Source organism: Camarhynchus parvulus, chromosome 8 (assembly GCF_901933205.1).
Source record: "Camarhynchus parvulus chromosome 8, STF_HiC, whole genome shotgun sequence".
NCBI classification, from domain to species: domain Eukaryota; kingdom Metazoa; phylum Chordata; class Aves; order Passeriformes; family Thraupidae; genus Camarhynchus; species Camarhynchus parvulus.
Window position 1 is genome coordinate 18,330,834 of NC_044578.1, and position 72,089 is coordinate 18,402,922.

Sequence of the window (72,089 nt, forward strand, 5' to 3'; positions counted from 1 at the left end):
GCAGCCACATGCCTTGCAACCCATAACTTGCCTAGGGCCAGAAAGCACAAGCATGTAAGTCTGCAAAATACTATGTAGATGTGTTCATAAATAGTATTTAAAGCCACAGATTCAGAAAAATGATCCTAGCTTGACTCATACAAAGTATGGAAAATTCATTTTTCAAAGCAAACACTACAGTGTAAAAGGCAGCAGGAAAGCCAGGAATCATTCAGAGTCATCTGCTACTTTAAAGCTGTGACCTATATCTAGCAGCCAAGGAAAAGACATTAGAAGACAGAGCTTTACAACAACAGGAGATTATTAGGCATAGCAGAGAAACAATTGCTTGCTGCAATTACAACTTCAAAGCAGAATTTAACTCTCCCATCTGCACTGTGCATCTCTTTTGTATGTTTTGAACTTGTTCCACTGTGAATCTCCCAGTGCTGTCACATGCCATCTATCCAAGAGTGCTATGTGCTGCCAACATGGGGTCTGCAGATGGGTCAAAGAGGAAAGTTTTGCCCTAACATGAAAAAGCAAAGAAAAAAAAATCCTGCACTTGAAGAAAGCTAATGCAAATGTCGATAATTAAGGGCATGCCCTTGATACCATTCAGCTATTAAATTTTGCTATATACTGTAATTTTTCCCTTTCATAGCATTTATCAGATTCATACGAAAGGTACCTTGTTTAGATGCTGGAAAAGATGCTGCCATGTTGTCTGGGAGCCAGCAGTATTTTTCCTCCAAATAACAGACTATATTGAGGTAGTTGCACCAAAGATTAGAATGCCTGTTCATCAAATATTCATAAAAATTTATCTGTTTTATGACCAGCACAATCTTTTAAATGAATGACTAAAACAAGCAACATCCCCTCACTCGCTAAAGGCAGATTTACCTATGGAATATCATGTGAATTCAACACACATAAGAATTCCCCCAAACAGATTTTCCTGAGGGACTAGAAGTGTGGGGAGGGAAAGAAGAATGTATGTACAAACACACACTGCTGCATTTTTGAATTCTGATATGTCAAGCAAAGCAGAACAAAAAACATCTGTCAGTTCCACACAGCAAAGCCCAGCTCCCATATGCCACCCTTTCTCAAGAGAGGATTACTCTTTTAATATGCTGAGTTCACATCATCTATTCTGCATTTAGTGGGCCAAAGGAAAAAAAATCTATCTATATAATATGATTTAACCCTGATCCATGCACACAGCCTCAGAAGTGGCCTTTCTGTGGGGAAATTGTGTGGTGATCAGAAGACAGCAGGTTTCCTTAGGCTACTAAGCAATGGTAACTGCAACTGCAGCTGCTGCTGCAGCCTCTGGCCAAACTTCTGCTTGCTACAAACCCCCAGAGCTCCTCTCTGACCAGGTAATCTGCATGGCCATAGACTCACCAGCTCCTCCATATCTTTTTCTTATTATTTCATAGTGCTTTTGCAAGTGGGTTTATTCGGTGATGTAACAGTGGTCCCTGCTTCTGCAGTATGCTTTCTGTTGCCATGGAAGCAGTGAAACCACAGCCATTGCCTGTGTCCAGCACGTACCAAAGCCTGGGAGCAAAGGCAGACTTTGCTGCAGAGGGAAGAGAGGACCTGGACAAAGAGACAATGACCTGCAGTTATATTTAATGCAGTGCAACTTTGCCAACACACTAGATTGTACTGGAAAAGAATTTCAAGTCAGGTTTGATAACTGTGGCAACTACTGCCTGCCTGAGAAGCACAAAGAAATGAGCTTTTTTCACTTAAAGAAGTTTCACCAACAATGCTTCTTTAGGGGGCCAAGGTCTTGGGTCAAACTGAGCTCTAAAAATCAGCTTGCAGTCACCAGGGGCACCTACTGATTGCCAAGTTTTCTTTTTGTTGATGGAAAAATAAATCACTCCTAAAAACTCGTTCTAGATGAATCAGAAGAGGCCTATAGCCCACATCTATGAGTTTCATCTTTTAGTTCCCCAACTCCTTTAAATGTTTTTATGAACCTGATTGGTTTTGCTGGAGCAAAGCATAAACAAACAATTTTATGCTTTATGCTAAATGTTCTATGACACTTCTCTGAGTTTGCTTGAAGGTGGGTAGAAAAGCTGTCAGGAATAGTGCAGACTCTGTAAATATGACTATCCAGCACATAGATGCATTCATAAGTCACACATCACCACACTTTCTTGTAAGACTATCATGACTGAAATGGACAGGAGGTGTCTCTGAATTAGTTACCACCAACACATTTCCTTTGGGAGATCATATGGATGAGACACTCATTGTGTTGGACTGCCCTTCAACACACACCAGGCATCTACCAAAGCCTCTCTATCACTCCCTTTCTCAGCCTGAGAGGGGACAGAAAATATGAGAAAAGGCTTATGGGTCAAGACAAGAACAGAGAGAGATCACTCACTAGTTACTGTCTTGGACAGAACAGACTAGACTTGGAGAAATGAGTTTAATTCAGTATCAATTTATTAGTAAATTTATTGCCAACCCTATTGGCATCTAGGAATCCACTGCTGGCAGCACACCAAGGCTGAAATAGTAAAGTGGCACTTTAGCTGTACCTTGGTTACTTATTCCTGAGAAAGTGATTGTTCTAGCTGAGTCTCAAGTGAGGACCTAAGTGAGAGCCCAGAGAGAAGGGTGGGAAATGCACCCTAGACATGTCCATGCTTGCCTATCAATGTCACCTTTAGATGAGTGCAAGACAGACCTGTCCCATGCTGGGATGCAGGCACTGCTGACCCTTCTCCTCCTCTGTTTGACTAGAATCCCACGTAGCTGCAAGAGTCACTGAGCCAGCTGTGCCAGAGCACGCTGACAGTAGATATACCTGTCCAGGTCACAGGTTTCCAGGAGTGCCTGATGCCTCTTTGTGAGGCTGGGGATGACAAACAGCTCTTTTGCAGAAGGTGTGCTGTGGGTAAGGAGCTGTGTCACTAGGTGAAGGAGCAACAGGAAGAACTGGACAGGCTACTCACTATTCAAGTGAATGAGCAAGAGATAGACGGATTATTTTCAGAGACACTACAGTCTCAAGACTTTTGGGAGTCTTGAACCTCCAGTGTAGTGGAGAAGCAGGTGGACTCAGAACCCTACAGGGTAATTAGTCAAAGGACTGTTAGTCAAGGGCCTGTTAAAGATGAAGGCTGGAACTGGGTCACTGCGCATATCAGGAGGGAGGCTCATCCTTCTCAGTGTTTGACTGACCAAGAGAAGCGCTCACAGCACCTGACACAGTTCAAGAAGCATTTGGACAATGCTCTTGGGCGAATGGTGTGACTCTGGGAGATGGTCCTTTGCAGGGCCAGGAGCTGGTCTTGATGATCCTTGTGTGTCCCTTCCAACTCACATGTTCTGTGATTCTGTGGCAAGCTATGTCACTAACAAAAAGCAACCACTTCAGCTTTCTCATATATAACCCCACTCCTAGCTCTATTAGAATCAAACACAGAGGATTAGCACAACTCTTCCTGCCCTTACAGCAGTCACACAGCTTGCATGGTATCCTTCCCATCAGACACATTTATAGTGAGTTTGTAGAATAGAGGCTGGCTACTACCTTTTGTTTCACTGTACCTATCATAAATGCACTCTTAACAGGCCTTTAGGCAGTCCAATGATAAAATATAACTTATAGGAGGAATTTTTCCAGTTTCTAAAGTTACATTGTAATGTGAGCTTGTTCGTTCATTTTACCAGAGAAGCACCTGATCCTCCTAATTCTCCCAGAATAAAGCAATTTTGTGTGAAACAGGCAGAAAAGTACTCTTGAATAATTTTTATTAGAGTATGCTGACTATTTTCAAACCAGATTAATGATTTCACAACAATCAAGGCGATACAGTAAATGCTATTAAGTGGTATCACTCATTACCCACTCTCCTCAATAATAACATATTTGGCAAGAACAAAATCTTACAACAGCTCCTCAACTCTTGCTGTTTTACTTGGGATAAACCACCAGGAAAGTTGTACTGATGGGTATGAACCACTACTGGACATGCCCACAGCACTCTTAGTAATTTCCTGGAATTTAGTGCTGATAGACAGGAACAAATCTCCTCTGCTCACAGATCATCTGTTCCCAGTAACCCCCCTGGCTACCTCCACTACCTGGAGACCACTGACCTGCCTTTTACAATTGCCCTGACTCCTGAGCCAGCAGAAACCCTGTAAATCTTTCCTAACAGGGTTAAGACAAGAATATGTGTTGATATGGCAACGTGTGCTGCAGCTCTGAAAAGTCTTTTTCAATGATTTGGAGTCAGACTACAGATTTGCCTTCCACACCTGCCTGAAGGCATGAAGTACATTTTTGATTTTACCCTCTCATGAAGCTTGTCTATGCAGTGCAGAGCATGGACTGGCATATCCGCCCTGGATAAATGGAAAGAGAACAGCTAGAAAAGAAAAGGGGCTGATGAGACTCTTCACCTCCATTGCCATAGCAGCCAAAATACTAGCAACCATCTGAACAAAAACGGCAGGTAATTTCCCATTTTCCCTCAAAAGGAGAAAGACAGGAAATAAACAATTGGTGGAGTCACACTTCTCTCCTTGTACATTAAAGCTGAACATCACAATGCAGGAATGAGCTTATAGGCACAAGACAACTTTTGCAGACCTTATTAATGTGCTACAAAGAATGTAAATGCTATCTTTCACAGATAATTCCTGCAGGCCTTATCAGGGTACCTCTCACTGACATCAACAGGAGCTTGCCTGAGAAAACGCTGCAAACTTTGATCCATAAATAGGATCTTAGCACATTTCACCATGGAAACAATTGCTCGGGTTAATTCTGTTCTCTTCAAGACTGTAGCAGGAACTGCACCAGATACTCGACAGATCAGAGAAATCACATGCCTCAGTATTGCACATGGGGTTGAAGAGCTCAGTTTGGCTCAGTCCCAGTCACACTACTCCCCCTGACTGGCACTAAGACTGAGGTGAGCTGTCATTAACGTCTTGATTTCAAAAAGAGTACACCTGCAAGAAAAGAACATTGGTTGTATAGGAATGCTATTCGCTGGAACGTTCTACTGCTCTGTTTCAGAAAAAATATTTCCCAGAAACAAGATAAACGCCGCAGACTCCTCAAGGAGCATCCCGAACACCCTGATGCCCTCAGGGATCCCGTTCAGGTCTCTCGAACCCGTACGTGCGCGCACAAATCTCCCGCCGCAGCCAGAGCATCCCCGTGGTGCGGGCGCACCGCCCGGGGCTCCCCAGCCCCCGGTCCCCGCCCGGCCGGCGCGAAGGAGTTAAGCCGGCCGGGACCCCCGCCCGCCGAGCCGGCTCCTGACGTCAGCCCGCGCACGGCGCAGCGCTCGGCACGGCGGCGGCGGCGGGGAGAGCCGCGGCGGCCGGGCGGCTGCGAGCGGCCGGGGCAGCGCTTGGCCGCGGGGCCGCCGCCCGCAGCCCCGCCAGCATGTCCGCGAAGGAGCGGCAGAAGGGCAAAGTGACCAAGGACAGCGTCACCCTCCTGCCCTGCTTCTACTTCGTGGAGGTGAGTGGCCGCTACGCCGAGCGGGCTGGCCGGCGGCTGGCGGCGGGCGCGGGGAGCGGCGCGGAGCCGATCCGTGGGGAACGCGGTGCGCCCACGGGGAGCGGGCTCGCCTCGGTGCTCTCTCCGCACCGTCTGATGCAAAACCCTTACGTGATGCTTTGTCTCGCCGGAATCAGCATCGAAGCTCCCCATAAGGAGCAGGCATAAATTAATCTCATCTTTCGAGCCTTTTGGAGCAGGAATTATTTCTAAGAATTACTCCGAACATGAAAGGGTTCCTCAAATAAATCAGACTGTGTGCACAGGAACCTCTCGGGAGGAAGACATATTTCAAGAAGGGCTGGCTTCCAGGCAAACGCCTCTCGCATTGCTTTGATAGAATAAAAATCACGTTCATAACGGAATGTTAGAGAAATAGAAATGTTCTCAAATAGATAATCACTGATATATTTTTGCTGACTCCTGAAGTATGTGTTTCCTCTATCAGAGCTAAAAATGTCTGCTTGGAAAACAGAACAAGGTTCTTGGCACATCTTCTAGGGCAAAACCTGCTATGGCTGCTCAGCTGGTAGCAGGTGGAGTTGCAGAGACACTGGCTGCTTGGTGTGTCACTTGGAGGCACTTAGCCTCCCTGGAAACTACAGTCACTTAGGTACTTTGGAAGATCATGAGTAGACACAGCTTAAGCTTAAAGAAACATCTGTGATGTGGATTTGTTTAACTGCACAGCAGAAAGAGGAAGGTACAAATGTTTTATGGGTTGAGTGAAGTGTTTCATGTGACCCTACTCACAGGGAAGAGAGCCTGAGGCACTTTGAGGTATCTAAGGTAGGAAACAGATTGTGAAAATAATGTGAAGAACTTAATGGTAAAATGCAGTGTAAGTTAACTATACCTGGCATACTTAATATATAAAAAGATGAAAATATAAACATAGGGTGAAATATAAAACAAAATATGTTTTCTCTCAAATGCACTTGAAGATCTTTGGAGGTTCTCTAGAAGGTAGAAGGGGGTTGGGTTCAGAAGGAATTTTAGGTAATTTCTGTTCTGTAAGCACCTGGATGTGGTCAGCAGCTAACACTAAGCTGCACCAACTGGAAAGCTTAACAGAGTCTGGTTATATGGACACATCAAGTTCATCATATCCATGTGATTAGGCCTGCTCGAGAGAAGCCCTTTGATGGAAGGCACTTGCTGTGCCATATATCTTATATTGGCTTTGCACAGGAGGCAGAGGTCAAGCTTGGAGAAGCCCCTAAGAAAAGGTAAAGGGTTCTTCACTCTGTGCTTTCTTTGCTGCTTTGGGAATCCAGACAGGAAGGGAGATTGCTGTACCTCAGCCTGAGCAGGACTCTAATGCTGGAAATGATGTAGAGGTCCTGCAAGACACAACAGAACTTGTGCTGTCCTTTGGCCTGCAGCAAGATGGGATGAAATGCAGAGCAACGGCACAAAGTGTGTGCTTGCTGCTCTTAAGAGTTGCCTTATGTAATACTGATTGCATACATATACTTTCTCTAGAAGCTCCCTGCAGCTGTTACAAGGAGTAAGGTAAAGGATTCTGCGAGCAGCGAAGAACCTACACTGAGCTCTGCTTACAGCTCCCACATGAGGCAGGCAAGTTCTCCACTCAGGTCTAGACTGTCAGGTCCCTCAGCAAGTCATTCCAAGCTTCATTTAAAAACAGGTAGAGATCTTTTCAACACCCAGTTGCTCTGAGGGAGTCAAAGCCGTCAATTAACAGAAAGGTCTCCTAATGAACCTTTAAGACTTCTCTGTTATTCAGTCACAGGAGCAGTCAAGAGCCTGTGTGAGCCCTTCCCCACCAGGAGTAATTTCTAATTACTGAACTGCAGACTTACAGCCCTTCTTGAACTGAAAAGTAAAAGCAACATCAAGAGAAAAAACCAACTGCAAAACATCCGAACCTAAACGTTAATTAGGAACCTTTTTGGTGAGTTATCAGCCCTGTCCCATTACATAGCATGAGGATTTGAAACCACTTCCCCCTTTTCAGTTGAGGACTCAAATCACTTGGGTGAAAGGGTAACAACAATTCATGTGATTCTTGAAAGGAGCATGTAGCCTGTGCTCCCTGTGAACGCCCACTCGGCGTTTGACGCATGCGCACCAATTCTAATCAGACTAACGAGAATGCCTTTCTGAAGCTTTGGAGCACAGCAAATTGCCAGCACTTCAGCAGCATCAGGGAAAGGACATCAGTTAAAATCTCCTGTTGTGATTGGCTCAAACAGAACCAGATTAAGTTGTACTCCATAAAGAGGGATTTATTCAGAGATCATTTAATTGCAATGAGAAGTTTGCAAGTGTAAGGGATAGAGGAGTCACCCAGTGTGGTTGACAGGCATTACCATGTAATAAGGATTTTCTTTGTAAGCAGGAGGTAAGGTCCTAATGCAATCCAACAACAGCCAACTACTCAGACCCAAAACTTACCTACTTTAAATAAGGCTTTCTGAATTTTAAAGCTTTTACCTTAATAAATGGATGGTAGGAAACAGGCTTTCAACCTCTTGCCTTTGAACGCTGTCAATTCTTTTATGTTTTTTTTTTTTCTTTTGGCACTCATCCACTTCTATCTTCCCTTTCCTGTTCATAGAAGATGGTGCCTTCCCACTCTGAATTGCAACCAAAAAAACCCCATAGCCCATTAAGTTTCCATCTTCAAACAAGAAAAGTAGGGCGTGCTGACATCCCCTTTCCTGCAAGACCTATTCAGGAGGTCTAGGCCCAGGGAAAACCACATTTTTAATAAAATACATTTCTAAAAATGCGCTTGTTTTTTTCCTCTTGAATGCTAGACAAAAACATAGACTTGGAAAAAAAAGTTGAGTTGAAAGTTAAATTTTTTTCAACATGGTAGGAAAGGGATGTATTCATGTTATACAAATGAAACATATTTTAAAGAGTGAAATGAGTGAAATAATACTTGTAACAACCAATATAATGCAGGCATGCTGAACTTAAAAACAGGAACACACAAACACAGTTCTGACACAAAGGGGTTTCAACTGTTAAGATCCTTAAGAATATGTTATGAATCAGATTAACTCCAGTTAACAAATGTGTTTAGTGGGAGTGACTATCAGGCTTAGATAAAAATGATTACACAGAATATAGGCAGGCCAGCTGACCTGGAGAAAAGGAGACTGAGATGAGACTTCACAGCTGTCTATAGCTTCCTCACAAGGGAAAAGATGAGGGGCAGGTACCAATCTCTCCCCTCTTGTGACAAGCAACAGGACCCAAGAGAATGACAGGAAATTGTGTTGAGGGGTTTAGGTTGAATATTACACAGAGATTCTTCACCCAGAGAATGGTTGAGCACTGGAACAGGCTCCCCCGGGCAGTGGTCGCAGCACCAGCCTGACAGAGTTCAAGAAGTCTTTGGACAACAGCATCAAGCACATGGTATGACTCTAGGGGATGGTCCTGTGCAGGGCCAGGAGTTGGACTTCAGTGGTCCTTGTGTGTCCCTTCCAACTCATATTCTATGAACTGATGGACAATTCAAACCAGCAGGTGTTTCCAACAAAAGAGTTAAAACATAAAACTAACATGCTCCTCTTAAGATCATTAGAGCTATCCTTCATTTACACAGGAAAACCAAAAGGAGAATCAGGGTAGAGCTTTGAAAGACAGGGAAATGGAAAGAAAATTAAGAGACAGCTTCTGAAAAATGCAGATGGGTTATTCTCTAAAAGCATTAGAGGCAAATAAACGTTATGAAGTAAATCTCAACACATATTCAATTACATGTTTTCAAATTTCATGATTCATAAAATAAAGTAACTTGATGCCGTATGCTATGTCTCGTAGGAATGTTTTAGAGGTTATTTTAAAGGACTGGTAATAGTTCTGCTTAGGAGAACCTCTGATTAGCACACACTCCTGAGAGCTGAATAATTTTAGATTGCCTTATGCACACTTACCTGAAGGGCATGGTAATCATCACCGTCAGGCAGTAAGGCCTCTTTTATTCCTAATTGTGCTTAAGGCATTTTAGGGTTCTGTAGACTGACTCTATGGGTTATCTGAATTTCATTTGCATAGCTGAGAAAGACAAAGCTTTCCATGAAAATTCATAGTCCCTCTGGCCTAGTGGGAATTACTTTTCATGGTAAAAAGTCTATATACCTCCGGGAGATCTTGAAAATGAGTATTCCTGGAATAAGGTTTGGGTTTTGTTAACTGACTTTGTTTTCAGCATATTCAGAGAGTATCATTATTGTATTAACTTAGAGAAAAAATATTGATGTCTTGAATTTTAATATCAATCTGAAAAACTTCCAGAGTTATGTAGTTTCCATTCCTGACAGAATGGTCACACTTTGGAGTCAGGACAGATAGATTTCTCTCAGTGAAGGAAATAGACTGTCTTTACTCATACTCTCCCATTTCAAAAACTCCTGGTTTAAATCCTACTCTCATGGAAGTTGCATAAATTTTGCCTTTGACTTCAGTGGCATTACTGCTTCATCCAGTGCCTAATATGTGGAAATGCAAAAGGTCAAGGTGTTGTCAATCTGCATAACTTGATGCATTTATTCTCCAGCTAAATTGTGTTGCTGTAGCACAGCCTTCATCTGCTGGTTGTGTAACTTCCAGGGACTAAAATTAGAGATATTTTAGACACTGTCCCTTGTGCAGTTGAATTTTCTTCCTTATGTTGTCTTCTAGACTTTGTATTATGAATGCATATGGATACAGCTTCTTTTTCTACATTTTCCAGAGCTCAGCCAGGCCTTAGTCAGTTTGGAAACACTTCTTCCAGTGGTAGAAGACCATTTATTTTCCTTGTTCCCGAAAGGAATTGGAATTCTCACCAGCAGAAAGCACAAAGATCTGTTATCATTGTAGGACTCCAGGCTGCAGAACTCAGGAGGTCATGAGACCCCACTGAAATAAGTGCATGTAGAGAATGGCTGCCGTGTCTCAGTAACAGATGCTTTACTTCCTTTTTTTTCTAACATACACTGAGAGAGCTGGACTTGAAACATCATTTGAAACTCAGCAGCAGTTCTTAGTCACATCTGGAATGCTTTTCAGCTGTTCAGCCATGCACAACCCACAATATTTAAATTACAATGACCCACAAGTCATGTATAGGTGTGACTGCAAAAGAAAAAAAAAAACCAAACAGTGGAGAGCAGTGATTAGAATAAGAGAGAGAATAGGCTGTAGGAATAAATCTTTCTTCCTAAGAATAGGCTATTTGGATGTAATGTAAAAACTAAACTGTAATGCTGTGCCTTGGAGCCCAGCGTAGTCCTCTCTAGATTGGTTCCTCTAGATTGGTTTTCCATTAGACTTAAATTAACTGGGGGCTGCACCCAAGAAAGATCCCCAATGGCAGAAGATGAAATTATCCCTTTGCTGCTGTCAAAGAAGCATAGTATTTTCCAAACATGTCTTTTTCTTTCAAAAGAGTCAACCACATGTAAGAGGAGGAGAAGGAGAAATACACTTGGTTCTCTGCTCATTGAGTTGACCTAGTCATGTGGCTGACTCTTGGAAGATAGATGTCACATGTGTTTATAAAGCGGCATTACAGACCAATATCCCCAAAATATTGGGGAAGCAAATGCGAACGCCACAAGCTAGATGTCCCTTCAGGTTTTGGCCATGGGCTTGGCTGTTGTCATCTTATTGCAGGGGTTCCATACTGTTGTTTCCTTATCACAAAAGTTTCATACCTTCTTGGTGTTTCTCGTGGGCAGTTCCTCACAGCACTGACACTTTCTTTTTCACAAAGCAGCCACTGACTCCAGTTCCCTTCTCACCCAGCCACCCCACTCTTTTATAGCACTCTTCTTCTCATTGGTTACAGCTGTGGCCTGTTAAAGTCAGGCCTGTTCCTAATCTTTGATAATTGGCCCAGCTGCAACTCCTTAGGGGTAAGATTACTTTCTACGCTATCTTTATTTTCTTATATTATATCCTCCTATACTTGGCAAGTGTAGAGTTTGAGTAGATCTCAGTGAAAGAAGGCCCTGCTTCCTTTTCAGTCCAGCAACATCCTCTTGACCTAATAATTCCAGTAGTAAAAAAAGGCCTGAATATGTTAGAAATTAATGGAGATACATTTTTCCAAATTACTACCTCTTCCAAAAATGTATAATTCTACCATCTGTGATCTTCTTTTATAGTTGTTAAAAATCTATGACTCTGAAGCCAAAGTTAATAAAAACCAGCATATTGTGGAACCTTAACATGCCCAGAAGCTGAGCTATTACAAACATGGTATCTTGTCTGATGGTCCTGTCACTTAAAAGTTCAGTTTCTAGGGAGTTCAGAAGTGGCTAAACAGCACGGGACAAAGCCACTTGAGAAAGGCTGGCACCTACAGGATTCTTTTTTTTTTGTATGTATGTATGTATGGGAATCAGCATGCTTTAGAGAGTACAATAAATTGCAGCATTTTTTAGGGACTGGCAGCTTTGTCCCTTAGACATGGGGTTTTTTTAAGAAAAACCAAATTTCTAGCTGAAATTTGGTGACACAGACCTGAAAATAACTGCCTTTTGTTGAAGTATTGCTGTTCTTGATTTACCATAACGTTGCAGCAGAAGCATAAATTTTGTAATCAACAGTATATGTAATATCCTAAATCTCATTGTATATAGTTCTTAATTGATTATAACAATTATTCATTTATTGTAATTATAAGTGATGTAATCAAACAATAGTAATTAAGATAAGGAGTCATCAATTATGTTTGAAGTCACACTGAAAATAAATGCATTATTGGTGGCTTTGTGTTTTAAATTTCTGCCTGAAAATTTACTTTAAACACATATATTTAATAGAATATATATAAATATATAATGTAGAAAATTTGTAAAATATTTATAGATTACTCCTCCCCAAAAAATATTTTTGTTAAACAATTTTTATTTTGTTGGTTTCTCTCTCTATAATTGCTGCTTCATGTATATTTAGAAAAAAAAAAGAAAAAGAAAAAAGCACTTTTAGGGTTACTGTGCATTCAGCATGACTGAGATTTCTGAAATAAATAGAAATTGTATCACTGATATATCAGCTCTGCTTTAGGTTTACACATACTGAGACCTTTCTTTCAAGATCTGGTAAAAGATAAGGATAATTTGAAATTACATGAAGATAGCTGTTGTATTTCCAAAGCTAGACTGTAATTGGCAGTCACAAAACAATTAAGTTAAATTCTAAAACCAATGCTGGAAATATATATAACTTAATTTTCCAAAATGGTAATTATAATAGATTTCAAAGACATCTGGGATTTGAAATTCAACTTTAAGTTGAAATTAAATCAAATAGCATTAAGTCTAGGAGAAGAAAGACCATGATATCATGTATCTCTACACAGTTTCCACAAAAGTTAGACAGTGGTGAAGCACAAATAGTTTAGAGAAAAGACTAATTCCTTCTAGCTTTGGGCCAGATGAAACTTGCATCCAGAAAAGGGACAAGGAGCAGAAGAAACTCAAGTTCAGGCAGAAAAGAAAAAAAGCCTTTGTACAGATGGAAGCCTTAAATTTCTGAAAAGACAGAGTGCCTTCTTTTATAAGCCTGCAACATTTAAGAATTAAGTTTAGAGCATAAAAATAAATAGAAAAATCTCACTTTTCTGTCAAGCCACTCCCCTGCTCTATGGGCATCCCATGCTTAGTGCTCTCTCTTCAGAGAGTCATAGGTTCTCAAAAATGAGAAAATGGCAGAATTTGGCTGATGCCATTTCTTAATAGTGACCTATTCTGGAAGGTGTTCAATCACAGTAATGAGCTCAGTATTCACCCCTGTCAGGATAAGAGAAACCTCTATCCTCTTTCCATTCTCTGCTCCTGTCCATTGTGAATCTCCAAGGTACCACAGGACAGCAGCCAGGGTGGCTGAAAGCTGCAGTTGCTGTTAGTAGTTGGCTGAGGAACACCTTGTCTCCTACAACCCACCACAGCCCTCTTTCTTGTCTCATCCATCTGTTGTGCCTTGTCATTTAGACCATGAATTCTTTGGCACAAGGATCGACATTTATGATAAATTTAATAGAATCTTCCACAATGCACAGCCTTGTCATGGGAACTAAACATAGTTATTAATTAGCCCATCCTTCTCTGAAAGACTTGGCTGATATTTTTTCATGCTGGGAAACCAGTGGCATTCATTTATTATCTCTTTGAGGCAATCCTGTTTATTTACTTGATTGCTTACTAAGATTCCCAATTCCCAGAAAACAAGAGAAACATCAGGAGGCAGTTCCCATGCTCAGGAGCCTGTTGCTTGCTGTGGAAGGGTTGCAGAACAACCTAAGAATCTGAGAAGTTCCTGGCCATCCAAGTCTAAAAATTACTTACAAAATACAAAATATCAGACAGTGTATCAGGCATTCCATAATCCTTTCTTTCAATAGCTGGTCTAGTCATGCCATCTTTAGTCTGCATCTGGCCGATCATGTCTTGACTCTCTGAAAGCTACATCCATGCTGCTTCTCTCTTTTCTGCCTACCTTTATACAGGCAACATCACCATGGGATCTGGGTATGAGTTCATGGTAAGACAGAACACCCAGACAGTCCAATTTAGCAAAGCAGAAGTCACATAACTGCAACCTACAAAACAGGTTCAGACATCTGAGTACGTGACATTCCATAGCTTAATTCTCACGAAGCCATGCATTTTAAGATGTTATTTTCCTGAAGATGAATAGGGACTTTTTGCTTTGTTAAGTGCTGATGAATATGAGAGTAAAATATAAAACTAGCAGCATACAATTTTAGAGAATTTACAGAAGCCAGCGATTGCCAGGTTCTATCCACTCCAGTAGGACTTCCCTACTAAGCCTGGACCTTCCACTCTTCATTCAGACTTCTGTGATCTATCATTGTGATAGCTGTCCTGTGGCTCTTGGCCAGAAGGAAGATTTGTTACATGCTCCATCAGTTCAGAGAAGTTGTTGTGCTGCTGAATGCTGCTTTGGTTTGTGCTGCGCTATGTAACACAGGAAGTTTTCTCCTTACAACATCTCTGGGTATTTGCATCCTTGTTGAACTCTTGGGAACAGAGAACATCTCTTCTGATGCTTGGACTATTCCTCACTCAATACAGTAAAAGCTTTTAAAATATTAATAACGTTAATTATTATTAATAGCAAAGTTCTGTGGTTTAATGGAGGCTTTTAACTTACAGTTTAAGAAAATAGCAAGGAGGGAAAAGACAGAAAACTTCTTTTTAAAAAATAAATAGACGACAAATCAAATTTTTCAGTAGCTATGCTGATTATCCTTATGACTTTAAGGCTCTAAGCTGAACAGTGTTTGACCATTTGGGTTGAATTTTAAATTTACAGGCCTAAATTAAAAGCTAAACAGGGATCTTTCTCCATTATCCATCCAAGGAAGTAAGAGTATAAAGACTTATTAGTCAGGATTAGTCAAGAATTGACGTTGGGGGTTTTATTATTCTAATTAGGCACAGGAAAGTTCCTACTCCATTTTGTAATTAAAACAATACACATTCTACCAACTAATTATATTTGACATTTTCAAGGTGTTGGGCGCCAAAGTCTATAATTACAGAAATGCTGCTGCCTTAAGCAGAACACTCCATAAATATTCATATATTAAATAGTCAGTTATACTGTCTAGAATACTTTAGAAACATTTGCCTTTTCCTTTTTATAAATGTAAGACTTGTAGAAGACATATTTTATATTTTTATTTTTAAAAAGATGGGAAGAAAAATGTTCTTTGGGATATGACATATTGTATATAGCAAATTGACTACAGACTTAATCATTAGGATTGTAAGCAGTTATGTCAGAGGCTCATAATCCTTTAGAATTATATATTTTCTTTAGCAGAACAGATAATTATAGTCAAATAATATGGGAGTCCAGTACTGAAGTCATAAGACAGTAAAATGCAATTCCTTAAATTCCTTAATTTTTAAAATTAATAATAGAGTACATACAGTAGTTTAAAGAAAAAATAATTTACTACCTTTTATTTTAGTGTTCCACAATAAGATACCACTTCAAATATTGTCTATTTTTGATAGTTGAATATTGCCATTTAAAAGAGTTGCCTGCCTAAAAATACTGTGATCCAAGTAGAGTTTGCCTTGTGGCTAATGCATAAACTATTGTTCAAGGAGAGACTTTCCATTCCTGATATTGGAGAAATGGAAAAATGCTGAAGATGAAACTCTGAATGCAAGGTGTTCCATGAGTTGGCCTGCTCTGTGTTTCTGTTCTGGGAAATTAACCTTTGGGGATATCTTGATAAAAGGGCATAATTTCTCAAAAGAAGGGACAATAGGCATCTGCTTGTTTTGTCCATTTAGCCCACTGGAATAAGTTTGTGTCCTGTAGCAAGGTGCTTTGCTCAATGGGACCTAGACCCTGACTAAGTCATTAAGTACGACTTCCAAATAGTTATTAATAAAGGACGTTACAAATGTTTCAAGAGTTAAAAGTAGTGCAGAAGGGAAGTTGAGAGCTCAAATGCTGTGCAGAATTTCAATATCCTAGCAAGAGCAGCACAGAGTTAGTGCAAGCTCCCTGCACACCAGGGCAGGGTACACTGTGGCAACCTTTGGGTCCAGAGGCCCCTTATCGCAATCAAGAGGGTCTCTGTGCAGGCAGGTGTTGAGAGAAGGGCACCCAGTTCCACAACAATCTAAATTATTCCCAGAGTATGCAGAGACCAGGGAAGGCCTATTTCATCCTGCACATCTGTGTAATGACTGGAAGCAGTCTAGCCCATGTTGACAAGTCACGATTGACCATAATGTTTGCATTATGGTCAATCAGGTTACATTCAGCACAAAGTGAGATTGTATGTATTTTATATATATATATATATATATATATATGTATATAAATAATATGTATTATATAATACATCCTGCTAAAGAACTGGACTTCCTCCTGTGATGGGCAAGAAGCAGAACTTAATTTAGTGACATTGTATGTAATTATTCCATACATATATACATATTTCTGTCAGATTATATAATAGTTATGTATTCACATAATATGTATTACATATTGCATATGTTATATGCTGTTCATAATATGTATATATGGTATAGTGTGTGAGTGCAAATATGAAAGTCGTTGGGTTACACATATATATACACATATACATGTGCACACTATTTACTGAAGCAACCTTCCTAGATGCCTGGTCTTATTTCTGTAATGCTCACAGCACTTAAGAGTGCCAATCCATATTTCTTCCCTTTGTACACAATCACAGCCTCCATACTATGTGACATCACAACGCAATCAAGGTGAGCACAGATATAACCAGACAAGCAACATTCTTCCATTCACCACCCTCTTCAGATTTTACTTGGAAACTTTGAAGACAAAACTCACCCTTTTAAAATCAGCAAATCAAAGATAAGCTGTTCTTTTTTTAAAAAAATCATATTAAAAGAAGTTTCAATTAAATTTAGCTGGAGCCCTTCTTCTTTAATCACCCTTCTTCTTTAATTGCATTTTATGCACAAAGAGTCTGAATTTTATAAGCTGAAATACTTAAAAAACTGAAAATTGCATGTTAATGCAAGAAACCATTGTTCCTCTGCCCTGTAGAGCAGATTTTATTCATAATTTTCCCCAAATGCATATGGATCCCATTTTACCTCTGCTTTTATATTGCACTGTAGAATGGGATGAATGACAATGATTTTAAACAATCAGTTGTATTTGTAAATTTGAACTGGGCATTGCAAAAATAATATAATTTAAGTATGCTCAAAACTCTTTTAAGATAATTGCTGTTTCTCCTAATCTCAGGTGCTGTTAACCATAGGTACCTTCATTGCAGTGCAGACACCAGAAGGACTCCTTGCATCTCAGTGGCAGAGCAGGAAGTTGTCCTAATATTGCCTTGTTCGTGAAGGACTCTGGAAAACAATAAACAAAAAGTGTTTCTAAGTGTTTACTAAGGAGGATGCAGAGAATAATCACATCCTGCTGGTCACCTCTGAATGCCAGGGCAGCAAGGCTGTTCTCTTTGTTCACTTATAAACCAACAGCTTTAAAATTCCTTTTTGCTATATCTTCTGTTAAATTACTTCCTTCCACAGAGATTTAGTGGTTGATCCTGTGCTTTAAGGAGCTCATGGTGAGCAGAGGTGAATTTGGGCTTCAAGAAGGGCCAACTCTGCTCTTAATAAATTAGTGGAAGTAATTGCAAAGGGTTAGATAACTAAATAGGTAGAAGATAAAAGAATTGCGAACCATAGTCATCAAGGTTCTAAACAAACTGAATCTTGCCAAAGTTAATTGCTTTTTTGGTAGAATTGTGAAATGAATGTGCATTAGCACATATTTAGATTGCCAGGGAAGGACTTGATACTGGTTTTCATTAACTATTACTTTGAAACTTAATGTAAAATGGCTTTGATATAAAGACTGTCATACATGACAGAGAGTTGCTAAAGGGCCAGAAAGGGTGATTGATGAATAGCAGAGTGCTGAGGCCCCACATGGGAGACTGCAGTCCTGATATTTTCCTTAAAAAAAAAATTAAATCAAAGTTTTTCTATTAATGATTCATAGATGAAAAGGCTAAATTATATGTGCTAAAGATTGGGCTGGGTGTTTCGACTAGCTTGGTAGACAGCAGGGTTATTGATATCAAGTGAACAGTACTGTATCTCCAGAGAATTAATTATTTAGAGATGGTAAAAGAGGCATGACAAGGAGCAGTGAGCTATAAACAACAAACATCAAAGAGACTTATTAACAGACTGTGTTGTCATTGCAAAAGCATTGCTGTTCCATTTCCAAACAGTAATTTGTTGCTTTCTTCTCTTCTAGTTGCCCATATTGGCATCTTCTGTTGTTAGCCTCTATTTTCTTGAACTTACTGATGTCTTCAAGCCAGTTCACTCTGGATTTAATTGCTATGACAAGAGTCTGAGTATGCCATACATTGAACCTACACAAGAGTCTGTTCCATTCTTGATGTTGCTTAGTCTGGTTTTTGCTGGACCATCAATTACGGTAAGTTTGAAGTGCTAATGTCACCTAACAAAGATTTTGAACAGAGCTTCAGTTGGCATAAAGAACTCTTCTGGTTTCAGTTAGGCTGTAGCGGTTAGTTTCCTTAGAATTTTAATGCAGGTTAGTTTCCTTAGGATTTTCATATTTCATTTTTCTGTAACAAAAGGAGATACACTCCTTATGACATTCCCTGTAGCACTTCATCTACTCTCACTATCTTGATGGTGGGCTTTAATGTTAAGAAACAGCATCTGCAGTTGGATGAGAATAGCTTGAATCATTCTGTTACGTTGTACAAATATTTGAACTTTTACAGACAGGCCATCTCCGTACTCTCAGATACATCAAAAATCATAAAAATGCAAGATTTTTTTTTGAATGCAAGCGTTTCACAGCCCCGAACTTGCCACTTTTGTTAGAACTAGCTTTATTCAGAGAGAAGGTGTATCAGTCTTGTCAGTGAACTCAATTACATTTTCCAAAAAAGCACTGAAACACCTCTAAATTATAAGTTAGTCATTAAGAGCAGGCAAAAGTGGGCTGGTTTAATCATTCACCTAAAGCGAGGAGATGATTTCAACAGAACAGAAATATCCTGTCAGAATGAGCAGCTGGGTCAGTATTTTACAGAAAAGAAAAGTAGAAATTGTCTTTTATATATATATATATATAAAAAAAATTCATTTTGTCTGATTTTAGTAGTTCACACCACTCCTGTCTGGCAAATGGAGAGACAAATTCACCTTGAGTGGATGATTCAATGCACCTAAAAAACATGATCAACCTTTTGAAAGGATCTCTTCTTCCCCCTGACTGCAATGACTGTGCATCTCAGTTAGGCAGTTCTCGAAGGCCAGCTGCAAATATAACTCTGCTTCTAGCTCCTCTTAATTTCCTTAACTTCAATCAGTTAATCAGTTTTATTATACTATCCAATTTACAGCTACAAAATCTGTAAAATGTGATGCCTGTATAAAAATTATCAAGTGCTGTTCTCTCTTTGCTTTCCAAAATGTTTTTTTCTTTATTTGTCTTTTTGGTTTTTTTTTAACTGAACAGCTCTTACTGCATTTGATTTCTGTTGCTTTAGAAACCACTTTTGGAGGATTTTGCACAACCAGCAGGCTAAAAATTGTACATTTAGGAACTGGGAGCTAAGACTCTAAGTGATCATGGTGCAAATGATTTTTGCACCAAATACTGTGATAAAAGCAAAACATTAGTACTGGGGTTTGGCTGGGTTTCTTAAGTGTTTCTGCTGAGAACAAACTGGACTTTTCTGAAACACTTACAGAAGAAATGTATCTAGGCTTACTTGGGCCACAGTAGGTGGGAAAACCTGGCTTTTACTTGAGAGAGTTTCTGTTAAGCCGAGGTAATATCAAACACCTTAAATCAGGATAAAAGATGCCTTTTTAATTATATATTATTTGTTAAGGGCTTTGTTTATAACTCAATTCTTTCTTCAGTGCATGGAATTTTGCAATAGAAAATGTTATTCTTGCTTGAATCATTCTACCAGCAGTACAGAAAATTAATCAGAAGCATGCCACATGAGGAACTCAAACCCATACTTGAGCATGCCTATAAAAACGAAAGTTTGATAAAGTAAATCCCAAAGCTTCAAAGTACAACTAGCTAAAAGCTGCAAGCCTTTGGAAGGTGTAGTTCATTTGTATTGGTGGGAGCATGAATGTGATGCATGTGTTGGTTAGAGGCTGAGCAGTGACAGTGCAAAATACACAACCTCCTTCAGTTGCACCAAAGGCATTGACTCATTATTTGATACAACTTTGGAATTAAGGAACTAGGAGACATTTCTGTGCAATCCTTCCCTTTTCTTTGGAAAAATAGGCCAGTGAAGCTCAGTGTAAATAGATTACAATTTTGCCATTGTCATATTGTAGAGTTTAGCATTTTGTAAGTTAGTTTTCATAAATATTTAAATTGATTACATACTTTATAAAACCTGTAAAAGATAGAAAAGAAAGCATGAGCTGTGTGAGGAATTGAGGATCTCCAGTAAAGTTGCATATCCTGGCCTCTGGCCACACTTCAGGGACTTTCTGAAGTATGAGACAGAAGGTCATCAAGACTCAATAAAATACAGGTGTGTTTAAACCACATTTTAAATATTACCAAACAGTGTATTATGTAAGAAAAAATAGGGCAAAAAAGTGTATGGGGAGCAAGACAAGCAAATTCCAGTGTCAATTCTTCTTTAAAACCTTATATAAATATTAGAATAGGATTTTTTTCTGTTACTTTTGTTGATATAATTCTTTTCGCAAGACTGGAGAACATATATAAATCTATTCACTTTAGAGTAATTTTTTATACAAAAAAACCCCTAACATTTTATGACTTCTTTTCTCAAGCCACTATTACACAAGGCTTGTGTTTGGCTTTGGGGCTTTGCATTTTGGTTTTTCTCTTTGGGCTTTTTTTCTCATTATTACTAAGTAAAAAATGCATTTAGAAAGGTGTGTTCTGTAGCCCTGAAGGGTTACAGAAAATAACTACCTGTATTATTGACATATGTCTTATAGCTTGTGGCATGGGTGAAATTTTGTGTATGTATTCAAAAACTGCAGGAGACTTCAGTGTGGAACACCTGGACTTGAAGAAATTATCAAGATAGATATTTTATGTCTGGACCATAGATACACCTGGATTGCAGCATGATTTCAATTTGCTTCAAAGAACTCTGAATCTGATCCTCTGATAGATTTTCTCTCTAGTTACCCATTCAGAAATGTTAGGACCAGTTATTTAATCGTATCAGTGAAGGTTCACACTCTTATCAGCCACTGACTAAAAACCTGTTTAGAAGTAACAATGTCCTTTCCAACAGAGATAACGAGGACATCAGATCACATTGGTTTGGGAAATCAGTTCTCAAGGAGAAAAATTCACTGCGGCAGTTTCACTCCTACTGCCCATTCTACTCTGGGAGTTTTTTCCTCTGGAAATGCCAGCCTCTGAATTTTCCTTGGCATGGACCTTGTTTTTTGCTCTATCACACAAGCTAATCCATCCGTCTGGTGTTTTCCCTGTACCAGACATTCCCTAGAACTTGGCTAAAAACTATTACAGTTTTTCTGAGTTTTAAGTTTGTAATACTACTGGTTTCTCTGGGAAGCTTCAGCAATAACTTGATCAAATATAGACAGATAATAGTGGCCATAGTTCTCAGCTAATTAGAATTCCTTTACCGCTGTTTTTTCCATGTCGTAGGAGAACCTTCACTACTTCGATCTTCCTGGTCAAGAAATTTCAATTTATTAAAACTTTAACTACTAAAGAGTTAGACTAAGCTTTTCTACTTTACCTGCCTTTTCCTAGGGTGGAGGTGTTACTATAGACAAATACCACCAGCAATTACAGCAGATTCAGTATAATTCACATGCTTTGGCATCTCATTGCATTATAAGCTCTGTGCATTGCATGGATTAGTATTCAATGCAGCTGTGGATAGTCAAAGTGACTCTGCTTTTGCTGGCGAGAACTGCCTCATTAATTGCAATATTTCAATCCAACCCTTACTCTGAACTCTGTACAAATCCTGCACAGAATTCAAAATAGTCTCACTACTGAACAAGGAAAACAATAAAATCTGAGGCTGAAAATGTATTAATGTGTCTGGATTTTCCAGCAAGTGACACCATTTTTTATTTATATTCTTCCTTTTAGAAACTCTTGTCTAGAGTTTTGGTCATGATCTGTTTTGCTTGGTGTGTTGCAAGGGACCGTAAGGACAGAACTTTTTCTGCTACTGTGGATCAGGTTAAAACCCAAGTCAAATTAAACAAATACAGAAGAACAGGCTGTCACATAATTAGAAGCTGCTCAGGATTGCTAGGCCTGTGACCAAGACTGAATGCTAAAACCACTTCAGGAGCACTAAGATATTGCAGTGGCTCTGGATTATTTTAGAGGTGATATTTTATAATTACTGCTTTTTTATTGTGGAAGCATCAAGTTTCAGCCGTAGATCAAGGCCTGGATACCACTGAGCGCTATATACTGTATGCCATTTGCATTTAATTTCAGGGCCATCTTCTTGTCTGCCCTCATTCAGGCTAAGTTGCATTACTTCATGTTTACATATAAATCTTTTAAGGTTGAGTGCATGTCAGTGGATGACATTGGTTTTGTTACAGTTATATTACAGACCTTTAAATTCAATCAGGATCTTCTGAGTAAGTGCTGCATTCAATTTAATGACTCCTTTGTCATTGCAGATAATGATAGGAGAAGGAATTCTCTACTGTTGCCTGTCCAAAAGAAGAAATGGGATTGGAACAGAGGCCAATATTAATGCAGGAGGATGCAACTTCAATTCTTTTCTTAGAAGAGCTGTCAGATTTGTTGGTGGGTTTCAATTGTTACTCCCAAAAAAGAACTTTCCACATACATTCAGTTTTCACCATGCAGGTTTGCTTCTCTGAAACAGCCTTTCAGAACAGTACAGAGCTGTCACTAGCATAGATCTTATGCTAGAAAACACGGGAAGAAACTCAGACTGCAACAGAGCAGCCCCATACTCAGTAAAGCAGCATCTACACTTTCCATTTCCCCTTTCCTCTCCTGTACTATTGTCAGTGTTTCTAAAAGAGTCATTTTTTTCCTTCCCTGCCCACCTTGAGCTGGCTGCTTTTTAATGATTTCAGTGTATAGCTTCCCCTGCCTGTCTTCAGTGCATCATAAGGATTCAACCCACCTGTCACAGTATTCAGCATGACAGTGAAAACTTGTCAGAAACTCACAGTAGGTTTGACATTCTTTTTCTGGAATGTGTTTATCTGCCTCTCAAAAAGGGCTAGAATCTGGCAACTTAAATGATGGAGGAACATGTCAAATTCTTTCATTTTACTTTGTTTTAATTGTCATTTATAAAAAACTCCACTTTGAGAGGCAACTGGACTTTGATCCCCTTCTTACAGTTAATTTCCTCTCCCAATGAGTGGCTAAAGAAAACGTTTCCTCTGTTTCAGAAATCTGTCATTAGAGAAGGCAGCCTAGGCAAAGACAACCAGCAGGACAGCAGAATGAAAACCTGGTAGAACAAGTGTTCTCTGGGTTTTATTAGTCTGGCAAACAAGGAGGCAGTGACAAGTGAGGTTATGCAACCTATGACCAGTAAAGCTTCGTAAGACCAGCAGTAAGGAAGAAAGCAGAGGCTTTGTGGATTACACCATGAGCAAGGAGGACTGTAAACATACCCCACATCCACTTCTCCTGTTTGGTATCACCAAGGAAACAAAGACACGTGAATTTCATCCCAAATTCCCACTCTGAATTTGAAGTTTTTTCATATTTTAATGGCTTTAACATCTTTCAATTTTAGGATGAAAAGTAAATTTATCTCTATGAATAAAATTAGGGAAGTATAGGAAAATCTTTAGGAGAAGAGCAGTTGAAAATGTTCAGTAAAGCAGTTGTGTTACTTCAATTGTCTTGTGAATTATTAATCAGTCTGAAGCATTGATCCCTTCTGAAATAGACTTAAATATTTGGATTAGTGACAAGGACACAATACTCAGGAAGCATCAGAGGTGTGAAGATAGCCAAAGTTATCACCAGCTGGTGATTCTGTGGTAGCAAAAAGAGAACAGATCTTCAGAGCAATGATCTAATGAGCAGTTGTCCATACTCCTAAAAACCTGTCTTCCAGTGGGAAACTCCAAGGACTGGATAAGCACATATGCTTTCCTCAAATAGCTGGCTACTCTTTAGGCAATTCAGAAAAATTCTTTCCAAACTGAAGTAGCTCCAGTGTAGCGCTCTTTGATGAAAAGATGTTGGAGGACATCAGAACATTAAAATAAAATTTTAAGTATCAACAGGAAGAAAACAAGCATAAACTATCCTAATTTTTATATTAAAGAATTCAACTTTGCAATAAGCTTTTGTTCTGCATTTAAATTCTCTTATTCTGCATTTAAATTCCCTCAAGTCCAATAACAAAAGCCATCAGAGCTCTGTTGAATGTAGTTTGCACTATTAATCAACTTAATTAATGCATATAATATAATTAACTAGCTCTGTTGATTTCTTTCCTAGGTGTTCATGTATTTGGTCTTTGTGCAACTGCTCTTGTTACTGATATTATACAGCTATCAACAGGATATCAGGCCCCTTATTTCCTGACTGTTTGCAAGCCAAACTATACATCCTTAAATGTATCTTGCTCAGAGAATTCATATGTTGTGGAAGATATTTGCTCAGGAGCTGATCTCAATATTATCAACGCTGGAAGGTTGGTTCTATTCTTCATTGTGTACATTTTTAAGTATTCATTTTATTATTTTCTGTTCCAGTTTCAAGATTTTTTTTTCCTAGTTAAAGTCCAGATGAGTTAAATGTGAACGCATAAATGTCTTTTTAGTGGTGTTCAATTTTCTTCATAAAGGTATTTGTCTAGCAGTGGGCTTTGGAAGACCTTGTCAGGTTCCAAAGCACAGTCATTAGCAGCTGTTCTGCCCCCTCAGAGGAGGCAACTTCCTATAAATTTGTCACTATGTATAGCCTCTAGTGCTTTTGGAAGTGGTATAGGAACAGAGTAAGTTCTCTGTAACAGGCAGGGGAAGAAATCTCCCAAGTGTTTGGTATGAGACCTCTGTATAACATATATTACAGCTTGGGTGTTTGGGAGCTGTTGGATAAATTTGTTTTCTGTTTCTCTAATTATTTTTTTATATAAACAGCATTGAAAAAATATCTTTTTTAAAGAAAATACCACAATAGGACAAAGCTGTGTGTTCCCAAACCTATGTTTTCTTAAATGGTATTTCTAACTCTTTTTTTCTCTCTTTCTCAATAACCATTTGCGGATACTGGGATATTGCCAGTGAAGCCTGATGCTTGCAAGCAGTGTCTTGCAACTGCATGGTGTCCCAGGGAAATCAGGACATGATTACATAGGAGCAGGCAGAAAAATTTTCACAATTACATCTCATTCATTTCATTATCTCAAATATGATGTCTACTGCTTTGTATTGACTGCCTGTAGCCATTCCAAAATCACCAGTCACTCCTAAGTTTAAATACCATCACTTCTAAAAATCCAGTGAAATTAGTTGAAACATATTAAGACTAAGCAATCAGGTTTTGAGTGTTTCTGTTTCCCTAGAAAAACAACCATGTATTGATATCTCAAAGTTATTCCCATCATAGAGGATACATTTGGCTATCTCTAACATTCTGGCACCACCCACAACTTCTCCTTAATTCAATTTTATTGCATTTTTTCTTTATTATTTTGTTATTTCCTTATGCCAGTCTCAACTTTACCAGAGCAAGCAGCACTTGTTACCGGTTCTTCAGTAGCACTTGCTAATTCCTTCAGTCACCTATGTAGAAACTATGGTATAACTTCTACAGTACAGGAGGTTAATTTGACTTCAATAATTTCAGTTGGGAAGGAACTTGTTCTGAGTTTGCTAATGGCCTTCATTTTTGATATGTACTTCCCAGAAACTTTGGCTCCAGAAATTTGCCTCTGGACTGCTGTATGAAAAGCATAGAGAGCAGCACATAATTATCCAACTGATTACATCAAATAATTTTTCTGCAACATCCCAAAATATCCAATGGTTCCTTTTGTCCATCTTTTCCTCTATTATCTTCACAGGGCCTTTTCAATCACTTTTGTTCAGCTCTCTAGTGAGGTCTCTGTCCTCTGTCATCTCTGATGTTCTGACTCAGTGTGACTCTCTCTCTCAGCAGGACTCTCATTATTCCCCCACTACACATCCTCATGCATGAGCATTTAGAATGATACACTGTCATCCAAGTTCAGGACATGTTTTCTTTGAGACCTTTGTTCACCGTTTCAATACAGAGCCATACAAAAAGGCTACATATTTTTAGCTGGAGTTATTTTCATTTGAGATTAAAAGATAACAAATAGAGGAACAAAAGCAGTGACACCATTAGAGAGTACTGAGAGTGCATTTAGTCTGTTTGCCCTGAAAGCATGTGAATAGAAAAGAGAATAAAGAGAAAACTAACTGTGCCATTGTGACACACCTTATATACTATTAAAATGCCATCAAATTAAGGTTAAGTGCTAGAAAAGTTCATAGGACTCAAACATACACATTAGCTCCACAGAGACGCTAAATAGATTGTTATTTCATTAAAGTCTGCAAAGGTGAAGGAGTTGATTAGCTATTATAAACATTTACCTTATTTTTTTTTCATGTCTTTATTCCCTGGTCCTCAAACCTGAGCTTGTTCTGCAGGAATACTATTTATGAAAGATTTGTTCAGGGAGGTTAAAAATAAAATAAGATGAAGAAGAATTTAGGTCTGTTTTTAGAAATGCAAAAGGAGCCATGCAGATTTCATCTTGGCCGGAGTCATGAACCTGCTGGAGCCATAGGCTCAAATTCAGGTCAGCAGAGTGGCATTCACACTGAACTACATGCACATTTTTAACTGCCAGTTAATGACACAGAACAGACAAGGCAAAATGCATAGGAAAGAAATTTAGAAAGCAGACTGCTGCTTTGCAGAACAATTGTCTGTCTGAAGTTAAAGAACTGTGTTTCAGTCTCTGCTATTTTAAACTAGCTCACTCAGGTGTTGCTAGGAAATTGACTGTACTGGAGCCCAGTTAGGGTGGCAAGACCCCATGTGAGATGCCAAATTATAGTTGAAGTATTTATCCCAAGCTGAGCTTTCTCAGGTGAAAGTTGCTGTCGTGACTGCAAGGTAGACATGCTCTTCTTCACCAAGACATGCAGCATGTTACATTACACATCTATGCCATTGTAAAGAGAGAAATCCTCACGGTATCTGACTCAGTCCTAGAACTCAGAGGTCATAGACTTTTTTTAGGGCTTCTGTGATCTAGATGTCCCCTGCAGAATAGGAATTACTGAATTCAAACCCAGCTTTTTTCTCTCTATTATGTAAAAACCTCCTTCGCATTCACATCACTTTTCTTTAGTTATTTTTAGAGAATTGAAATGTCCAGTCCACATCATTCAAGTCTCCAGGTTTTCAATGGGAGCAGAAGGCCCTCAGCAATATCAAGAGCAGACCTGATACTGCCTACTGTCTCAGAGTTTGGACATGTTTTCATTTATTCTCTTTCTCTAGCCATCAAGAAGGGGCCCAGTAATTCTTAAAATACCCTTCCTATGTTGTGGTGCTCCATTAGATTCTGTCATGATGTAAAGTGCTGATTTTTGTTTTTTAATTAGCCTATATACATAGCAAATAAAGATGTAGTTTGCCTCTCTCTGAGAAAAAATGTCACCCAATGACATTTGGGTGTTACCAATAGATCACATCTTGCTTAGGAAGTATAAGATGGCTGTACCACCAAGTGGTTTTTTTCAATGAGCGCTAGCACTGTGCATTTGAACTGAGAAGTATAATTTGAGTGTCCTTCCTTGGCAGAAAGTCATTCCCTTCTCAACATGCCACCCTGGCAGCCTTTGCAGCAGTGTACATTTCGGTGAGTAACCAACTCTGTTCAGTTTCCTTTATACAAGACAAAAGTCAGAAAGTAATTTACTGTATATTGTAAAATTATGTGTTGCCTGGATATCTTAGATAGGTGGATGGATGTTTTTATCCTACTAATCTGAAAGCAAAATAAAACTACTAATAAAGCTGGTTTTATTGTAGGTATTAAAGAATAAGGAAAAGATTCAACTGCTTCATATTCTTTTCTAAGAAGCAAACAAAAGTGTTATGTTAAAGCATGTTTGATGCCTCATATTATTCTCATATAAAATGCAGTGTTTATCTGTCTCACAGAGTGATATTTTAACTTACCAGTCAAATTAGCTGTTATGTATGCTGCCTTTTCTTTGTTGCTGTCTTCACTTGATTTGCTGCTTTTCAACTTGAGGCATTAAGGGCCATACGTTGATGTGATGTAGTTTGATTTCACCTCCAGAGATTTGCAGCATGGATGAAATGGCACAATCACTCCCAGAGGCCTTCAAGGTGTTACTGCAAAGAAAGTGAATAAAACCCATCAGTCACTAGCAGAGAATTGTGGGACATGCTGCGCAATCACAGATGATTTTGCACTTCTGAGCAGTAACATTTCTTCAGTATGGCCCACAATGTCTGTACTATAGACAATTTACTTGAAGTTTAAAAAGTAATTCCATCACTTGTGGTGTAAAAGTCAGAGGAAAACAACAGTAACGACCAGTTAATGACATTAGGTAATAGTATTGTGCATGTACTGGGAGCTTGTCAGTATTTATTCTGCCCAGAGAAAGGCCAGAATTTGGAATAACACTGATGAACCACCTCCACTTAATTTTTGTAACCTCCCTGATATTATGGCCCTCACTTGAGAAATGGCTCTCTAAAGCATCTGGTGGCAGCTTTTGTTGGAACAGGTTACTGCATTCATCTGGCATGACATCTGGCTTCTGTATTTCACAAGTGGTGGCTCCTTAGTCACATTTATAGAACATTTAGGTGCTGATTGGGAACAGTACTGAGGCATAAAATACTTATCCTAATTGATGTCAATTAGCAACACTGCCTATGTTTCTGGAAATCTATTCCTTGTGATTTCAGATCTTTCTACAGAAAGTGAGCAAATTTTAACAGGGTTGTAAAGTAAAATTAAATTGATTACTTGTAATATTACTGTGTACTAGTGATCTGTATATAAAAGAAACACTGAACATTAGAATCCTCTTAGGTATATTTAAGTTTCTTCAACTGCTTCTTTATTTCTTTCTTTTTCAAGATGTACTTCAATTCTACATTAACAGACTCCTCAAAACTTCTTAAACCACTCTTGGTCTTTGCCTTTATCATCTGTGGAATTATATGTGGTCTGACTCGTATCACCCAGTATAAGAATCATCCAGTTGATGTTTACTGTGGCTTTCTCATAGGAGGAGGAATTGCTCTCTATCTGGTAAATATAATAGTCATGGTTAAGTTTAAAAAAATTAAACTTATAAGCCTGGAATAGGAGTACTGGCTATTTTTATGAAAACTTACCATCATGCTCACATGCCATAAGTATAAATAAAGTCAATATGTGTTGAAAATGATGAATTAGGGATAATGAATTTAAAAGCAAACAGGAAAAAGCAAACAAGTATTTCAATGTAAAGTTCCATAACAGCGCATAAAGCGGAATATAATAATCTGGCATTGTATACAGAAATGGTTCTAACTTTATGTGCTTTATTAAATACTTAAAAATACTCATCTCTTCTAATCCACACTTAAAAGCATAACACAAGAAAAATATTTGATTAATTGGTATTTGTTGCTGACCTGAATTGATATTGACAATGTCTGCTTTATGATCTCAAAAAATTATTGAATTAGTATGAGCAACTCATTTGAGTGAATTGCTGAATCTGCAGGAAATTAAAGGCAATATTATACACTTGTCATTCTTTGGAGTTCTCAGGGAAACCGTGCAGAGGAAAAAGGATGGTCAAATCGGGTTATTCCTATGCTTTTCCTTTGTATTGTGTCAAAAGAGATGGAGCACTTGGAAGGGTCCTATAAGGAAGCATGTAGGTCATACCTGTCAGTAGGAAGCTCATCAAGCACTTGCTTTTGCTTGCTGCTCTCAGTATGTCTCCAGCAGGAATGTGCTGCCCTGGCTGCTTAAGAGAGCAACACAGGTGCCTGGGAGCAATCAGAGCTTCTGCTGACACCACTGCTTGAGTGTAGGCAGGTGAACAGAAGAGGCTTAACAGGCAGTGGGATGGTTTTAGCCCCAAGAAGTCAATGATGAATTCTACTATAATACTAAAATAAGTTCATTTCCTGACCCCTTTTTCCTGTGATAACATAAGCTGACATACCTGCAGATGGTCTGCAAAGGTGACCAGGGAAAAATGGCTTTCACAGACGCAGAAGAAACAGCAGTCAGAATAATAACAGAAACCCTATGAGCTACTAAAGTCAGCCTCTATGATTGCACTGTGAGCAGAAAGGCACTCTGTTGAGAATATTATTTCAAATGATTCTCTGTTGTAGATCTACCTAAATGGCGCTGCTGTCCCCAGGTTTGAAATATACAAACAAGTATACTTTTGTTGTGTGAGATCATACAGCAGAGAGTATGTTTTCCTGTACACCCACTGCTCAGTAAATCTGCCCTCAAAACTACACACCAATAGGAGGATGGGGAGGAGAAATGTGAAACTACAAATAAATCTGAAAGGAGTATAAAGAATGAGTAACTCAAGTGATTGAGTCAGATATTTGACCCTCTCACAGAATACCCTCAGTGGAGTCTTTTTAAAATGACAGCACTTTACAGTGAGTCTACTCATTAGGAAAATGTTTTAGAAGTAAATCTTATTAAAGTTCTGCACAGCTTGGAAAGCAATTGATTTAAAGTTGATAAATTTTTCTGTGATGTAGATATTATATTACATGCTTATTGTGCAGTAAAAAGAATCTGCAGATGGCAGAGAACAACCCAAGCTGTAACAAGATTCAGTAAATCAGGGTAAACAGTAGTATAGTTGTAAAATAGCTTTGCCTAAGAGACTGCAAACATCTATTTTACTATTTTTCTAACACAACATTATTTCTGTATCTGTTGCTTGATAAAAAGAAGGCGGCTCATGGAGGCTAAATCCTTATGTCAACTATTTATTGCCATGAATAATATGCCCTAGTGAGACTACTTCACATGTACCTAGAGGTACCAGATTGAGGTCAGAGTCTGGGCTAAGGCTATACTAGTGAGGAAATAAACTAGTATGCTTACTTGCATACCTGTCAGTTTAGCTGCAGTAATTATGTCACTGAATTCTTTGCAAAAGAATGCAATTACAGTAACTTAAAATGTGTCCTTTTTAACTTTCTTAACCGGCTGTTGATGCTTCTGTCCAAATATCAGGGCATCTATGCTGTGGGGAACTTCTTACCAAGTGACGAGAATGTGTTTCACCCAAATTTTCACAGAGAACCTCTAAGGTCATTGACAGACCTCAGTCAAGATGCCAACAGAATCCTGCCAGGTAAAAATGGCAGCGGCAGCGATGGCATTGTCTCTCACCGTACAGAAAGTATCCTGAATAGAAACCACAGAGATTCAGGCTCTCTGACCAATCTCAAGAGAGCAAATGCTGATGTAGAAATAATAACACCACGAAGCCCAATGGGAAAGGAAAACATGGTTACTTTCAGCAACACTTTGCCAAGAGTCAACACACCATCCTTGGAAGATCCAGCAAGACGCAATGCAACAATACACGCGTCAATGGATTCTGCCCGTTCCAAACAGCTGCTGTCCCAGTGGAAGAACAAGAATGAAAGTCGAAAGTTGTCCCTGCAAGTGATAGAGACTGAATCTGGCCAGTCACCACCAAGGGCTATCGAAATGAGGTCAAGCTCAGAACCCTCCAGAGTGGGTGTAAATGGTGATCATCATGGCCCAACTAGCCAGTACCTGAAAATCCAACCTGGCAATGTTCCAGGTTGTAACAACTCAGGTCTTACTGGCGGGCCAAGGGTCTCTATTCAGTCCCGTCCTGGCTCATCCCAGCTAGTACACATTCCTGAAGAGACTCAGGAGAACGTGAACACATCGCCCAAAACTAGTTCAGCTAGAGCTAAATGGCTGAAAGCTGCTGAGAAGAGTGTTGCATGCAGGAGCAATAGCCAGCCAAGAATCATGCAAGTAATAGCCATGTCTAAGCAACAAGGAGTGCTTCAGGGCAGTCCAAAGAGTTCAGAGGGAAGCACAGTGACCTGTACAGGAGCCATCAGATACAAAACCTTGACAGACCACGAGCCAAGTAGCATTGTTAGAGTTGAGGCCCATCCAGAAAATAACAGACCTGTAATTCAGATGCCATCAGAAGGTGAAGGAAGTGGGTCTTGGAAATGGAAAGGTCCTGAAAAAGTCACTCTTCGTCAAACATATGAGCTAAATGATCTTAACAGAGACTCTGAGAGCTGTGACTCCTTAAAAGACAGTTATGGGTCAGGTGACAGGAAAAGAAGCAACATAGATAATACTGAGCATCACCATCATGGAATCACTACGATAAGAGTCACTCCAGTGGAGGGAAGTGAGATTGGCTCAGAGACTCTGTCCATTTCTTCTAGCCGGGACTCAACACTTCGAAGAAAAGGTAACATCATTTTAATCCCTGAGAGAGGGAGCAGTCCAGAGAACACCAGAAACATCTTCTATAAAGGCACATCCCCCACACGAGCGTACAAGGACTGAGAGGAGACATATCAGCTGGTCCATGCCACCACAAAGGAAACATGTCTTGACACAGGTTCTGCTCCCTTTATTTTGAGCTGACATTTACCTTTATGTGCCAAATTATTGACCAGCAGCCCTGCATTGCTGATGTGCAATGGGCATGAGCCTGTGAAAAGCATGTGGTGAGGGGAAAAGCACAATGCCAGAACTAATGTGAAACATTTTCATGCGACTTGTTTCTTCAGATTCACAACATTTATCTGAGGGTGATGATGTCAATTAAAAGAATGGTCTTGAACACAGACACTGTATTTCCTGAATGTGCCAACTTTTTATTTTATATTTGTGTCCAAAATTGACTGACTTTTTCACAGCAAAGGCTGTATCAGTGGTATATATTCACCTTTGCAGAATTTGCACCAAATCTTTAATACAGGATGGTGCTGATGATAACTTTACATGTTTTGAAAAATTGCATAATTATTAGACTCTGCAAACATGACATATTGATGTGCAGTTACTTTACCAGTAATATTGCTAATACTATGATGATGCTGGCTGCATTCATTTAGCGTAGGAAATATTTACAGCTTTGTTATAGTGGATCTGTCACATTCAAAGATTGCAAAGGTTTTGTGTAGTTCTTTAAGATGTCTACTGCAACAAAAATGTGTGGGTGACATTCCATTAGAATGGAATGACTATCTATTTTGAATAGTTTTGCTGCTACTGCTCAACTTTTGTTTAAGAACAGGTGCTACTAATGAAGAGGCTGCTTCTTAGTGGGCTAACTCATAGAATTGTTCTAAATTACATTTTTAAGGGGTCTTATCAAGTACTACAAGTGATTGAGATTTTACATTTTTAGACTTCTTATTCTGTCCTTCAGCACCCTTCCATTTTTCTATTAGTTTTTAAACAAATAACGCAGGACACCAATAAGTGTAAGATGTGCAAATGTGAAAGGTGAGCCATGAGTAAATAGAAATAGATGGCAACTTTCCTGACCAGCTTCCAACGAGACAGGAATTAATATCATAGCTCACACTTAGAAGCAGTCATCCACCTCACTTGCTTAGTATGCCACAAGAACAATCACAGGTTTCACCCCAATCACCATCACACAGGGGATTTGTGCTTCGCTTTAAGGATTGGAATGCCTTGGTATTCCAGAATCACTGAACAAGTGTTGCATTGTGCCACTACTACAGTTCACCTCCCTTGAGACACCCTCCAGAGCCTTCTTAAGCATGATATTTTTCCCACCACTGCCACTTAAGACTATAAAAGGTCTTGGCACCCGAGAAAACATGAATTATTTTAGTAAACTGAGCTTTGGATATAAAGAAAAAACTTGCCTGCTAAAAATCTCCATTGCCAAAAAGTATTGAAAGGATAAGCTCTGAAGGGAATAAGCATAGCATGTCCTAGAATGGGCCTGCTACAAGAAATGCCTCATTTCATTTGGCTCTGACTTAAACCCTGAAGGAAGCCAGGGGCAGTGCTGCTCACCCACTGCAGCTCTTAATTTTCTCCTATTTCTACCTGAAAGAGAGCTACTCTCAGACATCTGGCAGCTCCCCTGCTAGCAGGGGAAGGGAATGGCTTAGCAGTCCTCTCACTGAATAAGAAGATCAGGTCTGTTCTCAGGCTTCTTGAGAGAAGTGTTTTGGTCTAAGTCCTCTTCTCATTTAGGGCATCAGAGAACCAGATAACATTCTCTATAGTCCGAACCTGTCTACAGACCCTACCCCACAGAACTCTAAGGAAAAGCCCATCCTACCCCAGGCAAGTAGAAGGTAGAAAGAAGAATCTTCCTGTTCAAGAAGATAAACAGCACAACACAAATATAGACCAAAAAAACCCCAACAACATAAAACCAAACAACAAAACAAAAACCCAAAAAAAAGACCTCCAAACCAAAACAAAATCCCAAACCCAACCCCAAACCTAAGTAATTTCACAAGTATGGTGGTGGGAGGATGGTGTTTGTGAGTCAATGGAAAGCTTTACATGTACTTCCCAGTTTTACAGGTGCTCCAGGCTTAGCTGAATGCTTGCTGTCAAGCCAACGGTGCCAAGCTATGCTTCCCTCACCTGCCCATCACCCAGTGCTGTGGAAGAGTGTCAGTCCTTAAGGAAATCACCACACTCTTTCTGTTATTGATACGAGATGACCCCATCACACTTAGGATGATTGGGAGAAAGTATTCTGCAGGTTGCATGTAAGAAGCTACCCAGTAGGGTTGCAGCATATTGTGTATATTACAGGCACTGTATGTTGAAGACACACTTTAAGGCACGTCAGCTGGGAAAAATAATCATAGATACCAGGAGAAAAAGAAAAAAATGTAATTTTTTTAGAAATAAGTTCTCAGATGCTAGCATTTACAAGACAGGATTTTTTTTTTCTTTTCAAGAGGATGTATCTTTAGTCCTTGGTATTTAATATGAAATTTTGTACAAGATTCCTAGGAATTAAAAACACTTGGACTGTCATGGACAAAACCCTCTGGCTTTAGTTTAGTCTAGGTACAGGGTAAAGGAGGTAGGATTTAGCTTTAAAGGAATGGGTGAGACACAAACACTGTTGGCCTATGAGTGCAGGGAAATAAGATGCAATCATTTGTTAGTTTGTAAGTGCAGGGGAAAAGAACGTAAGTAGATGAACCTGGAAATAAAGGAAAATTGAAATGGAGAATAATGGCAATAAAGCAAAGATTAGAAAACGTTCCCTCTGGCAATTTAGCTGTTTTGGCAACAGCAGGATTCCTGGTGGGAGTGTTTGTTCTTTATTCCTTGGTTTTAGTCAGATATATATTGGCATATATGTTGCTTTTATTACACTAAAACTTGCTGCACTATTTCAAGTGCAGTGTGATATTTTCCTAAAGTTTCCTATTTCTTAAGAAAAGATTTTAAAGCTCTTGTGTAATCATTGAAATTATGTTCTATACATAAATATTGATATATTCTTTTTTACTCAAAGTGCCAAAGGCTACTGTTTTTAATAATGGCTTATCAAATTATATTACGTTAGAGAGCAGAAATGTAATAATATATACATTGGAACTCAGACCTCTGCATGTATATTTGATAAGGAGCCTTTTGTAAAATTACTCTTTGTTTACATTCCACTGGTACCTTAATTTAAAATTAATCAAATAAATTGACAGGTGACATCTTCTTAGTGTTCTGATTTTCTTACTTGCTAACAGGCACGTTTTCTTTGTTAGGCTGTGCTTTACTGAGAAAAGAAAATACTTAAAAATGAAATATGTTTTTAAATGAGAATTCTCTATATAAAGTATTGTGTTTAATAAAATGTTATGCCATGTTTTCAAATGGAAAATAATTTGTAAATTGCTATAAATGTATTTTGTTAAATAAGTACAGATCAATGCTACTGTGTGAGTTTATTGTGCTAACATCATGAAATAAAGATAAAATTCCTCATTGATGTTTGTTTATCTCTGTGGTCAGGCAGAGTCTCACTCCCCCCAAATTAATTAATTTACTTTTCGTTAGGTATCTCATGATGTGTAAAAGTGGTCATCAGTGAGAAACCTTGAGACCTTGCACAGTGGTAAGAATTTATAGGGAACAGTGTCCAGACAAACTTTTCTCTAACTTAAAAACATTTTACAGAAAAAACTCCAGGTGGATTGGGATCTTCAAGCCATGTGAGGATGTGCCTGCTCAATCATTCTGCAGCCCCTGCTGCATTGCTAAGCCCCTAATGCCCCTAAGCCACTTCGCTAGTGTTGGGTAGAGCTGTCAGACGTGGTGAGGCCAGCCTTGGATTTGTGAATGAGAACAAGGCAGATGTCAGAGACAAACCTGAAGAGGACAGGCTCTCCTCAGGGGAAGAAGTTAGGATGCAGGAGCCAGCAGGTGTCATACACCCTTCGCCTGGCAACAGTGAAACACCTTAGATGTAACAGCGCACTCTGACAAGCAGTCTTACCTTGAAGGCACACAGGTGGCATGGTAAGCAAACAGCAAAGACTGTCTCCAAGCCTGTCTTGAGACACCCTGAAACAGCAACAGCAGGGCCCAGGTGCCTGGGGCCTGAGACATGCACTGACATTGCCAATGGCCTAATTAAGGACCACAGGGAGTAGCATGCAATGCATGGCAGCGCAGCAAATGGACTCTGAGAAGCTTTCCCAAGCACGTCTGGGCCTTTGTGCAAGTTGAAGATGCTATACAAAAGTGAAGAGTAAGCAGCACTGAAAGAATAAAATCATACTTTTAAAATTTGCATGTGATTTTTATCAAGCAGTGTAGGCAGCTAATTAGTACAATCAGTGCTTTCTTAATTCCTCTTCAGTTATTCATCAAATAAATGAAGACTGGGTCACTGCAACAGAATTAATTTCCTGCATATTAAGATACAAAATGTGCCCAGTTTGCAAAGCCCTGAGCTCTTGTCATTGAGAAGAGTGAGGAATCAAAGGAACTGGTGACAGTATATCTTAACCTGTGAAGTGATACAGAAACTACATGGATAATTTATGATATTCAAGATCAAAATTTTTGAAGATTACAACAAGAGTAGCTTATCTAGCACTGGACATACAGCTAACACAACCAAAATACTTCAGAACCTCTGAAGGAGCATATTACCAGTGAAGCTTACTGAGTGGAGTTGCAGCAAGACTGGTGAGTTGGACAGTATCAGTTGTATGCCATTAAGCCATGTTAGACTGCATAAACAGTCTATTGTTATAAAAGAAAACGTGTAGAGAGACACAGCAAGAGATCTATTGCCATAGAAACAGAAGTAGCTGCTAGATGTGCTGCATCATTGCTACACTGAGGAAAAACCATGGATCAGCAGTATATCACAGACTGCATCTAACTTGCTTTGTTCCATCAGAATTTAGAACCTGAAATAGATAAATGATGATCAGTTATTTTTTATAACATAATGTAGCTGCACAGGCTTAGCATAGTTTCTATCAGGACTTAATAACTAGTGGAAAAATAGAGATGAAAAACTAAAAAATTAAAGAATAAATATCATTCAGAATCTTTAATGTGATGTTCATAGTGCTTTGCATTCTTAGAAAAATGAAAAAATCTATAGTGCCTGATCGTTCATTTCTTATCCAGACATTGCTGCTACAGCAGTTAAAGAGTGCTTTACTTTTGCAGTGTTTGTTCCTATTTGATAACAAATGAACATGGAATTCCATATTCCTAATCCATCCCTCTGTTCCAGTTGATGATACTTTCTTTTTCATAAGGAATCCAAGTGCCAGAACCATCCACTACAAGAGTGCCCATTCCATCTTCTATTACATCCAGTCTTGCTCCAGCCTTGTAGAGACTTAACCAGCCTGTTTGATTCCACGTAAAGCAGTTGCACCGTAGATGAATGAGCATTTTTAACAAATAAAAATAAACTGATGTCTAAATCACTGCAGAAACAGGATTTTAAAGTTCACTTTTAGAAAAAATTTTAATGACAAGAGCTGAAATGTATTTCTCTGTAGTCAGTATCTCATTATTCATAATTCTCTAGAAAAATGAAAATGTACTTTTGCTTTTAAATTATGGCAACATGGAGCTTTGGATTATCCAGACAGAGTTTAGCACTGATATACAGCTGATAAATTGAATTCTGAGTCCACCTGATTCTCACTTCTTAAAAGATTGGGCTACATAAAACAAAGTAGTCATATAATAAATTACAGGCAGAGATGTAATATCTGTTATGTGTATTACATTTAGGGCACAAGGATGACATTTGGTAGATGTCATAATCTCCTGCAACTGTATTAATCTTTACTGAGTGCTGCCAGTTCCTAGTTGAATGCTGATGTTATCATTTAAATAGGAAAAAAAATTGTATGTTGGAAATTTATTCAGATTTTCTCTCTTCTGTGAGACAAAAATAAAGTGCTCCATTTAAATGCACTCCTACATGGTTTTCACTGCATAATGGTACTCTGTGGCAGCAGCTTGCACAGTAATGCTGCTTTCTACTAAAAAGTATGAATTGACCTTATGCAAACTGCAGTAATTGTTTCGTGCATTAATGAATACAGCCTTCATTTTTCCAGAAGAGGAAATTCAATTGAATTGAGGTGCTATGAATCCTGAAATTCAGATATTTGCAATATTACGTATCTCTGGTGCCAATACCATAGAGCAACCTATGAAAGCAGAAGCTTCTGGATATGAACATCACAGATCTCTCACTTAAGCATTAAAGTGCTGAGAGTGCTTTATGTCTTTTTAGCATATACTTTCCAAATATGTATTTTTAGAAGTTTCACTGAGCATCCAGTTGATTATATTGTCTCTTTACTAAACACAAAGTCCAAATCCTATGTCCTCTACTACCAAGTGCCTGAAAGGAATCTTAAGAAAAAAACCCTTTCATTCAGGTTGGCCTTCTTTTAACTCCTTGAGAGTGCTTTGTATGTATCAAAGTAATGAGTGCTTACTAAGAAGATGAGACAAAAGGACAGAAGATTTGCATATTGTATGCTATTTCTTTTTAAACTGGGATGTACATCACCTTAAAAAGAAATTAAAACCTAGTGGTTCTTGGGATAGTGAAGAATCAGTTACAATAAACAAGATCCTTTAGTGTTGCCATCTTACTGCAAGGGTTCCATACATTCTCAGTGATTTCTTATGTGCAGCTCCTCACTGCACTAACTCCTTCTGAGCACAACCAACAAACTCCAACTCTCCCCTCACCCAGCTAACCCACTCTTTTGTAGCACTCATCTTCTTATTGGACACAACTGTGGCCTGTTAAGGGCAGGCCTGTTCCTACTCTTTGGTGATCAGTACAGCTGCAACTCCTCAGCTGTGAGATTTCCTTCTGCACTATCTTTATTTTCTTACGTGTCCCTCCACACTTTAGCTGTCGTAGTGAATGTTAAAAAATTCTGGAACTCTGTGTGTTACCTACCCTAATCACTCAGCCTTTTCAGCATCTGAAGTCCAATGGAACTAAATCAATCTTGAGGAAATGTAAACTGTCAAGATTAAATAACCTTGTATGTTTTAAAACTAGCAGGAAATCTTCTAGCTGTTGCTACAACTTACAGCTCTGCCCAGATAAGCAATCATAATGTCAAAATATGGCCTACACATGGACACATTGATAGGCAGATTAAATTAATTTCTAAACAATTTTTAAAAATAGAAAGAAATATTCCCTTGAAATTGCCAGAATTACTTGATAACTGCCCGTAATGAACCCATTGGACTATCCTTAGTATGATTGTGTAGAATTCTTATTGTATAATGTGGATTCAAATGGGCTGAGTGCAGCCCTGCCTGTCCTTGGTCCAGCATAAGTAGTGTGGGTGAGGCTTTGGGTTTTGAAAATTGTCAGCAGTAAGAGGCTGGGAAATGATAAAGCTGGAGGAGCAGTAGCAGCAGGGTCAGTGATTCACCAGCATGGACAAGAATATAGACAGAATATGAACAAGAGGGGAAGACAATGAGTTATGGTACTGTGTGTGCTTCCAATTCCACACCATCACACTTCGCTTTCAAAACAGGAATGTCTTCCAAAACAGATCAAATAATCAGCAATAACAAAGCCATCAAATCAAGTAGTGGCTAATTATTAACCCACACCAACAAAAAAAAGGCAGCAGCATTTCAGCTCTCCCCTTAGTGTAAAAATTCAAAACTGTGAAATGAGAAATGTTCTAGCCGGAACCTAACAAATGTCCTAACCCTATTTCTCACCAATCTGTCTTTCCTGCCTATCAAATTCATTTGACTGACAGGCAATTTTTATGAGCCTTTGGACTATGTAAGCTCCAGTAATTCCTTCTTTAAAAAGCCTTTCACTTCTGCTCACTGCAAGAGGTGAAAAAATGTGTCTGTGTGAAGAAAACAAGCAAATTTGGCAGAAAGGAATCCATCAACTGCCATTAGCACTACCCTTGGGTATGGCAGCTGGGATGAGCCAAAGGCCATAACTGGCAACTTGGTCATTATTTTACCTCATCTCTCAAGAGATAGTGATGAGATCTTATTGGCCCAATTAACATCTAAGTCCTGTCAGACTATTTTAGATCAGATTGTCAAGATTGTTTGGACAGATGAAGATACAGAGCTAAAAATACTGAGAATGACACACTTTATGACATGAATTGGCCATTCTTTTAAGGAAGAGAAGGATTATTTCTCTCTCCTCTTTTCCCTAGCAACCATGAAAATTTTGAGTTCTTTTTCATTTCTAGAAGAGCCCTGATTTCAGGATTGCCAGAAAATAGAGGCATCTGCTTGTAGCCAAGGCATCTTCTGAATTGCACAGGACCTTCAGTTAAAGCTTTTTAGACCCTTTGTCTTATTATGGAAATTATTTCAGCTAAAAGGGAATTACAAAGCCTGAGGTATGGGAAGGCTTTCATCACTCCATGGAGTGCTCATATTATAATCCATCCCTAGGAGAGAACTTGCTTGACAAATACTATAAATGGGAGCCTCTATAAGAGGATACATAATTATTTATCTGCTGATAAATTCTCACAGATCATCTTTCCTATGCAGCTTGAGTAAAAGACATAATCAGAAAGTCCTTGATCTGTTAATGGGCTAATAGCACTCTAAATCCAAACTACCGTGAAAAACACTGACAGTTTTAAAATACTATTTTACTTTTTTTTCTTTTCCAGTGAAGTAGTATCACTGAACTCTATGCATCATATTGATATTGCACTGAGAGTGTTGTAGTTTGTTTCTATGGTTTAATAATTTTTCATGCAATGTTTAGCAGAGTTATTTTCATTCCCCCTAAATTCAGCCTAAGTTCTTAAGCAAGGCTTTTTGTCAAGGTGGTTGGCCAGTGTCTCAGGGTTAAAAGGAATACACATTAGTTGCTTAAATGAGTATACAAAATTTCTTACCAACTGCTACATTTGTTCTTTAAGTCAGAGTCATTTTGTGTCAAAAGGACAAGCAAGTAATATTGAAGGAAAAAGGAAAAAAGAACCCTGAAACCTCCAACTATAATCCCATTATACAATCATTGCTGGAGACTCCAAACCAAGAATGTCAGCCAGTCACATTCCTAACAGAGATTGAAGAAATTTCCAGGCAAGGCACTCAGGTGACTATACAAGTACATGTCATTAAACAGAACCTAGAAGTGGAAACAGATACAATCTCCACAGCTTCTTTACTTCTGTCTCTTCTGTGCAGAGAGAGGAGGTGACTAGTGCTGAAGAGGAATGAGAGAAGTATTCCTCCTTTTCTGCCAGACCAATTATTTTATAATCACTGTGCTGCTGAGAGCTTGGGGCCTGCTGTGGTTGTAGATCTGAAAACTCAGAATAACACATCTCTAGTGCACAAAGGGGTAATGATTTTCAAAAGATTTAAAAATGCATGAATGTCTAACAACCTGCATCCTGAAAATCTTCCACAGAATCCATGGGGGAGGTAGCAGCAAAATAATAAAAATTTTAACCGTATAAGACGGTCATGTTTTTTGATATTTATAGAAATTTTGTGGAACAGACTAGGGTTTAGGGGTTTTACCATTTTGCCATGAAATGAAACATATAAAGTAAAATTAAAATGAACCCTCCATGACAGATCTCTGAAGCATAATGATGCTAAAAATAAAATGTTACCAGGGAAACTGAATGGAACTGAAATTAGTGATACGGCCTGATCTAAAGCCACTGAAATAAAATGAGAACAGGATCAAATTACACTGAAGAAAATATATCAAAAGTAAAGCAGTCCTTCAACAGCAAAAGCTTTATTCTGATAGCATCTCTGGTTATAAACCACAACCAATATAAGACTCCTAGAATTTTTTTTTCAATGGTCATTGAAATGGAATGTCCTCATGCAGGGCTCTGTGTGTGTATTTGCAAGACTCAACAACTGAGCACCAGTAGCCTAGAAGGAGTCTGCAGCCTGCACTGCAATGGTTTCTTCCTCAGCATAAGAGCTTGTAACTTGAGTCAGCTTTGCATAACTAAAACTTCATTCGTTCTATCACATGTTAGCAACTCTTCCATCTTATGTTTTTAAACTCTTTTGAGAGAGTTTAAAAACATAAAAGATAGAAAATTATTCATGATACATTTCATTAAGAGTCTAGATACTCTCATTTCAGCAGACATACACATTTGTAAGGAGCATAGAGTCACCTACCACTCCAAACTTCTCTATTTCTGAAAATGCTAGTCTACTGCTATAAAATGGCCAAATAGCTATTTTCAGACAGAAGACATTACTTCAGGACTAAATTATTTACAGAGAAGTACAATGACTCCAGACTTGACATCTCCATCCTACTTTTGCTAATTTTATCACCAAACTCGAGCTTATTTCCTCACTTCACCCACAACTTCACAGTGGTATTGGTATAATATATCTCTGCCACAATATCCATTCTTACCCAGTGATGGCAGGAAGGTTCCCTGTTTGTATTATTGCTCCTCAACTGAAAAAATCTTAATGTTTACATCCTCCTTCAAAAGAGCAAAATATTAATTCTCACCAAAGCAACTACCTGGCAGCTGAGCATTATTTTATCTAAAATATTATTTATGGGGTTTTTCTGAAATGAGACAGTCTCACAATATAGGTGATAATCAGTGATTTTTAATGGCTATTCATTTTACTCATTTTTGGTTCTTGGTTCAGATTTCAGCTGAACAACATAGGTCAACCACACTACCTTTCTTTCAAGTGACTTCTGTCCTTTTAGTTATATGCTGAAGCCAAGGAAAGAATGGCCTTGATGGCAGACACCAAGGTCTACCATTGTCACAAGGAAAGTTAATATGCCACCTTTCACTTCAAGGCATATTAAAAAAGAAAATGCACACCTTTGGTTTTGATGGTTTTTGACATGTAAATTAGTATAGCAGTGTTACTTCTATGTTTTATTTATAAGACATAAACAGAATTAATCTTGAGAGTTATTCTGAAGCATTTTGTTGAAGTAGGCGGTCTACTATCATGCTGTAGAGCACAGAATAGCAACATTTATCTTAAAAAGTTCACTTGGAATGGCCTCAGGACTAAAATAGCAAACCTCTGGCTCAAATGATTACCATTAACAGCTCATTTGTTGCTTTAGTATGAAGTGAGTTAATTTCTCTAGTAAAAACTTCTTAGAAAAACAAATGGTCAGAGAAGAAGAATTGATTCAAAATGCATACATTCGCAGTTGTAGTTTAGAGTTCATATGTTTGCTACCTTTCTTGTTACTCATTTATTATTATTTTGAGATATTATTTTATATATATAATCTCCATTATTTCAAACCTGAGCTCAGTCTAAATGATGTTCAAGCATCTTGCAGACTTTTACTACCCTAAATGCAAGTGCAGCTGCTGAATATGTCAATGAAGGCAAATGGCAGCAGCTGTCTAGATTCCACTCTGGAAAAGGCTACTGAAACGGTGGCTTATCAGAAAGAAAGAGAAAATCCCATGATACACAGGCTTTATTCTCCAAATGTTTTTTTAAAATCCTACAGTGCAGTATAGTGGCAAAAGAAGGCTTACTGAACCTGATAAAAGCAGATTTCTGGCTGAGATCAAAGCAAAAATATAGTCAGAGTTGGAGTAGCTTTGCCTCTGCCAAGGAGCTCACCTGGTGATGAAAATATCTCTTGTATGTTCACAAAATCTGAGGAAAAAGAGCTGATTTCCTAAATCAGACTGGACAGCTTGAGAAAGGCATTGGTTTCTCACTGAAAAATACTTTCTAGGCAGCACTGCTAGCAGCAACCTGGCTGGTGGCAGGACAGACAGATGGCTGCACATCCACCTGTAGACTGAAATAATTATATCACCAAGGATTTCTGAGTTACAAACAACAGCACAATACAAAAACAGCAAATAAAATGTACCCTCCTACAATTGTACCAACATTTTTTTCTGGATGCTTTTATTGAAATGTAAGCCTGGCAATAAAGCACCCCCAGTGTTTGTGATTACCAGCTGGCTTTTACCAGAGACAGACACGACTCAGCGTTCCTGTGAATCCAGGACTCACCACCACTCCTCAGCACTCTCAATCTTGTAACTCAGTACAAAAAAGCCTATGAAACTCTTTTCTTTGACATCAGCTACGGCTGGTACACTCCACACACATCTAATGCATCATATTCAGATTTCCTGACATCCCTCAAGTTCTTTGATAATAATTTAGTTTAAATAATCCTGTGTGCTTGTGTATCTTGTGATCAGGACTGACTGGAGCTTGAAAGGGGAAATAAAAAGTGCTACAAGAATCAGTACTAGAATGGCTTGATGGAGAAAAATATTTCAGGATATGGAAGACCAAGCAGAAATATCAATACAATGATGTAAGAAAAATCTCAACTGCTTGACAGTTCATGGTTCAGAGGGTTCTCAAACAACACCTTTGTGGCCTGTTGCAAACTGGGTTTAGTGCAGCCATGTTAAAGGACTGTGATTTCCTAAGCCAGATACTTTAACAAGTATCTGATTTGAATTCTCACAAAAACATTTACTCTGCAAATTTCTTACATTTTTTATGCAATTTATTATCATCTACAATGTGGTCATGGATAAAACCTTTCTTCTTCAAAGCATACAGCTCTGCTGCTCATCCATTCTTGCTATTCTCTTCTAAGAAAACTGCAGCTGCCACTATGAATACATTAAGGCTTCATAAAACAGCTGTCCTTAAATGTCTCATCATACCTCTCCATAGACAAGTATGGCATAAAGCCATATTTCTGGTTTTGTTCTTTACATCCATGTCAGTTCCAGATTCACAAATTCATACAGACATTTTGTGATAAATTTGATGAATCTTGTTACTCTTGCAATAACTTCCACTTCAAAGTGCAATTGCAAGGCACCCAAAAGAAAGAAACTAGAAAAAGTAGCAAAGCAGACATTTTATTTCTGCTTGTTTCCTAACGGCTAAAAATGCAGACTCCTTTAGGTTTACATCAAAATATCAATGTTAACTTCCCTTTTATATTTCCAGATGAGACCTTGTTCACAGATTCTCCTGCAGAAAGCCTCTAAAAGGCAAGTTGGGAAACACAAAACACTGAAAGGCTGACTTTTATGATTCATTTGAAGCAGCAACACAATATTAAAAGAAGCTGAGTGCCTGAAAAATTAAGGATTTACAAGAAAATTACTTCAACCAGTTACTGTTTAAAAGACAAAGAGTGATCAAAGCATAAACTAGACTAAAAGCAAATATAATCTGTCCATTTCTATAATTGTTAACATATAAAACTTATACATATTGAAGAAACAGAGCAAGTTTTGCTACAAAAACAAAACAAATCTTTCTAAATCTTGTCTAGTATTTCCCTATTAGGGATTATTTTCCAAATTAGACAGATTTGACAGGAGTGCATTTAGTTCTATTAGGAAAACATTAATGTGCCTGAAAATCTCAAAGAGAAACTATCCTAATCACAAATTTATAGCACATGTCACTTATTCCAAACATCTTTCTAAAACAAACCAACTAATAACTTCATTGTTCATGACAATGTGTCAACAAAATGACACTTAGAGAATAACACAGACTGCACTGTGGGGGAATGCATGTGAATTCACCATTAGGAGGATGTGGTGCATGCCCAGCACAGGCCTTATCCCAATCACAATGTAGGACAACCTACAGACTCAGCTTTAACCTTTCTGACATCCCTAAGAAACAAACCTAGAAATAAGGGGTGAGGACAGAAAAGGAAAATAGGGTTTGGGGGTTACCCACAGATCCTTCAAATTGGATGGAAGTTAGGGAAGGTAATGAACACAAAATCCTCCAGTCTCCTGCTCAGATCCAAGACTGCTAAAAGCAGGGATTTCCAAATGTATTTGCAGCAACCCTGTAGGCATCTTTGTATAAAGAAAACGAAACAAACAAAATAAACAAAAAAAAAGGGTTACAAAGAGAACATACAAAGATATGCAGATTTAATGTTCTTACAGAAGTAACCTTCCAGTAACCTTCTACCTTGCTCTAGCTGACATAATCACTATTATCTATTGTCAGTGCAGAATACTGATTTCAGTGGGGTAACATGTCCTGCACCAATGTTATTTATGCCCTCTTTCTTCCTTTTGATTTTTGGAAGATGTTTCAGAATTGATGGCACATGGCAACAATTTAATGAAACTCTTAGTATTTTCATCATAGATTTGTACATTAAAGTCACATCTGTCATAGGACTAATTTCTGCTGCTATAACTACAAAATTCAACATTTATCATCTTTTAACTGATCTTAGTTATGATTAAAATGGTTTCTAACTGTAATTAGATAATGATAAAAATACTTTTTGTGTTTTCACAATGGATTGATTGAAATCACATTTGCTTTGTCCTCTACATAGCAGAAAAACCAAAGTAAGACACCAGTCTCATACAACTGCTGAAAAGGTTTCTGTCCTGGACTTTTTTTACTTCTCTGTCCATCTATTCCATCTTCATGGCCACTAGGTTCATCCTAACCCCTTGCTTATGCTGGTAATGCTGATTACAAGAGTCAGAACCATAATTTCCAAAACACTGTTTTCAGATAGGTTGTCATTCAAGACAAAGAACCAGCCATGATTTAGGGTTCCCACTTCCTAGCAAAATATTCCCACACCATAATGTGAGAATAAAGAATTCTGTCTCTTTCTCTTCAGCATACTACATTTCTTCTGGCTTTACAACAGTTAATGTCACACTCAATTCACTCAAAACTTCAGACAAAACTATTCTAAACACTTCTTTCTTTTGTAAAAAAAATAATAAATTTTAACTCATGCTGGTTACCTACATTATGTATTACAAAAAACTCCCAAGACAACAATTTTAATATATTGCAGGTGGGGAAGAGATGAGGAGGTTCACTGAAGACTTTTTTATCATTTTCTTGGGGTAATTTCTTGTGTTCCTCCTTTACAGTTAGAATAACATGTATTCTGTTTAGATCTAAATAAAACGTGCAGTAAGGTGAGATATTTCTTTGGCAGACCAGACGGCTAATTTATGCATGAAATGCAATTTATAAAGCTGTTTAAGCACTTCCAGAAGCTCACATAGATTCCATAATATACTTCCATGGATCTCAACCATGAAGGACAGGCTAGGGCCCACATACAGGTATAAACAGGATACTGTGAAATTATATACTGAGGTAGTCAGGCATAAACCAGAAAATGATTCATAGATAGAATTTTCTTCCATCAGTAGTAAAACTCTGAGTAGCTTCAGTTAAAGCAGCATGGAAAATCAGGACCAGAAGAGTGTTGCACATCATTTAGACACCTCTCCCTGCTGATTTTTGCCTTGAAAAATGAAAGTGCAGGTGTGATTTGAGCATTTTGAACTGCATGAGAGTTCATCCCATGCGGTCATTAGGCTACAGTATGTCATCTAAAATTAAGAATTTACACAGTTGACAAGAAACCACAGTGCCCAGGATTTAGGTGCTGATAACCAACATTCAGCTGTAAGGTGATTTACATTTTTTAAAAATCCAGTTATAACTTTCTATGCCACCAGTGTTCCATGCATTGCCAAAATGAGGAAGTAATAATAATTACAATACACAGACTCTAAACAGCTAGGTAAGTGATTCTCCTTTTTCCTACACTTTGTACAGGTCCTTTCACTGGCTTTTGTGGCTTTCACAAAAGCCAGCAACTGTAACTAACACAGATTTTGTATGATTTTCACAAATGACTGCAAAAATTACATGTTAGAAAACCAGATGCAAAGTCTGTGAGAACATCAAAACTTTCAGTATTTCGCTATTCCTCTCCAAAAACCAACATTCAAAATTGTGTCCAGTACTTTGTGCGTGCAGTTATTTAGTACCCTGTCATATGAAACCTGAGCTTTGCTGATAGAGATCTTTAATACCTTCTCTTCAGCCTTCCACAGTAGGAGCTCACTTACAACTGCAGTCTTTCCTGCAAACAATAATCGAAAAGTACAAGGCTGACAGCTCGGTAAGAGTAGGTGCCTGTCATAGGCAATGACAGATAGTCATCCATCCACCCATCTAAAATGACAGAGCCTAAAATTATTATTGTTTAAAATCATTTGGTGTTGTTAAATGTCTTACAGAGAAGGAAACATAATTTTAAGAAGCCCTTAATGTTTAGAGCAAATTAAAACAGAATTCTTTACAGTACACAACTTTTCTCAAATTCATTTGAAAAGCCAGAACTCCAGGAAAACAGACATTTTCTCTTCTGCTTTTGTGAGCCTGAAATGTGTTTTTCCTTCTCCACAACCACAGGAGTGATCAGACCTAAAGTAATATTTTATGAGGTTGGCCTGTCTAAAGAACCTTGATTATTTCCATCAAAGTCACTGTGAAAAGGTACATGTAATTAACAGCCAAGCTATTCAACATCAGCATTAAGCTACAGTGGTTTTGCTCTGATTCCCTGCCCATAAAAGAACTAACAGGAGGCCTCCAGCATGGGTCAAAGGGCACAGGATCACCCTAATAAAATAACAAAATCTCCTAAACTAAGGAGGTGGGCTGTCTTCAGTCTAAGCTGTCACAGACAAAGTATCTGATCCTAAAATATAATTGTGTTTGGGAGGTATAACACTCTCTTTAACACAATGGATGGAGCAACTCCAAAATTCTCTCTGTGAAGGGAATAAAAATTCTGATTGTGATTTTAATAACATTTCTTTTTAGAAGAAGTAGGAGCATTAACAGAATGAATAAGATAAGCCCAATCTTAGAAGCAAGGTTGAAGAGGAGAGTACTTGGGCACTTAAAAGCCAAGGTTTTCATCTCAGTTCTGTAGGAAAAAATACTGCCCTAAAAAGCCACCAATCTATCAATGATTTCACTTACCACTGCTATCTTTCAACACAGTTTCACCAACTATATATGTAAGGAATAAGTAATATAAGTAAAAAGTGGAGAGGGCAATTTAGATATATCAGAAAGATGAAAATCCACAACATTTAGGCCAGCTAAAAGTCCTGAAGCCTTATTTTTCATTAACAGATACATCTAATACATACTAGGATACATAAGCTAATATGGAGATGCTGATTTTGATCAGAATAAAAAAAACCAATTACTATCTTTTAGTCTATAATTAAAAATAAAATTTGAGGCTTCTGCAAATACTAGCAAATGCTCTGTGGGTGTGGGTGTGTGTGTGGGTGTGGGTGTATATTACTCTTGGTGCCTTAAGTCAGGAATAAATGCACATTTAAACTAACCATAAATGAGATTGTAGCAATGACACTCCTATTACAGTGTACTACCGTGCCATAAGACGACCATGACTATACTACACTTCTCTGTGTGGTAAATGATAATATTCTTTTACATTTCAGTATCATTAATGTTGTTTTAATACTGATACAACTTTGTACCAAAGCTCTGATAAAATAGTTAAATATCTGGAAGTGGGCTTCTAAGCTGAGTCTAGTTTCCCAGCAAAGAACACTCTCCACATTTTCAGACCCAGGTTTTTGGCTGTGAGGCCAAAATTATAAAGCACAAATGCTACACAGACACCCAGCCTCTGTTTAAATCTCCAGCTTGGATTCATGGTGCAACTAAAGGTATTACATTTTAGCTACCAAGTCTCATTAAGCATAATTTCATTTTCAAGAGCTCTGGTTGCTTACATCTTCTATTGAACTTTATGAAAAGCATTGAATAATACTTAATTATTTTTTAGATATCTGAATTTGAATTAATTTGAATCATAAAGAACTTCAGCTAAAGAACAACAAAAAAAAGGATTATATGAGTTGGGAAAGATCAAACAAAGAAAGATTAGAATTATTTTACAAGATTTACGAATTACAGCACCTTCCTAGCACTTAGCAAATGCACAATGATCAAATTCCCTGCTCAAGGAACCACATAGCCTAAAGTCATGGCAGATTTGCTTTTCACAGTCGGCTGTCCCAACAAGTTCCAATGAATTAAGAAAATCTCTCTGTGCTGTTTCTTAGAAGAAGGTACCCTATGGGGCAGCTGTGAGGGTCCAGGGAACTAGGACTGAGAGATTTACGCTAATAAAAACTCACTTTAATCTTTAACACCCTTAAGTGAGGATTTACATGAAATCCTCTCCTTAATGTTTTAATTCTAAGCCAGGAGGAATAATTTCTGATCCATGGTGTCCATGACACAAATTTAATCCACTTGGAGATCAGGATTCATCACACCTACAAAATATTAACTATGTTATGGTGTGAAACAGAAAAACTTTCATTAAATAGCATTCTTTGGCAGAAAATTTGACATCAGTCTGTCTGGGATCCTTTAAGGTCTTATACTAGTTCAGTCTATTTTGAAGATACCCTATTGAAAACACAGCCAATGGAGCCTGATGAATTGCTGATCTACAATAACTTCTGTTATTCCACAAAGACAAAAAAGCACTTCTTGAAGAAATCATCTCCTTGTCACAACCAATGCAGCATTAGCATGGCATAGTGCCCAAGGGAGCTGTGAGAAATGAGTCTGGAGGAGACTGCCAGAACTCAGCATTACCACATAAACTGAGCACTGAACCTCAGAAACATAAAAAATTTCTGAAGCAGAATACATTTGGTATGTTTGACACTTTTTTGTCCTACTTCACACAACCAATCCCCTATAAAATGTTTAAGTGCTCAAGTCAATGCTTAAGCAAGAGTCGGAAGCTTCACTTTTCTTAGAAGTACCATAATTTGAAAACAAGTGATGAAAAAATCATGACAGCTGATGCTGATGGACTTTTTGAATTAAACTAGCAGACTTTAGAGCTCATTTGTGGATGGCCTTCCATAAGTAGGGGAGTTGCAGGCCACAGTATCTAGTATGCAATACACACAAAGAATACATCTATAATTCTGTCTCTTTTGTTTCCACCAGGAAGGATCTAAAAACTAAACTAGCAATTCCAGCAGTTACCTGGAAGAAAACACTGCAGGCAGTATCATGAGAAAAAGGGTTGCCTCATGGTACATGTCAAAGGTCTCCAGGACCCAGTCTGTGCCTCAGATAAGAGATACAGCAGTAGTTAATCTAGCAAATAGCTACAATGAAAGCCTAGAGGAACTGCTCCTGTACCACCCAAGTTGCCTGCCTAGTGCAGTCAGGTTGTATCTCATGTGCATGGGACTGCCACATGGTCCTGCTCTCCTGTGACCTGCTGACAGGGCCCCAAGGCTCTCAGTCTGTCTGGGTCTCCTGCTGCAGGATGCTTGCTAATCCATACAGGTAAATTTCACCTTTGGGATCCTACCTCTCTACCAGATCACCCTACACTTTCTCAGCTGACAGGAAAAAGCAGGTTTTTACAGTGGGGAATTCTCAGCCCCTGAGCCCCTGTCTCAAACATGATAGATGGGAGATTATCCCTCTCCCCTTGAACAATGCCAGAAGTCTGTGGAGATCCAAGAGCCCAGCCAGCAATTCCATTAGGTGACATCCCGTGGTTGCTCAGCCCCTGTTTGCTGATGAGGTGCACTGATCATGGACGTTTTTGGCATTACAACTGAATTGCCTTGGTAGTTATTTTAGAGGACATTTACTCATATGAGCAAAATCATGGCATGTAGGGCCACTCCTGCTGTCTGCTGAAGAGAATATTACCTATCACCCCTATATTACTTTGAATATGTCAAGTTTTTTTGTATTCAGCATAGACACAATCTGTCCAAGATTGTTCAGCACTGTGTCAATGTGAAAGCCCTGACAGAAGTTTTCATAATCATATTTTGGTGACTGAACTGTTGTAAAGATCAATGAAATAGTGGGTTTGCTCAGATTCCTGAAATAATTCAAGATGTGGTAAAGGTCCTGTATTGTCTCCTTTTTTTTTTTTAATTAAATGGCAGTAAACAAATCTAGTATTGATTGGCTCAGAAGTGGATATAAGAGTGAAGTCTGTAGTGCAGGAAGATGAGAAGTGTTTGACTAGATATTTTCAATTAAAAATATGACATTTTCAGAGCTACAACATTTTGTGACAACGAAACACTGATTTCTTGATTAAGTGAAGTGGAAAAATATCTGTGGGTATCCAAATAGTTTATGCTACTTTTTCAAAACACACAAAATACTATTTTTGGTTAGAATTTCTTTTTATGTCTGTACATATAAACTTAGCATATAAAATGAGGATAAGAAATAAATTCAGCATTTCAAAGTCATTTCAATTAGATGTTTCAAGTTCCCTGACTGCATTTTTCCACAATATAAGTTCATTGTGCTTTAAAGGGTCCATATTTCATTATGGGAAAGAAGATATTTAAATAGTGAATATTTATAGGGATAGAAAAAACTATTTCCTGCCCTGCTGCAAAGAAACAGTTTTTATTAAAAATTGCTTATCTTTCTTCAAACCATATAAAAATTATGCTTTTATTCGCTCTAATTAATTAGGGTGAATAAAATAGATAAGAACTCTACCTCCACAATCATGATTTTTGTGGCATAAATGTTATATGCAGGGGAGAAAACTGTCGCACAAAATCACTTCATTTCCAGCAGGTAAGTTGCCTGTAGAGTATCTTATACACAAAAAGCCTTTTAAATTGCTTGTCTTTTATACTTCTGTAAAATGCACAATCACTGGGGAAAAAAACAAGCTGAGAGAGATAAAGACAGGCAGGCTAAGTATACAGTAACTGGCAGGAAAATTTTTTTCCAAGTCCAACATATTTGGCAGGCAGGTCTATGGAACACACATATTAGCTGGCATTTATATTGGAAATCAGAAGAATGTTCTGGTAACAAGTACAATCTTTTACATTCTGTCAGACTCACATTTATTTTGTTCAACCCAATCATCCATTTCTCACTTTCTGCTATTATATCCTGAGCCCCAGCTAGAGACCCAGCTGGTAGACATAGCAACGTTAAAGCCAGGTAGAAGCACTAATGAAAGAGCTGAAAATGACAACAGCATCCGAAAACATGTAGGTTCATGTAGGCATGTAGGTTTATTAGTGAAGAAAAAGCATGGCTGAATTTTCAAATCCTTCCTGGTTCATTGAATAGCATGAGAAATATAGATTTTAGAAATAAAAGCCAAATCCCTGCTATCCATAGGTTAATATCTAACCAGCCCAAAGTTCTCAGCAGGAATTTTCTCACATGATGGTAATGAGCTCTATTAAAAACTTGGTGGATTAACTACATGGCTTTTAATCATGTCATATCTGTCCAAATCCATACAGTAATTTAATTTGTGTCCAACATGATATTTTTTCCCTCCAAATCAAGCCTTTTTTCCTCCAAATAATTTCTCTTTGATCTTTTCACAACCATTAAAAAAAGATTCCCATACTGGAGTCTCCCACCACTGTCTGCGCTTGACAGTGTGCCACCCACACAGTTTTGTGCAAGTGTTAAGCCTACAGTATTCATAAGCTCTCTAAATTGTGATTCAGAATATTTTCTACAGCAGATGTTTTTCCTTGCCTCTGCTTTCATATTTAGTAAGATTTTTAAAAAATTAAAAATCAGCATATATTAAAAATAAAGATGATAGAAATATAATTGCAGCCAGCTGAAGACTGGAAGGAAAACCTCCATTCAAGGACATCTAAACAATCAGCATCTAGGTCTAAGCCCAGATGCTAAGAAGTAAGATCATCTTTCAGCCTCCCATTTTTACCTCCACTGAAGTGATTAAGAGGGTGAGAGCTGTTTGACACACATCTTCTCTGTTTGCATTGCTCCAGTCTTTTGGTGTGTGTATACAATGAGTGAACTTCTGTGTACAAATCAAATAATCAAAGATGGCCCAGCTTGTTCTCGCGTGTTCAGTAACACGCATGAACATTTGAATTAGTAGATGGAGACAGTGAGGCACCTGCTGTGCCCTTGTGTGAAAACAATTTGTTCATCTTTTTTAAATGTTGAACTTTAGGGTTTTTCCACTGAACTCACAAATGTTCAAAGACTACTGCACTTATTGCACACACTTCAGTATTCTTGAGCAAACATGGTCACAGTGGACATATCACTTTGGTGGGGGGGACGGTTGTGAGCAAATCAGCCAGATTCTGCTGCAGGGTAAGCTTAAGATCCAAGACTTAAATCCACATTAACATGTATCAGAGTAGGGTATATATATGTCACTATTTTACTTTCCCACAGTTTCATATCTTCGTTTAGTTAATGTTAAGCTATATACTGAATTCATGCAACAGATACTGAATTTACTAGATAAATTCAAAAACTTATGATACCACACCCAGTGCTGATATAAACAGTTGCAATTCATTAATAACAGATGTAAGAAGTCAGCCACTGGTGTGTGACATAAAATAATTTCTCTCACTCTGCTTTCACTACCACTCTTTATAAACGAAGATATAAAAACTTCAACACCGGAATGAGTGTTATTCCTTAATTTGACTGTGTATTTTTTACTGAGGAACAAACAGATCTAGAGAGTTAAAACGTAAATAACTATAAAACAATCCTTACTTTACCTGAAATTCTAGTTTTAAAGTCACCCTTCTATTCAAGTATACCCAATGTGAAGCACAAGCATTAAGACTTCATTAGTTGTGAACACAATACCTCTGTTATGAGAAGCATTTCACCAACATCCTCTCATGCATACTTCACATCCAGACTGAATGTTAGTGTGAATGGAATTAAAAATCCAAGAAAAATAAAAACTTACCTTTTAACTTTTGATTTTGTTCTGGTTCTGTTCAGTTTTGTTTGTTGTGGTTTGGGGTTTTTCCCTATGTCTTTCTCATTTCTTTCACACACACTCAGGAGCTTGGAAGAAAAAAATAATGCATGCTTATTTCTACCATAAAATCTGAGTTTATGAAAGCTTGAGATTTAAGAATAAAAAATACTCAAAGATGTTGCAACGCATCTTCTTCAATGTAAATGCTGTTTCACATCCTATTATGTAACATGCAGGAGAGGCACAGGTGAAATAAACAAACGGTGCTTCAAACATCTTCCAATTCCCTGGCAAACTGCCAGGGCCAGCAAGCAGCTCCTGGAGGAGGCAGAGCCAGGACCTTTACACTGGAGCATAGCAGGAGAGTGTGAGGTTGTGGGGATTAACTGAAACAAGAGAGGTTCAGGCTGGTTGTGAGGAGAAACTTTCCCTCTGTGAAGTATCAGGTAATAAAGCAGGTACCCCAGGGATTCTGTGTCATCTCCCTCCATGGAAGTTTTCAGGACTGAACAAAGCCCTGAGCAACCTGGTCTGAGCTGATATCTAACCAGGCTTTGAGGTTTGGCTAGATATGTCTGTAACTTAATCATTGCAATAAGATGCTATAACGGCATGGTCCTTCCTTTGCAGTTGTAAAGATGTGATCAAAGTTTTCTTCTCCATACACAATTCAGTCTGTTAAGAGAGGCAATTCTCCAACCGTATTTAGCTTTGGTACAATCTCACCTGGAGTTCTGTGTGCAGCTCTGGGCTCCACCATTTCAGGAGGATGTGAAGGTGCTCAAATGCATCCAGAGGAGGGCAACAAAGCTGGGGAAAGGGCAGGAATGTTCTATGAGAGCAGCAAAGGACTTTGGGTTTGTCTAGTTTGGAGAAAAGGAGGCTGAGGGGTGACTTCCTGAGGAGGGGAAGCGAAGGGGAAGGTGCTGATCTCTTCCCCCTGGTATTCAGTGATAGAACACATGGCAATGGTTGAAAGCTGTGCCAGGGAAGTTTAGACTGGACATTAAGGAGCATTTGTTTACTGAGAGGGTGGCTTGCACTGGCTCAGGTTCCCTAGAGAGGTGGTTGCTGCCCCAAGCCTGTCAACATCTAAGAATTTGGACAATGCCCTTAACAACAAGCTTTGACCCTTGGTCAGCCCTCAGCTGGCCAGGCATTTAGATAAGATCCTATTTATAGGTCCTCCCCAACTGAAATATTCTACTGTAATTCAAAAGGCAAAAAATCCTCCTGGTCTTAGCTAGGTCACTAGACCAGTACAATTAAGACACACCAGCCTGTAGAGCCAACTTCACCCAAAGGAATGCTTCCATTTAGCATCACAGCTGGTCACTTTTGCCATCCCAGCCCAAATAACTATTTACCAGACATCTATTTGCAGATAGCTCATGGAAAACAGTCCCTAGCACAAGTTCAGAGTGAAGTTTGAGTCATAACAACAAAAATTAATCATTTTGCTTCATGTACTTCCACATGCAATTAATATTACAGACCTGAGATGAAGGCAGTTATATAATTTATCTAGAATTTCTCTCCCATGCCTTCAGTGACGGACTTAAATTACAGAATCCAAGAGCAACTGATTGCATTTGATTTCAACAGCAAACATGCTCTCTTTTGGGACTGAGTCCATTCATGTCAGGGAGCTGCATAATTATCCTGGAACTGTAATAGAAAATTTAATCTTTGTGTGCCAATTGGACAACAGGCAACTGACACATCCACATAACTGCATACCCTGTGGTCACTTTGGATTACACCAGTTGCTCTTCCTCTCAGACACACCTTTCTGCAAAGACATCTGAATATTTATTTGCCTAGAATTATTTAGAGTTCACACTATATATCACCTTGCTCATGTGTACAAGCTGCTGAACTGATAAAATCCTATAGAGACAAAAAAAAAAAAGAAAATTATGATAGAAACAAGTACTCCTCACAAGTGTAGTAACCAGCAGAAAAATTATAATTTCTTCTCATTCATGTTCATATGAATTGGCTGTGCAAACACAGGAGTAGATATTTATTCAAAATGGTTCTGCACAAGCTGCTGTGAAATAAGCTCTAGAGAAAGAGTAGTGAAGCTGAAGTGCTACATGAAAATCTCATATATAGTATATATAGTATATTTTATGTCTCAGTAGAGATACCACACAGTAATGACTGGTAGAGAACTTCACTGAGCAACAAATCTCTCCTGAATATTTCATCAGGGATGTCCATCTTAGACTCCTTAACAAATTTGGGACAACTGTGTTAAATTAATTTATAAAGTAATCTCTGTTAGATGTATTTCAGAACACTCACTCTGCCTGCTTGCCTAAATAAAAAATAGTTTTAAAAAGGGCAGTAGTGTGCAAAACTAAGTCTAGAAGCATTAATGGGTAGTATTTTGCTTAGCTGATAAGAACATGGCTGGTCATTGGCTGAAAAGAAACTGTTTACCCTACTTTTTTGTACATATTTCAGTTTAGTGAAACAGAATAAAGATATTAATCTGATGCAATGGAAAATAAAAGCCAAGAAAGTTGTTTAGACTAGTAAAATTTTCTGAAGTCAGTACAGGTGTCTGTAAGAGTTTGCACTAATCACTGTCAGTCTGGTCTTTTTTACTGCTGAGCTTCAATTAGCACCTCAGACAGGAAAAAAACAAACCAAAACCAATTCATTGCAAATTTCTCATCAGAGAAGACTTGCCCTTCTCACTTACTGTGCAGCTAAGCAATGTACTGATCTCTAGCAGGAAATTTCTCTCAGCCCCAACGAAGAGCAGACAACGGCTACTAAACCAAGAGGCCTGTTTGTTAGCCAATTACCAATTAAAAAGTACCCCTTAGCAAAGTGTAAGATAAATAAGATGTACTATGGCAAAACATTATCCTGACAATGGAGTTGAAACCACTCAGCTGTACTATAGTATCATTACAGTTAAACAAAAATACAGTCGCTATACAATTGAAAGAATAGGGATCCCATCAAAATAGAAGTATCTCATAGGGCTAAAATATCGCTTCATTCCTATGAAATGATATTTTAGAACTCCAGTGAGATATACTCTGGGTTCTGATTGCATATATTCAGGATGTTTGTAGATCAAAAAAATAAGCAAGAAATTAGGAAACTACTACTGCAACTATATGCATGGGAATATGAGGGCAAAATACAGACAAAAAGAATATTTCTCTATTTCCATTTACAAAAGAAAATAAAGGCTGTTTTACAGTGCTGGAAAAGGCTATATAAAAGACCTGCAGCAAAACCAATACTGTTGATTAATGCTCTCTAAAAAAATTATTTTTCAGAAGGCTGTCATTGTCTTAAGCCTTCCCTTACCAAAAAGGAGCTTCAACACACAATGAGAAAAAGTAACAAAGGAACATATCTCAAAGAGTGAAGGAGTCCATCTTGCTCATTGTGGTGAAAAATAAAGACTACTTTAATAGCTATGCAGAAGGATCAGCATGGATCTAAGCAGGCTACTGCATGTCAAGAAGGAGTATTGTGATGCCTAAGTGTGCCCTGTTCAGGCAGCTGATGGTGTATCAATGCTTTCGCTCACAGCAGTTATTTCCACCAATGTAAAAGTAAGTCTCTGAGAGTTAAGTATTCTACATCTTCATAACACCACCATAGGTAAAAACAAATGATCAGCTGCTGAATTTCTGACCACAATTAGAGAGATAAAGGCTGGCATTCTGTCTGTAACAACATTATATCCTAGAAGCAGATACAGATTTACTCTCCTCAGTAGTACGGACTGTGCTTCAGTACTCAATCTTCCTTTCACCGTGCATGTTAGGAAAGGTTCACAACTCCTACTGCTCTCTGCACCACATCCATGCCTGTAGGAATGGACCACAAGGGATCCCAATGCATGGGATTGTTCCTGCATGTTTCAGGTATTTTTTTCCACACCTACTCCATACCACTGTGGGAATCTGAAAGACGTTTGCACAGGAAAGGACCATATGGGCTGGGTTTGTTTTGCTCTTTTTTTCCCCCTAGAGCATCTCCTAGGGACAACAGCTTTGTGCCTAATGTTGTTCAGAACAGTCCATCCCAACAAGAAAAATGACACCAAGGAAGAATTGTTCACTGTCATATAGAAGAGATTTCAAATTGAGCTCATTTATGAAAGCAGCTTTAATAAATATCAGCCAAGATATCTAAACTGGCAAAAGCATGGCTACAAAATTACTGAATTTAACAACACATGTTCCTGAGATTAAAAGCAATTGGCAGATGCCAGAGGGGGAAAAAAGTGGTGTCACATATTGCAACTTTTTATGACAGATGGTTTCAAACGGTTTGATGAGGTGAGTGCTGAATTTCTAGGTTGTGGTTAATATTTAACTTCCAGTCAGCAAAACCGCTAAGATTTTTACACCTGAGTGGTCAGGTGGCCTACCTAACTGACCTGTTAGAAACACTGTGTGCTAATTTTAAGAGTATCTAACAAATGAAAAGAAAGTTAAGAAATATTGCAAAGTGGGGAGGGGATTAGAGAGACCTTGTCACAACACTGGTATAGAAACTGAACTTCAATCCATTCTTTTCCTTCTGAGCTGCTGAGGAGAGACATACAAACTACATGAGCTCATATTATGCTGTGACGGTCAGGAGGAGCATTGCCCCAAGTTGAGAGAAGAGAGATGATCCTGCCCCACTACTCAGCCCCAGTGAGGCACATCTGGAGAGCTGTGACCATTTCTGGGCTCCTCAGTACAAAACAGACAGGGAGCTCCTGGAGTGGGTCTGGCAGAGGTTGACAAAGGCAAAAAAAGGGACTGGAGCATTTCACTAGGAAAGGCTGAGGGAGCTGGGGCTGTTCAGCCAGGAAGAGATGACTGAGAGGGGACCTCATCACAACAATGACTATCTGCAGGGAGGTGTCAGAAGATGGACCAGGCTCTGCTTGGTGGTGCTGAGCGGTAGGACAAGAGGCAATGGGCAGGAACTGATGCACAGGGAGTTCCACCTGAAGAAGTTCTTCCACATGAGGAAGAACTTCTTTACTGTGCAGCTGACCACAGACTGGAACTGACTGATCAGAGGGGTTGTGGAGTCTCCCTGCCTGGAGACATTGCAGAATTGTCTGACACAGCCCTGTGCCAAGTGCTCTAGGATCACTTTGAGCAGGGAGGTTGGACCACAGGACCCACTGTACTCCCTTCCATTCATACCCATTCTGTGATTCAGCTGCAGTAATGAGTCTCTCACCGCATTTAGGATACCACAGAAGTTACTTGCTTGATATAACCAGCAGACATGGCCTGCTTCAATACCTTCATTATCTCCTGACTTTCCCAGATTCATTTGGCTAAGAAGTTACACTAAAGTGTATCACACTACAGTAGATAGACCCTTTCAGACACTAAAATAAAGTTGAAAAACTATTTGAAGCACTAAAATCAGGGTTTGCAGCTAAACCAAGTTGAATTTGATTCATATCTGTAGAGTTGTTACTCAAACGCTTCACTGTGATCACCAATATTCAGTCATTTGTATTTTGAAGGAACTACTGGAAACACAGTGTACAACAGTATCTACAGGAGTTCAAAGGTGAATGAGAGCACAGCCAAATGAGAAACAGTAACATTCACAGTGCAAATATTTACCATCCTAAAAAATAATTATCAGGACATTCCATTTCACTACCTTCCTCCTGAATTTATTCTTTTCCTGGAATAGAGATGAAGCCATTCTGGAGTGACTTGCTTGTATATTGAACATCCTTCATTTCTCTAGGAAAATGGAAAAAACAGTGCCTGGTCACACACTCTTATTCTGTAGCTATTTACACACAGAGAGCCTAGGCATACCCTAATCTTTAAGAGCATAAGGAATGTTCCTTGTTCTCTAATAAATTAGGAAGAAAGATATGAAGAAACAAATTACTAACTTAATAAAAGAAAAAAATATAGTTAATTAAGAGGATAACAAATTTATTTTGGTTTCAAAATTCTTAAAGAGAATACTGTCAATAATCTGTGACAAAACAAGAGTGATACTCTTAGTTCAAACTGCAGTCCATATATCTGCATACCCTTCTTTAAAAAATCTTTGTACAAAGCATTAATTTATACAAAAAGCTGTCACATAAATTGTTATATAACCTATTTTTGTAAGTCTTTGAGAAGAAAAAACACACATATGTGCAATATACAGAAATACAATATATAAAATGTTCCATATAGGTTTAATATTTTATACAAAATGTATTTTTATGTAAATAAAATGCAGAATATGGTCCTTGATGACTGGCAATAGTCTCATCATTTACCAAATTTGTCTATTGTGCTCTGTTTGAGCATATCCCAGGTAGACATTCAAGAAGTAAAATATTTAGCCAAACTGGAATACACAGTGGTAATCTGAAACGGTGCTTAGAATTCTGCTCTAATAAATGTGATGAAGCCCTTAATGACTTCAAGCGACGGGGGGAGGGGGAAGTGAAGAAGAGAATTTGAAGCCGTTTTCATAATGAAAACCGACAGCTCTTGGTTCCAATTTCACCCCAAACTGCCATAGAGATTAATATTTTTCTCTCAAAGCCACATTTTTATAAGAGATTACATTTTCCTCTGAAAGCAGAAGAGCTCCATTCAAAGATATGCCCATTTGTTGTTGTCAGCTTCTGCCTAACTGGGCTGAAAGCCTACTGTAGCTCTGCGGATCTGTGACCTGCACTTCACTCCCTCCAGGCACTATAAATAATTTCCATGGAAACAGCACTGAAGAAGATATCTGCAAGCCAAGAAGATATCTATAGCCTTTCTGTTGGATTTATGTCTTTTATTTTATCCTCTACATTTTCTGAGTTAAACCAATATTAAATACATTTATTCTATAAAATTTGTTACACATAAAACTAAAGTTATAAAAGAAATGAAAGATAAAGGAGGAAAAAAAATAAAGGAGATTCCTACTCCACAATACGTATGTATCTATGGAGTATTTTTATATCCTGTACTCCCCTTTGTCCCAAGGAAACCGTACATTGCATCCACATTGCACTTTTAGCAAAAGGAAGCATCCTCCTTAAGTCATAAGGTATGAAGAGGTGTATGGCAATATCATTAGGTATTTAATGAAGAGTGGTGTAATTCACACCTTGATGAAGCTGAGAAGTAGTAGATATATGTGAAATCACAGCTGATGGGCTCTGACACAGCCACATCAGACTCCAAAGGGAGGAACTGAACACAGTGGAATGCACTGTGGTCTCGCCAAGCGCAAATCTGCTCTTCAGGCCTTGATGCCAATTCCTCAACAGTGAGAATCAGCTAGCTTCCAAACCATGAAAACCAATGCTCAACATGGGCACTTCGTACGGATAATCTGGAAATGTACCAAATTCTGGAAATGTACCAAATATCCTCCAGGTCATGAGGCTCCCTGTATGTTGGAGGTGTGCGGTACTCTCTCCTTCTCCTGCTAGCTACAGGAATACCAAGGCTTTAGGCCCTCCTTGTACAGCTTGTACTGCTTTCTTTGTCCACTGAAGCTGCAGGTGACTAGCCCCAAATTATAAGAGCCTCCTGACTCCAAGGTCAGTCTACAGTTATAAGAAGAAACTGAGAATTTCTCTCCTTTGACTGAGCTTGTGCAAACTGCCTGTAGCTTAGGGAATGAAGGGAGTCAAAGCATCAAATCAAAATTCCAACACAAGCACCTCAGGAGAAAGAGCAATCCATGCCCTGGTTTTTTTTTCTTTTCAGTATAAAAATAACAGCCATTGAGTGCAACAATAAATTTAAATAGTTATTCTTAGCTGTGTTACAGGTATTTTTGGAGCTAGGTTGTCCAGGAAGCCCAAGAAGTCTCCAGAACTTTGGAGACCTCAAAAACCTGAGGAACCTACTTTGAACTTATATAGCAGTATAGATTACGTTCTGAGAAGTGGGTCGGGCTGGATGCTGGGTCCTACTCAGCCTGCATGACTTTGTGAGTCTGTGTACACTTAAAAGTACAGATTATGAAGCATTCCAGGCTCTGGACTTTTAATTTTTTTTCCTACAGTTCTGAGTTATGAAATGGGAAAATCATCCCAAGGATATATAGAAGAAACACACTCAAAGTCTCTGGCAGCTTTGTATCGTAGCAGTGGTCCCCACTGGGGAATAATGAGCATTGATTCCATGATTGCAGAAGGCTGATCAATTGCTTTATTCTTGCTACACTATACTATACTATTAAGAAAAACCCATCATCCTTTCCAGACAGTCATGACACACGTGGATCCAATTGGTCAATGAATCCAAAACACCATCACCAGAGTCCAATTAAGAAACCACCCTTTGGTAAATAAGCTCCATAACGCATTCCACATGTGCAAAACAACAGGTGCAGCAAGGGGAGATAAGAATTGTTTCTCATTTTCTCTGAGCTTTCTCACAGCTTCCCAGGAAAATCCTGGGAGAGAATTATGTCTCTCTATGTTCAGAAGATATGTGATTACCACAGCTTTGGAAGAGAACTGGCAGATGATCACAAACTTGTCATAGTGACAGAGGTGCTACTTGACTCCTGCGCTGCAGTCACTTCCCGTAAAAACTTTCATCAATACAACCCGCCAGCACCCAAAGCTGTTGTTTAGGTTCTGACAGGGCAGAGCACTGTGCTGAGATTCACAGCTTCAATTCAGAAGTGATAGGTAAGAAATGGCATGTATCAGCCTCCATGCAGTTATTTACCCCTCTGAGCATTCAGACCTTCCACATCTGTTTGCATTTATTCTAAGTACCTGCTTGACACAGCTGACCTACCTGAATAACTTATCTCTCAAGCCAAATGCAACACCGAAATATAAAGTTTAAATGAAAAACAAAAACTCCAGAGATACTCAGGTTATTTGAGTCTTTAATTACATGTCATAAAGAAAATCTCTTTCTCTTAAACAAAGGGGGCACTGCATTGCTGGTAACTGCTAAAACACATTCCTTAAGCCTTTCCCTCAGCAAAGCTAAGCCTATTGTTAATTTTAAGTTGCTTTTCCACTGCCAAAGCTAGGAGGGATGAAAACTCACTTCCTCTCCACATAGTTGCTGGTGCACCACAATTTATACCTCTGGTAATATACGTGTAAAATCCTGACTGTTGGTAACCCACAGGTACCTGCTACAGGCTTCCCACCTCAGCTGTGGGCGTGGAATGGCCTGGTAACTAGATGACACATTTCTAGTCTCAGATGTCTCTCACCTTTACCAGATATTAAATTTTCTGGTGTAATTACTAAAAAGTCTCTCACCACCTTGCTCTGAGATGAGCACTTGAATCATCTGGGATTAGGCTATAATTAATTATGAACAGAATTCATTACAAGCACTTCCATGCCCATGAACAAACCTAGTTTTTGCATTGGGTTTTGCTCCTCATAGCTAAGCATGACATGGTTGGGCTAAATAGCCTTCAGTCAGTGATCTCCTCCCATCAGAGCACAAGTGGGTCACTGCAATATGTTAGAAAGTAGGCTGCCTTCTGCATTATTCCTAGACACAAGAAGCACTTACAATGTCAGATTTCCCCTGTAACTGGGCATATGCTGAGCCTCAGGCTCCTCCTATGTTGTTTTTACAATGAACAATATAATGCTACAGCCTTGAATTGCAGAGTCTATATTCCAATTTTGTTTAAGAAAAATGATAGCTAAAACACTGCAGAGGGGATTTAAAGAACAACTTTTTTACAGGATGTGAAACAAACAGATTTATGATATAGCTCTACATAGTTAAAAAGTGCTTCTGCAAATACACTATAGGAGTTCTGTTTCTGAGGATATATAGTACCTCAGAAGCAGTGATGTGCATGTTCACTAAAGCAGAAGCCAAGCATTGTTTACATAAACCCCCTTCAAAAAAAAAAAAAAAGGCAAACCAAAAACCAGAATACTGCTTTCACTTAGACAGTCATACAGCTGCAGAGCTTGTGCCTTTGCAAAAATTGACGCTGGGGGGGATAAAGAGCAGGGCTGTTGGGTTTGTCCCCTTGACACTCCTTAATTTTTGTCTCGTCCTGCCCCCTGGTGGGAGCACAGGCCGCGGGTCTATTGGTTTCACAGATACGTTTCTACAATGCAGCCCCACACTATACTGCATTTCTTACACTGCTTTTTGTGACAAAGAATGTGTGTGTAAATAATTAACATATGAATTATTTAATTGAATAGTAACGGAAATAAAATAACATTATTATTTAATAAAATAATTGCTTTATCCAAATAATTAAATAAATAATTGCTTTCTCTAAAACTTAAAAAAATCACCTGCACAATATTCACATTGCAATAAATATCCTTTCTGTTCCAGATAGATATTTAATACTTGTAGTTAAATGAAAATGGATAGAAAAATTTTATATATATATAAATACATACAGTGCTTATTACTCAGTGCTGTTTTAGTAGGAGCTCAAGATACAGTAACATCTAAAGTGTTAAAGTTACTTTACTTAAAGATTACATAAATTATCCTTTCTTTTATTTCTAGAAGGATCAACAAAATGATAGCACAGATTTACATTGGGTTAGTAGTCAAAAAATTGCATTGCATTGCTCAGTAATCAAAAAATACTTTAGATCTAACAGGTGAGAAGAAAAAAGCTGAATAAAAGCAGATATAAGCAGAATAAAGGGCCTTAAAAGTGTTAACACTTGCCATCCATTTAACTGCTGCAATTTTACTCTCACTGAACGATATCCTCTACAAGTAGCAAACTAAGAGTAGCAAACCAGTGCAAGTAAATGCCAATCTTAACCTTGTCAGCCATTTTTGACACACCTGTGTTGCACCCTCAATTTCTTCATCTCATTTAAGCTCAAAACACCTCTGTATACTCTTAAACTCCTTCAGGTAGCCAGGCCACCCACTGGCCTTTCAGGTGCCTCTTGTCCCAAACTCCAGGTTCTACAGACACTAATGGTTGTAGGCAGCACATTCTGCTCCTGTCTACACCAAGGCTGTAGTGAAGGGGGGAAAAAATCCTTCATCCCCACTCAGTTCACTGAACTGACAGTGAAAACAACAGCACTGCAGCCTCTGTGCGCATCCGAGCCATTGAGGTAACACTGTTTGGCTGGGGTGTGACACTGGAGTCCATTCATCCCCCAGTGCTTCAGGACTGGCATCCTGATAAACCAGTCTCAGCAGCAGCCAGAACCCTGTCCACCCCACTTTCTGCAGGTATATCTGCCAAAAGCAAAGGGATTTTTACACCTTTCCTTGGTTTCCTACTACAGGGAGCGGGAATTACTTTTGAACATGTGTCTATACATGCAAGCTGATAGAAAAGCTCAGTCCTGTTTGCACCCAGACAATACAAATCAGAAGCTACTGTAAAGGCATATAGAAGGACAAAACATCAAAGTAGCAGAAAATATCAGAAACTATAGCAGAGGTTTTATGATTCCCACATGTATTTTGGCCTGGGTTCTCAGCTGGTAGAGCAGCATGATTTCCACTGCCTTCAATAACTGCTTTGCAGCCACCGAGAACCCAGCCATGTGTGACAGCTTAGGGCAAAGGCAGATTAGACATCTTCCTGCAATTACATAACAGTTTGCCTAAGTGGTGAATTTACAAGTTGCAATCAACTGGTCTGCCCTGCAGAGGCGTGTGAAAATGCCTCAGGTTATGTGACACAGAACTACATCATGTCCCTGACTGATCAAAAACCCAGTATGAAATGGTAGGTTTCAGATGAACTCCCAGCTGCAGTTCAGTAAAACCAAAATGTTTTAAGAACAATTTCTTATGACTGTGCACTACCACAGCAAAACCTTTTCTCTACTTAAGCATCCAACCCAGACTAATTTGTGGTGCAACATTTAGGGACTTTATGTCTTGATGAACTCCAAGTACTGGGGTAAAAAGGATTGTGTTTTTAGGGCTGTTTGACGGCTTATCTTAATTATGCTCTCACCACAAAATTAAAATCTAATGAGATCTCAGTTTGGATAAGTTCAGTTAAATTGTCAAGGGTACAAGAAAGAGCTGTAAAGTCTAATTAAAGAAAAAAAAGGAACTCTTTATACATTGAAAAACAGAAAGGATTTTGGTTCATCTCCAGTGACTGTAATTGATTTAGTCCCTGATTTATACAATTTATACTCTCAATAATTCAGATGAGGACCTGATTCTGCAACCCCTGTTTATGTCAAACAGCACACACTCAGGTGAATAATAACATTGATTTTAATATTGTAACTGCACACAGGAAATAAGTAGGAAGCTTTGCAAGGTGAGAAAGTAGCTTATTATTTTGTGATACTTTGAACACACTACCATGCTTAAAAGTTTTTTGTTTGGACCATCCACTCCATAAGTAGTTTACTTGACATGGTCAGGGAAGAGGCAGATAGTCAAAACCTGCTGACTGACAAACAGCCTGGGAAGTTGGAGCAAGCTTCCTGAAGCAAGCTAGAGACAGCACAGGTCTGTCCCTCTGCAGAAAGGACCCCTCAGGGCCCAGTTCATGTTAAATTCTGCAGGAGCTGCATGTGGAAGACCATTTGCATTGACATTCTCTTAGGCTGGATCAGATCTAACATGCTGTACTACACAATGTAAATTGCAAATATTTGTTTTTCACTATAAGAACGGACAAACTGTAGCTAATTAAATATCACACTGCTTTTGGAAAAGCAAACAGGATAAGAGGAGGCTGAGGGCTATCTGTACTCAGGCCAGTGACCAGAAACTGCAACTAAGGAAAGCACTTCTAGCTCTGGGCCCTGCTTAGTGATTTCACTGCAGCCTGTGGTCTGTGGCTGGGCTCTCCCTCCCTGCAGCCTGACTGGAAGTGAATTCACCTTATGGAAAAACTCCTTGTAGAGATTTTGTGGCAATGCCTAGTGTGGATGATGACTGTATCATCAGACTCCCAGTGCTTTAAGAATTATGACCAAAAAGTGAATGACCCAGTTCAACGATGAAATATATTTGTATATTTTCTGTCTCCTAGGCAATCACACCTTTTTGTTTGTTTCAGAAGATTTAAAATACAAATACACATATGAAAATATTCAGGCAAGAACACACATTATTTCCTTCAGAAGGACATGTGCTCTCCCATGCCTGAGATATTTTTTTGCCATGGCTTGTAACAAGCTAGTCCTAGAAGGAAATTTGCATCACCTCACATCGGAGAGACTTGAGGGAACTTGCTGGCTGCCTTATGGAGCTCCCGTCCAGTTCACGGATTTCTGCTCCGGGGCTCAGATTGCCTCCTCCTCCCCTCCTGCCTTGACCCCAGGGGTCGCAGGGCTGTTTTTAACACTTTTCTTTTCGCTGCTCGGCACCTTTGCGGCCTTTCCCCCTTTCTTAGGGCCCACGAGCCTTTCCCAAGGGCTCGGCGGGCCCGGCTGTGGGTGCTGCGGGCCGGCCCGGCCTCCCCTCAGGGCGGCCGCCCTCAGCGGGGAGCCCCGGCAGACCCGCGGCGCGGACAGCACAGCATAGCCAGTACAGAACAGCACAACACAGCACAGACAACGCAGCACAGCACAGACCAGACCAGCACAGCACGCACAGCCCAGACAGCACAACACACACAGCAGAGACAGCGCAGCCCAGCACACACAGCACAGCACACACAGCACAGCAAACACAGCACACACAGCACAGCACACACACACACACAACAGTACAGACAGCACAGACCAGCACAGCAGAGCACAGCACAGACCAGACCAGCGCAGCACACACAGCATAGACAGTACAGCACGGCACAGCACACACAGCACAGACCAGCACAGACAGCACAGCACAGCACAGCACAGCACAGCACAGCACCCCGGACGCTTGCGGGCATCCATTGGCGTGAAACGTGCACGCTCAAGAATGACAAAACTTTTCTGGTTTTCCTCGATGATAAGTGCCGGTTTTCCCCACTTGCAAAGGGCTTTTTTGCCGGGGGAATTTTCTGAAATTTCCGTGATCCCTCACAGTTCAAGCAAGTTGAAATTGACTTCTCCGTAGTTAAATGAGTCATTGCAATCTTTCACATTCATAATTACATCCCACCCTGGGTATTTGAGCTGGTCAAAATTACTATGAAAGAAACATACCAGCAGCCAAAAAGCACTTGCATAAAAGAAATTAATGGAATTTGAGAAATAAAACCACTCCCAGGTGATAGAAATAGTGCCTGTTAGCAGCTAAAGAAGCACCGAAAGTTCCAATCTGGTTCTCCTAAAACAGAGTTTTACCCCAAGAGAAACTGTGAACTCTTGCTTTTTATCTTAATTCAGGATGAAAAAAAAATCTTAGAAGACAAAAAAATCTCTTGAATGTTTTCCTGGAAGAAATGTCCATTTTTCAATTTCCTATCTCCTTTGAGCAGTCTCTCTCTGCAAAAGCACTTTTATCCCAGGAGGGAATATTTTAATGGAATACGTTTGAAATGCATGTTCATCACCCAAAAGACACAAGCACATATTTTAGCTTCCCCGATGAGCAATGTAATTCTCCTCTCAGATCAGCCAAACACAAACATACTTCAACAGAGCAGCAAACCACCTGGACATTCCTTACCTCTGCTTTTCTAGCACACACTGCTGGAAAAATGCTCACCACTCACTTGAGAAAGTGCAGGCTAGCAGGACAATAAAGGATAAGTGAATATGCAAACAGGAGTCTAATCTATTTCTTATCTGTGACCTATTCATAAACTAAAAAGTAACAGCTGGGAATTAATTGTTGAGGGTACTCAGTATACTAAGAGGGAAAAAAAGAGGCAGCCTGGGATCAAATTTTCTTCTAGAAGTTGCTATATAGAGAAAAAGCCCTCCTTTTATGCAACTACTTTTTAATCTTGCTAGATTTTTAATATAATTAACACATACGGTCTATAAAGGGCAATTAAATACTCTAATTTTATATTTAGAAACTCACAGAATTTCTTCAAAATCGACAAGCATTCATTTTTTACTTGAAGCTGTTTGAAGTTCATCACCCTTCTCCTGATTCCTGTTAGTCATTAATGACTCTAACTTACAAAAAATTCACATGAAGCACTATAAACCCACAGCAATATAATCATGAGAGTTGCCTCTTTACTGCAGCAGAATTACAAATAGGAATGCTCCTCTTAACATGGCTGTAGAGTTACAGTCCAGCTTCTTAGTACTCAGGGTTAAAGAACTGGTTAAGGAGTTTTTGCCTGGGTTTTACAGGAGAAATCATGCTTCATAAATCATGTGTGGCATATCCCCTCAGAGCCGAGAGCTGTCGGGAAGTCCAGTTTCCTTTTCCTATCTTCACCACATATACCATAATTATTGGTTTTCTTTTCCCACCAGTACTGAAAGAAAGTCTCTTCTGCTGCTCTTTTACATTTTTCAGTAGATTTATATAATTTATATTGCATGAAAATCTGGACCTTCATTAAAGCAAAGTAATGAGGTAACTTTTATATTTGCATTTAGTTACAAAAAACTGACCTATTTTTAGGAAGTAGTTTATACTGAATCACAGAATATGCTAAATTGGAAAGGTTCATCAAGTCCAACCCCTCTGCCTTGGGGTAATATCATTCCTTCATTCCTGTGAGTTCTTCAAGAGAAAAAAACTATTTGCACTACAGTAGTGATTATATGCCCCTAAGAGTGCCTAACTGTGCTAGGCACAAGTAAGTACATGAACCAATAAAGTCACTTCCTGCCCCAAAGAGGTACACTTTAAGCATACATGACAACAGATGGAGAAAATCCTGGAGTATTAATATTGCATGCACCAGAAGGGATTATTCTCACTGTGTGTGGATTAGACTGTGTGCTGTTGCTACTTGTACTGAAAGTCCTTGGTCCAATACCACATCTTGCAGGACTGGAGGTGGAATAAATTTTTCTTTGAGTCTGCAGATTGAGTGTAGCCTCCCACACATTTTATTATACTGCTGTCAAGGTTCATTCTCACTGGCATTGTCATTTTTATCTTGAAAATGTTTTCAGAATGCAAGAAGCTCAATGGAAAGAATCGCTGACACAAGTTTGGCATGCTTTTCTGTAAGCAGTAGAAGAAAACTCTGCCTGCATTGCAGGCATGATAATCAGCATATCCCATGGGTAAGTACTTGTTTCCTTCATCTGAAAGCATCACACAACATAACTGCACCGACAGTCATTACTTACTTTTGTATCAGTGCACCAGTGGTCAGCAGCAGGGGAAAAGGAGAACTTAGTAAAATATATAACATTGTCTTTTAATATGCACCGTCTGTAGCCTTTCTGCAGCAAACTACTGACCTGAAAGTCCAGATGGTTTGTAAGCTGTGCCCTTACAAGCAATTTTCCCTCTCACCAAGCCCCTTTAAAATCTGTAATGCTAGTCTCTACTGAGAACAGTGTTTGGCATACCTCAAACACATTGTAGAGTGTGTTTCATTTTTGAGAAGCTTTGTTTCTTCTTCTTATCATCAATACATTTGAACTTGCATAGAAAGACTAATCAAACCAAAAGAATACTCTGTCGCAGACTGTATGTGTGGACCAGATGTGCTTCTGTTGATGTTGCTGAGAGATTTTTCCCCATGGATTTGAACTGGAAACATGAACAGGCCATATGGTAGTAAAGATAAAAGCACCTTTTATCAACAAATATTACAAAGGACCTTGCAAATCACCTACTGTACAGGAAGAATTTCACTCAGAATTGAAACACAAATATCTCTGGGGTAAAACCTGGACATACATAAGAGCACACAGTAATTCTATAAAACTATTTCTAATTAGTTGTGAAAAA

The 72,089-nt window shown here is 38.8% G+C and overlaps 1 protein-coding gene across 1 annotated transcript; it reads left to right on the forward strand.

The window, feature by feature from the left end:
* The first annotated feature begins 5,359 nt into the window (after positions 1-5,359).
* On the forward strand, positions 5,360-36,165 carry PLPPR4 (phospholipid phosphatase related 4). Its single transcript, XM_030953160.1, has 7 exons — positions 5,360-5,500; positions 18,335-18,520; positions 22,765-22,894; positions 24,587-24,782; positions 27,935-27,992; positions 29,256-29,429; positions 31,389-36,165. The coding sequence occupies exons 1-7, from the start codon at positions 5,423-5,425 to the stop codon at positions 32,724-32,726; spliced, it is 2,160 nt and encodes a 719-aa protein (XP_030809020.1). The 5' UTR covers positions 5,360-5,422; the 3' UTR covers positions 32,727-36,165.
* Positions 36,166-72,089: the final 35,924 nt, after the last annotated feature.

Bases quoted from the DNA above. Each gene is read 5' to 3' on its own strand.
- PLPPR4 (XM_030953160.1), top strand. From the start codon at position 5,423: ATGTCCGCGAAGGAGCGGCAGAAGGGCAAAGTGACCAAGGACAGCGTC. The intron at 18,521-22,764 runs GTAAGTTTGAAG...TTGTCATTGCAG, and splicing joins TTGCTGGACCATCAATTACG to ATAATGATAGGAGAAGGAAT. The intron at 27,993-29,255 runs GTGAGTAACCAA...TTCTTTTTCAAG, and splicing joins TTGCAGCAGTGTACATTTCG to ATGTACTTCAATTCTACATT.